Here is a 71492-nt window from a genome sequence, read left to right on the forward strand (position 1 = left end):
CAGGAGATAATTATGTGCTAGATTTCACTTGGTCTGGCAGAAGCACATCAAAGTGAATGCGCTTGATCAGCAACTGTGTTTCATTCAGGGGGTTAGATAAATCATCTTTGTTACCTGGCCATGAGCATAATGAGTACATGTGTTCACAAAGCACTGAGTTCTATGCAAATGCAAACAAGAGGATGACTTGCCTGGAAAAGCTCTTTGTAATGAATAATACAGAGGGGATGAATCCATTTCCACTGTGGAACCAGAGTGAATACTCTAAAAAGGAACTCTAGAACTTTAGTGAGTTTTCCTGTCTGTCCAGCCTTCACCAAAGACCAAAACATGGTTTGTTATGGGACCTCACAGTTAATGGCCTATTTAAAGTATGGAGTCACAGATGACTTTTTTTTTTTTTTTTCTTTTCTGTTTTAGGAAAATTTGCAATGATTTCTTTTTTTGTCTTCACTTTAGCCCCTTAACAGCAAGTGTCTGTCATGTGTGGTAGCTCTAAGGAATGGTATGAAATTTTGGACTGTTGTATGCTTTATGTGGTTTGTCTGTATCTTGCTTCCAGGAATGTTCCATATTTCATATCCCATGTTTTTTTTCACACAACATATTTATTTCCTTTATTACAAACATAGAACTAAGAATATAAAAATGCTATTTAAATAACGAATAAAAATGAACGTACCCATATTTTAGCAACAATTATCAAGTTATTATTTCTTATGATAGTTGTGTATGTTTTATTCTCTTGTACTTCATCTTGTACTTCTAATAAAGCCTTATTACATGAAAGTGAGATGAGGAGAGCCCTTCTATAACTGTTTAGATACCCATGCTCATCCCACTGCCACACACCTTCAGGCCTTCATCTGCAGTAATCTTCAGTGCACTCCTCTGTCATCTTCTTTCCAAGCAACGTGGGTTAGGTTTGCAGTGGAAGACAAACAAAAAAATGAATCTAATCAATTGGGAAGGGACTGGTAATCATTGCAACAATCAAATCTTGAGAAAGAAAAGGGATTGGTCATGAATTGGGGTGGGTACAAACTCTGTGAAGTTCCCCTATCCATGCCCCTTGAAGGAACATGCACATCAGCCTTTCACTGATCATAACAGAGTTATGCTTTGTATGCTTGCCAAGACAAAAATGCTGACGTTTAATTTTACATGATGATTTCTGGGAGGGGAGGAGTTCTGTTTCACAGTTTTTGAGTTGCATGGATAACAAGTACTAGCTACAGATGTCTAGATTGCACTCTATAATACTCTAATTACACTGTGGAGAATGTATTCATTATTGTATCTCAAGCCTGATCACGACCCTGGGAACTCTAATGTTACAGAACTCTCCATAGAAACACTGTGATTTGAATGTGGCATGCTTTCTTCTTCTGATTTCCTTGTGATTAAGCATGGTGGAGGGAGGGCTGCACAGGTGATTTTGAAAAGGAGCTTCCAAATCAGCACATACCTGGATCAAAATCAGGGCAAATCTCCAGTTCAGCCAGGTTTCCCCAAAAAGAATGAAAAGTCAGTGGGAAGGGGGAATACGTGTTGTATGACATGAGCCTGGGGCTTGCTGTGCCAGACTACGGGGACAGGGACACTTCTGCCTGGTGGTGATAGCAAAGCCTTGGTTGCTCCAAGGCAAAGGCAAGGGCCTGATAATTAAGTCACAAGCAGACCTTTTGGCACTTCACAAGTCAAAAAAAAAAAAAAAAAAAAAAAAAGGACTGTGTGAGGCAGGAGAGAAAGGTAGTCTAGTTGCAATCCATGAAAGAAGTAGGTCACATCTTGGCCCCAGTAATACCTTCTAGAGAGAGATCTGATAACCTGGGATGAGGGAATGGCCATGGGAATGTGGAAGCTACATAGAGATTCCCAAGTAGGTTCCTTACACAGATTTCTGTGAGCAGCTTTCCTTTCCTTTGGCTCTATTCCCTTCTGTGTAAAACTGAGCAATCCTTCAATTTTCCAGCAGGGTTATAAGAGAGGATTCAGCTAGTACTTCCACACCTGGTTAATGACACAGTGGTTGTTCTTCTGGCTTTCATTTTGGGCAGAGAATAACCTTGCAAGGCACAGCCCTGAAATGACGCTGTGGGATTTCAGCCACAGGCAACCCATGTGAGGTAGTTACACCACCTGATGTGCATGCAGAATTCGGGACTCCTTATTTATCCTCACGGTGCAGATTTGTTTTACCTGCTTAGCATCTATATGTTACGTTATATGTTTACTCATGCCAGTCATTTTAGGGTCATATTGCTGCAAAACTGACATTGATTTTGTAATTTCTAAGTAAATAGAAAGGGTACATACAAGTGACTGGAGGCACATACACTATATCAATTCAGGTACTGTGGTTACCACCAGCAAACATAATCACAGTTTTGTTGGGGAAAACTGCCCAGGCCAGGCATTCATCTGTTTGCCTTGAATATCATAAATGCTCTAGCATGATTCGAGGTATACACAATTACATTTTTATAACTGCTGCTGAGAGAAACATTACCTGAGGGCTAAATCCATCTTTTTTATACCTCTCTGCTGTTAGCTACACACAGGCAAGACATTCAGTAGAAGACTTGGGACTGACTTCTGGTGCTAAAACACTTTCCTTCGGCCATATGGTTTGAAGGTGTCCAAAGGACCATTCTTTGATCTGGGCTCGGATCACTCCATTAGGCATGTGGATAGCTGTGGCAGAGCCTCCTGGATAGCTTTCTCCACCAGGACTCTGATTTTTGTGGCCACAAAGTGGTCCACAAACTGCAATGCATGCATGGCAAGTGAAGGCAATGAGACTGGCTTTAAAACCACACTGCTCTGAACCAAAATGTTAATATACATTCAGCTTTTCTAGGCATGCTTATCCTAGTGTTAAGTCTATAGTTTCCTTGTCCTCTGCCCCACATAGATGCTCTAAGAGATAAAGTCTTTATTCCCACCCTTTGTCAGTATGTTCTCTAAGGTCAGGATCCTTTTTCTATAAGTGTTTTGTTTCACACTCTAAATCTTTAAGGATGGCGTCATGATGGTCAAATTCACCCCAAACTGCAGACACTTATGTTTTCCTGATGGTTAAGCATCTTTAAAGGCCCAGTTCCAGTCAATAAAACACCCAGACTGAAGGGTATAGGTGGAAATTAGATAATTAAAACTTGGCCTTCACAATCTAAACAGATTCTTACAGAATTATCATGCGTGCAGAAATATCCCACAGCACATTAATAAATGAATGAATAACCTCTCTGTTTCCCTTTGTACAATTTGCATTTCATTTAGCCTTCTGCTTTTTAATAATACTGATTCCCCAAATTATGACTTCCAATAATATGCACCTGAGGATAACCTTTGCAAAACCAGAGGCAGAGGCAGAGACAGAAAAGTTTTCAGGGTGGCAGGTTAAGCTCTGTGGATGAGAGTTGAAGGGACTGCAAGGGGGAGGAAGATGGTGGGGTCCACTCTTGTTTCAGGCAAAGATAATTTTGAATGTAACAGTGTGAACACACATTCCTTCATAAAAGTGCTTGAGGAATGCTCATGCTTTGAGTGAACTTTGTTATCACGGTAGGGTTCTATAGTTATAATGAGCACAGATTGTCTTCATTATGACTCTGAATGAGCAAAAGATTTCAAAAGTAGCCTTACTTAAATATATGCTTGAATTTTGTCATGAACTTGAAGGCTTTGCTGAATCAGCACCTTCTTCTCTAATTAAAGCTTGTCCTCTAGCTCATGATGTACACAGGCTGCACTGTGATCCTGGAAGTGAGGAGTTTATCACTCTTCGAAATGAAAAAGACATCTTTTATAATAGCCATCTACCTTCCATATTTTATGCTTGTTAAAATATATGTCCAGGTGCAGTTTCTGTACATGTCTGTAAACAAACACTTGTTTAACTTGCAGAATTTTCTCCAGAACATACCCATAGCAGTGTGGTCTCCTCCTGAGATCATTGTAACCTTTCCTTGCTTCCTTAAACAAAGTGTATTTCTTTTGCCCTGAGTCTGGTTTGTTCACAATAATCCTGTTTGCAGTAGTATGAAGTGAAAAATACACTGTTCATCTCCTTAGACAAATACAATAACCTAAGCTAAATTACACCATGATTTAAAGAAAAGACTTCTCATATTTATTGTATAAATCATTTCCTCTATAACCTTGGGTGAAAATCAAAAGCAGTGCTTATAAAAGTAATTATGACAGTCTGAAACATAGCTAGAGGTAAATATGCATATATATTTGTACTATATACATGCACACACGTTTGAAAAATATTTTCCAGTGATTTTTGTAAGCTATGTATTTTTCATCTTTATTACCAAATTCTTCTATTTAATAATTATTTTACCATATATCTGTGAGCTATTTTTTTCACTTTAATTTTTACACCTTAATTTTGAAATATTGATTTTTCATCTTAACCCTTGTAACCTTCTCAAACAGCTTTTACCAGTTTCCATAACAGTTGGAGGCAATTTAGGGGACTCAGTCCTTCAGGACATAGTTTCTAGTACTCTCTCAGTGGTTTTCTGTATGTTTTCTCTTTGGTGATTTTGAATCACCAGCAATATGGTAAACACGCTGCTCAGTTTATTTAATTTAAGTTACACTATTAATAGATTTAACACAGCATTTTTCATTTTCAGATCTAAGTGTTTCTTCTTGCATATATTTCTGTCTTTAAAGTACCTTTATGCAAACTATTATTTAGAAAATTGTGAGCTGCGTAACCACACAATTAAAATTAAGTACCTGAGGAGCTGAGCTGTGGGGAGCTAACCTGGGAGATGCTGGGACAGCTATGACCCCTGGGCGACACCTGTGACCCTTGGGTGGCAGCTGGACCCTCCAGTGCCAGGCCAGGGACCCGACGGGCAGGGGTTGGGGAGTGCCAGCTGCTCCCTGCAGGCTGTTGCTGTAGGATGCTCATGCTGTGCTCTGCAGCATAAGGTTCATAACTCCATCCTCTTGCAAGGATCAACATTTCCTTTGTCAGCCTGTACTAATCTTCTTGTATCCTCAGCAACTGCTCCAAAAGTAAACACCACCCTCATCAGTCTAAGCTCAAACAGATGTCCCACAATCACTAAATATATCAATAGCCAGAGTTACCCGTATCTAGTCTTCAAGAGATCATGTTGTCCTTTTATCTGATGATTTAAAACTTTGTATTGCTCAGTTGTGTGGAGGCTTTATTATCCTAAATTTACATGCAGCATTTGTTCTTAAAATACACAAAAGGTGTTTCCATGCAGCTGGTGAGATCCCCCTACTCCTTTTGCCTCCCCCAGACCTGCAGAGCCTCACTGCACAGACCGTCCCCCCCACCTGTGGGTGAGGCACTTTTATGGGAGCACACAACCACACACACTCACATCTGTGTCTATTCACTTATTGAAAGGTAACAAGACACAGTGCTTAGAAATCATAAAAACACATGAAGTACATGACGCACGAGGAGAAACCCCATCAGACAAACCCCAACCCTCAAGCTGATTTAATTAATGAATTCAGGCAGACCATGAAAAACTCTGATTCACAGCCAGAACCACAGAACTCACAGCTCAAACCCTTAGGTCCCGTCTACAAAGTATGTGTATAGGGTACACTGAGTAATGTCACTGAGATGACTGTCATTAAGAGTGCTCACCCTGCAAGGGTCTTTGCCTGTGTTTGTAGCCCTCAGAGAAGTTCTGTCCCCTGTGTTAGTCAGGCACATTGTGCAGTTCATCTGCATTTCATGTCAGCGTCCTGTCTCATACCTGCAAAGCACTCTGCTTTGGGTATGGTTCTGCAATGTCTGAAGGCTCAGTGTTCAAAAATGTTCAAACTTCATAAGCTATTCAAAGAGCATGTTAGCTATCAATGCTTAAATACTGGCCTTGCAGCTTCCTTTTGTGATATCAGGATCTGGGCAATTAGCAGCAAGAGGCACAAAGTTATGATCAAATGCAGGGAAAAGCAGTTATATACATCCAGGTAATGACAAGTTCTTTCTCCATGTGTAAGGTCCCATGCTTGCCTTTTTTCTTTCTTTAAGGTACCAAACCCTTAGAAACATTCAGCATCAGTTTTCTGAAGGCTTTTGGAGTATCTGTCTTTCACCCAAGAGCACAGGGGATAGGTTGCTCACCTAAAAGGGTAAGAGGAAGATGTGGGGTCTAAGCTCTGCTCTAGCAAGTATTTGATTATATGCAGCTCCTACCCCACTCTGGTAGCTAAAGCACTCACATGCCAGTGCTGGGAGACCAGATTCTTGAAGACAGAGAAGTTATCAGGGCATTTCAGGACAACCTGCCAGGGATCCTGTACTTCGTATGTGTCAACAACACATTGCATTAGGATGCATATTTTCTTCATTTCCTAATCCAGTCTTACTATCACAATCTTATGATCCATTCGAAAAATTGTTAAAAAATATTAATTGGCCAAGAAACAAATGTCCATTTTTTCTTTGTGATGTGAAACAACTAGAAAAACAAGCATGTATTAGCTTTCTCCTTGGTTTTATATGTCATTTCTGCCTTGCCTTGTCTGCCCTTTCAAAATCCTCTGGTCAGTGGTAGGCAGAATATGACATTACAAAACCAAATGGAAATGTGCAGTGGAAAGCAAGAAGGATGTTTAGTAAAAACACCAAGAAAATTATTTTAGTTTGACCACATGGGATCCTGTTTTCTGTGCATCTGTTTGTGTGTCCATTTGGTCTCACAGTAACTGAAAATACTGGGCAACTTCAGTCAAGCTGAACTGAGACACTGTAGTTCCTAGAAGTTTTGTGGAAAATAGCAGCTAGAGAAGAAAAAACCCTATTAATGAGAAGGATAATTCACCCCTTGGCTGGGCCTGTGGGGCCAGCAACTGGTCAGCCCATGGGTAACTCCACCGCATTACTTTGTTGGAAACCTCAGTGTGGCATGGAGACATGCATTATGAGGAGCAATAGGTGGCGTAAGAGAGTGCTGGGGAGGTGGTAATGGGAACTCTCTAGGACTGTGGGAGGATATGGTGAGGTGCAAGACATAATGCCATGTTAGCCAGGCTCCTGGCAGAGATGGAGAGAAAGGACCACCACTAAACACTCATTACTTACTGGATTTCTGCTGTGACACTCCTGTTCTGGTTCTTATTCCTCAAAAGAAATGACAAGTGAAGAGAGAAAAATGAGTAACCAAGGTTCTATCACTAATAAAAAGTCAAGTGTTTTTGTGTTGGCAGTGTCTTTTCAATTCTTCTTCCCAACTAAATGAAAAGCAGTACTCATCACTGTTTATATTTGCAGGTGATCTGTGAACACACACCCCACGCTGGTTTAACAGAACGACAAAGCTGCCGGTCAGAAAACTTGATTGACAGCATTTACCTGTTAAAGATTAATTTTCCTTAAAATAAGGGATTGGCATAAATTGTGAAACAATGTTTCACTTGAGCAAAGAAGGAGCACAGAGTAGGTACGATGTTTGTTTATGCGTCTGAAGACAGAGGAACTTGCCCATGTATTACAAAGAACTGAATAATCTCCTTGATGACTCAGTGATTAAACCTTCCTTCCACCTAAAATTACAATTGTATTACACATTGATCAGAGTTGTGTGTGAAAGAGTAATCTTGCCTCTGAGTATAAACACTTGGGTGTAACTTGGCAGCTTCTGTGATTGTGCCGTTAAACACAGCCGTCAGTTGAATCGAATGCTGGAGAAGAGTTTCAGGAGGTTGGAAATACAGAAATAGGTAAGAAACTGTCTCCATCACGCCTGTCTCCAGCATGTTCTGCTCTTGTTTTGTGGGATATCGTTGTCACCGCAGGCAGTGTCAGTCCAAGCAGGTGCTGTCAGAAGACTTTATCACTGGCTTGTGGTGATATAAAAAACTGCTGACATATCTCGTCAAAAAGTGAACATCAGAGAGGATTTAAGTAAGATGTGCTTCTATTTTAGGTCACATGAAAACTGAAAGATACCCATCAAAGGCACTATAAATTTCACCAAACTTTAGCCATCTGAAAGTTAGCTACTCTAGGCTAATTAGTTAGGCTTTCTCTGCAGAGAGATGTTTTCTCCAAGGCCTGAAGATACAGATTTGCCCCAACATAGTCTTTGGATAAGATGAGATGAGATGAGATGAGATGAGATGAGATGAGATGAGATGAGATGAGATGAGATGAGATGAGATGAGTAATGTTGGGGAGAACTTCTGCCTCTTCTTTCAGGCAGGGATCTTCCCTGAGTCATGTAGAGTAGATAGGTAGATAGACAGAAAGCTAAAGTTAAGTCAGAGGAATCTCACCTAAATGTCTATTATTTCACCCCACTTTAAATTTAAACTTTGTTAGGGATCTAGTGTGTGATGTTCACCATGACTAGTTTTGTAGATCAGTGAAACAGAATATCTGAACCTCTGCTTTGATGTCCTGGTGGGAACTAAGCCAGCAGGGTTCTCATAGTGATAGCAGCAACATAATGGTACTCTCCCTGTTTACTCCAAATCAGAGAGGTAAGGTTCAAGTTGGGATCACTGCATTGTTGTAGCTGGTATTGTAAAAGCACATAGCAGAAAGAAACTTTTTACTCAAATATGCAACAGGAGTGTAAACCAGCCAGATATGTGAGAACTAGGGAGCAGGAGGACGAGACAATACGAATGAGACCGTGTTCTCAGATACAGCCAGCCATGCGGGCAGTATGGGCAGCCATTTGACAGTGTGTTCTGGGCCTGTTTCAAGAATTAAATGTATATGCAATACTTGGAGATGATATGGCTGTCACTTTATAGATTTAGTCTGATTCTGTGAGGAGTTTGCTCCATGTGTGATGGCAGCATGTAATAAATCTCAGATATATGTGCTCTTGAAGCACATGCTTTGTGTCAGCAGAGCAAGGGTTGTGCTCCATGACATGGTAACTGAATCTATTTCTCAAACGGACAGGTCTGATTTGTGAAGAATGTCATTCATAGATTCACGAAAAATGTCCACTAATGAAATGCTAATTGTTACGCTATAGACACAGATCAAGGTGAGATAATGTATTTAGACACTGGGGCTACAGGTTGGTTTTGGTGGTAAAATACTGTTATGATGTGAAAGGAACAAGACTGAAATAGTCAGAAAAGAGAGGAGAAGATGCAGGAGTGAGGACAGAAAAACCAGTGATTAATGAAAAGCTTGGCTTTTTAGGATGTTTGGAGAGAAAAGAAGCAAAAGATGATATGTTGAAAGGGTATTAGCATATTAACCTGAAGTCTTTCACACCTCAGAAACATAGGATGCCTTCAACAGATGAAGCAGAAAATAATTGACATCAACCTAAAACTGTTTATTGCAAAAATATTTGAAAACCCATGTTGAGCATAAAGTAATAAATTATGATGGACATTTTGCACTTAATCAGGGGAAAAAAAGCAGTTTTGCTCTAGCCTTTGGAGATACAATTGAAGCTGACATGCTGATTTATTAAAATAATAGACATATATAAAATCTAGTTCTGTTGCCTCTTCTGTATAATATTGTATATATGAACAACCTTTGAGAAATCTAGAATAATTTTTATTCTAATTTCCTGGGTGTAAGAGAGTTTAATGATATTAACAGTTAAACCAGCTGTTACTTTTTATTTTGCGGATAATTTTTTTAGCGGTAGGGTCGAACTCCCACTGCTTTGGTCCATGAAAGAAGTAGAATAATCCTGGAAATAAAAAAGTAAAGCATTATGTTATGAATACAAGAAATAGCTTAATTCTGACAAAATGGGGAACATAATCTCTGTACACACAGGAGACCATCTCTTCAGTTCTATCTTTTGCAGGATATAGCAATAATGACATTCATCATATCTCCAGAATTTATGTTTACAAGTAAACTAATTTTACTTAAAAGCTAATTTCATTTACCTTTCTGTTGGAAAACAGCATCAACCTTCTGGATAATTCCTGGAAACTCATCAACTGTCTGTCTAGGATAACCTTCCTCCATGGACTGACTGTTTTCATCAAACCTAAATCATACGAAGGGAGAGTTTAGACATCAGTTCTGCAAAGAATTAAGCAGTTGCTGAAAGGTGTCTACCATCTGTTGACTGATTTCACCAGGATTACAGAGAGTAAAGTTATCTGCTCGCACAAATGTTTGCAGGATACTGGCCATCACATTTTCCATGAGGTGGCTACTTGTTTGTTGATATGGACAGGCACAGCTCCAAAGAAGCATCTGGAGTGAGACAAATTAAAGCAAGACTTGCATTTTTGAACAGCATAGTCATCCACTAGCTAACAGAGGTAGATGGAGGAAAGGAAGCTGACTGATTTCTAATACAATCAAGTTGTTCCTAACTGAGACAGGACAATTTTGATGAAATGGGGGCTGAATCTGGGGGCTGAAAGGAGGACCTAAAAGGAAAGAAGTAACTAAGCAAACAAAGGCTTGTTTTCTTAGAAGGACAGAAAACTAAAGCTGAGTCAGAGGAATCTCGCCCAAATGTCTATTATTTCACCCCACTTTAAATTTAAATTTTGTTAGGGATCTAGAGTGTGATGGTGTTCACCACGATCAGTTTTGTAGATCAAGCAAACAAGCAAGCTTTTGTTTTACTTCTCCTTGAATACAATAAATACTTTTCACAGGGACATGAGGCTGAGAGAATTAGTTACTATGTAAGAAAATGTGGTTTTCTTGCATGCCTTTGTCTTGTGACCAAGGCAGTAAAATAGCAATGCAAGATATTATAAATACTCTTTCCAAAACTACCAAAAACAAAAGACGGGAAATGACATGTGGCTCAAAATCCAGCTGACTTTTTATATCTCACTGAGGAACCCCACAATTAGTCACAATAGAGTCTATTTGACCCACACATGCTTCCCAAAGCCGAGTTTTTGCTTCTGTTTGCCTGGTATTTGGGTATCTGGAATCACTCATGACAGCTTGGGAATAGATTTAGAAGCACGTTGCAAATCCAATGCTAACCAGCCAAAGAAAGGAAAATGAACTATCACTTCTATCTCTCTAAAAGAGAAAAAAATAATTCAGGACTTTTCAGAAATCTGAGAAAACCTGCACAAGGCATCCCAGCTAGACTTCTGCTGAAGTAGGTTAGCTTTCAGATCTTTATTTTCTAGAGATACTTTTGTTTATTGTATCTGTAAAAAATCTCTACATGCTGGAATTTTTTCACCTTCCAGGCACAGTGCATCAAAATGGCTCCATACCTTGAACGCTCATTTCAGGACACCCTTAAGCTCTCAAAAGTCAAAGCTATATCCTTCTCCCCATGCAGGAGTCAAAGAAACATTTTTATGAAAAGTAGGATTACTATAGTTACCTAGTTACATATAGTTACCTAAAGATCTGCTTTCCTTTTTATCACATGGACAATTTTAATGGTATTCAGAGTCAATCATAAGAAAACGGTTGTCAGTTTTGCTTACCTCCAATACTTGTTGCCTGTGAAAAAGTCTGTCTTCCCCGTGTTTTTGTTACAAACAGCTGCATCAATTTTCTTAACACCTTTAGGGAAGCCCAGTGTGTTGATATTCTTTGGATAACCAAGCAACACCTGATAGCCGCTGATAACCCAGAATTTATTGCCTGTTAAAAAATAAAATTGTTGCACCAGTGATTTTCAGACACTAAAAGAAACAATGCACTCCCTTAGCTTGTTGTAAGAAAATTAGCTGAAACGTCTGTTTTGGTTTTTTTTTTACTTATTTGAAAAGTGAATTTTATGCACATATAGCTGCCCTTCCTTCCTCCTGTCTTCCCACAAAATTATGGGTAGGAAAAATTTAAAGAAAATCTCATACTTCACCTTTGAAAAATAGGATCTGATCTTTTGTGTTCTCATACGCAGCTTCAATGCCAGGTGGCAGAGTTGGCCAGAAAGTAGAAATTAATTCACGTTCAACTGCTGAGTTATCAGGATAGACTCGCCATAAGTGCCTGAAATATGAAACAGTTTTTGTAGTAAATAATAAACTACAGAGATTTCTATATATGTGCAAGAATATGAATAACATTGTGACTTACAAGCTCTTTCTTGTCAGTGTAGCTAGCTGGGTAGTTGTGGCAGAAAGGAAAATGCTCCCCTCAGTGGGAAGTGAGGGTTTTTTTATTCTGGCTTCTTTCTGGAATTACCCTTCTTGTTGGTACTGATTGATTGATGGGATCAGCTACAAGCGGCTGAAAAATTCAGGTTGTTCCTGTACCATATAGTAAGAGAGTTATAGGGTCCCAGATGAGCCTGACTGTAAGCTATTCCCTGGATGACTTACCTGGATTACTTTGGTCTTGTTTAGGTGACTGGAGGAAAGATTGGCCCAGCTATATGGTAGAACATACTGATTTCTTAGGAAAAAGTTGCAGCATTTAGTCATGTCACTACTTGGTGTAACCATCTATACATTTGGAAATAAAGCTTTATTAGGATTGAGATCTCTTGAAAAAAATGAAGCATGTTTTTTTCAGGGGATCCTGTAAAAATATTAATATAACTTGTACCTGCTGGAAGTTCTATTTCCATGAACTGGAATCTATCCATTTTTCTCATTATAAATCCCATAATCATAATCACAATCACGTGAACCACCAAAGTATTCAGTCTTTGTGGAAATCAAGAAAAAATAAACCTCACAGAGACAAATGTCATATGAATATTTACCTGCCCTTTAGAAAAATGACTTCTCGTCGGAGTGTAGTTATAGCATCAAAAGACATCTGGGGACCACAGGTTTTGGGTAAGGTAGGGGTGGTTGGTCTTTTATCTGGGGCATTTGGTGAAGAACCTAAGGAAGGCATGTTAGAAAGAATACACAAAATTTGTAGAAACACTAAGGTTTTCACATATAAATGCATTTTTGATATTATAAGAATACAATTATTTTTATGGCGAAACTGTGAAAGAGTTAATTTCTCTCATGCTTACTTCTTTCTTTAAGCCACAGACTTTACTCACCATAAATGGATTGAATGCCACTTATATCATCTGAAGAGAGGGGAAATTCGCTGGGACTGATGTAGGCATAATTGGGGAACATCAAAGCTCTCTGGTCATTAGAATGCGAGAGACCCAGGGCATGGCCAAACTCATGAGCAGCAACAAGGAACAAGTTGAAACCTTAGAAAATGGATGGAGAGAAGACATCAGGCTAATTTTGTTCTGCAAATGACTGATATGAACACAGCAGAGCTATTGCTCAGTGACAGTTTTCATACACTATATTGAAATTCACTAGGGTATGCATATATGTAAGCCTATTTTTTTGATAAGGCTGTGTTCTTTCCCCACTAGAAGGGAGTGACTCTTCACCCTCTTTCCTGGTGTTCTTTCTGTTAGCTATTGAAGGGATGTGAGTGGCATGAGTAGATGTCTGGGGGTGAGTGTGGGTGCAGCTCTGAGAAATGCCCTGGCAGGGTTTCCTGGCTGAGCTAGAACAGGTTAGAGAGTGAGTCAGATCAAACTAAGAGCTCTCCAGGGCAAGGATAGGACCATGCACTTCATGTTCATTTGAGGTACCAAAGTGTCACTCTCTGTGTCATCCTCCTACAAACCTGAGAAAGTTGAGATCATGAATAGACAAGGGAAAATATAACATTAGCAGAATGATTTACCTTTTCATCATTAGGACTTTAAAGCATATAGTTTCTTTATAGTCTTGTGAAATAAAATATCTTTTAAAATATTATGCTTATGCATAATTATTTCCAGTGAAATATGCTAACACAGTAAATAAATAAAAATTCCTCTAAGTAACCCTTCTGAGTTAGGGAAGAATGGACTGCTCTGCAGACCAAGAGGCAACAATATCAACACACATAATGAAGATCAGAAGTCTGTGGCAGAGCAGAAGACTGGTCATTGATTGCCCAAAAAAGGCTGACTGAAGCCAGAATAACAAAGTAAGTCTCAATTTTTCCAGTCCTCCCCTCTCACGAGTCCTCCAAGCTCTCCAATGAGTTCTGCAATGCCTGGTTGCTGGAGCCATGCTGTGAGAAACAACAACAAAACTGGCGTTGACCCAGTCAGTCCCAGTGTGGGGAAAACATTACATTTTATCAGCATGACAATGTCCACTCCTCATTCTTCTTTTTTTTCCCCACCACAATAAAACCACACCTCTCTTCCTCACTCAGTGCTCTTACAGCATCTTCCTGTTTGTTAGCTCCTTGCTTTTCCTGCAGCATGACCTCAATTCTCCTGCTGCAATTGTCCTCTGCAGTTTTCCATCCCAAAACCTGGATGAGAAAAGGGTCTAAAGTACAACAGAGTAATGTGCCCATGTACACACAGCTCTTTCAGAGGCAGTATGTGCTGTATGGCCAGCCTGGAGGCTGAGGGGAGGGGTTTTAGGGGAGCAGATGGGTCCAAGAGAGATGGTTCGGCACTCAGTGTTTCCCTCTCTTCTGGCTCAGTGACACATATCTGTAGTCAGCTTCAGACACTGCATCTCAACCCATGGGTGGCCTGAACAGCATGTTCAGACTCCCAGCTGATGGCAGGGAAATTGCTTGGAGAACACCTTCATGCATTAGCCCATCCTAGCTTGAATGCAGAGTAGAGCTATAACAGTTTATATTTGGACTCTGTTGGTATATTTAGTGAAGACTCTTCATTATCACTGATGGCTGTAAGATATTTTTACATGGTGAGGATGTCCTGTGAGACTCTGTGTTTCATCTCAATCTATTCACTTAAATAAAAAACAGAAGGGAATTTACCCATATGCATAACACTTCAGAAACATTTTTACCTACCAGCTGAGCCTGTGGTCCAGTCTTCATCCTCATCAAAGTGCACATCACCACCAAAACCGTTGCCAGGTGGAAAGGCATGAGCAAGGACACCAAGGGGGCCATCAAAATAACGAGGGCAATGTCCATGAGCTAAATAATATAATGTTGAAACAACATTGAGTTTATGTTATGACTATTGGAAGATCTTTAAATTAATCTTACTATTGGTGTGCAGTCATTACCTTTGGTCCCAAAAGCAATCATTATATCTGCTATTCCCTCATGAATACGAATGAAAATCAGCGGGGTTACAGTGCTCCACACTTTAAATGCCTTCTGGATTGCTTTATCCACATCCTCTTTGCTCATATCTGGTGTGTGGTTCACAATTCTACAGTTATGAAGGTTCAAGTAATAATATTTAGTGTTTGCAAAAAGAATTTCGCTAATATTGTAAAGGTGATGAACAGAGATGTATAAGAAGCAATAATGTAATCCAGTAACTCTCAAGATTCATCTTGGACTGAATGAGTCTGATGAATGTGATAACTGTTCAACATGTCTTTTCCATAATAATAACTGTGTACATGGTATCAGTTTTTCTCACAATGGCCCTTAGTCAGCAGGTCATCTCTTGAGCATGAGGAAAATTATCTCCTCGGGTTTCTGTGACTACTAAACTGTGGGTCTTAGCAAATTTTGAAGATAATGGGGCTTGTACAGAGTGCAATTGATATTTCTGTTTGGCTCACAATATTTGTCAGGAGTAATACATGACAGGCAAAATTTTGTGGTTGACTCAGAAAATGTAGAATACCCAGCTCAACTCTTCAGAAATTCCTCTCAGGAATATGCATAATTAACAGATGGGGAAAGACAAACATTTTAGTTTTCCCAACTGGAAACAATTACTACAGAAGTTATATTTAAATATAACAACTGTGGATAATCACAAAAACAAAATTTAAACTCAAAAAGTAATTATTGAAATACTACCTGTATGTCAGCTTGGTTTTTTTCCATCCTGGCAGAGTAAAACCATAGAGACCCACATCAGGAACTCCACACCTGGGTTTCTTCATTATTTCCAGTGTCTCAGTATCTGGTTTTCCAGTCACTTTCAAACCAAAGAATTGTTGCATTTTCTTAAGTTTTTCAGCTGTGGATTCAGCATTTATTTTCCATCCAAGTTGATTTGGATCTGGCTCAACAGCATAGTATTTATTTAAATAGTCCTAGTGAAAAAATAAAGCAAATACATTTCACATTTTGAGCTGTTTTTTTTAAACAAATACCTTAGGACTAATATTGTTTGTATACTTTGCTGGCAAAGCCATGTGCCTGTGATGTTGGAGCACAACAGATGTTTTCCTGAGGATTGCAGCTGAACAAAACCAGACAACATTGTCCCTGACTTATTTACTTGATGTTTCCAGTTTGTACAGGTTTATCCTACTTTAGTAAAGTTTGGGCAACAGTTCTGTGCAATAGTATTGTTTCAGAAAGATGGCAAACTACTGTGTAGCTGGAACATGCAGATTATATCTAAAAAGAAAGGGCTCAATAGATCCCAGATATGGACAATATAGTTACCTGTACAAGCTTTGCCTCTTCTTCATTGTTGTCTTTCTCTGGGTGGATGACAAGAGTGTTAGAAACAGCTGCACACATTAAAAGCAAAAGTGAAAGTTCCTTCATTCTGACTCCTATCTCTGTCCTGGTAGGAGAGCAGTCTGCTTTCTTCTGCCTGTGCATCCTCTCTCACACTCCGTACGGTTCTGGAGTGCTTTGTAGAGTCAGCTGTAGACTGACTCAGAGTTTATCATGCTCTGATTACCTCCACAGATCCTATAACACTGTGCTGGCTGACACAATAAAACTTAATCAAACCCATGCAATTTCAGAGACATCTGAAATTGGTTAGTATTTTAATACTCTTAGGATGCTTGGCTACCATTTCAAAACCGGCACTCACTTTTAGTTATTTTACACTGAATTTTAGTGAACCTGAACAATTTCATGCTAGATGAAAGGGTAGACAAGCACAAAACCTATTAAGTTGTCCTGGCCCATCTCTGTGAAATGGGACCACCTAATGTACAGAGACTCTCAACCTTTCTTAGCCTAAAAAGTGAGTCATGCACCAGATATGAATCCTATTTAAAAAAAAAATAAAATAATTAAAACTTTGGGAGAAATTACTGTAAGCATAAAGTTTTCTTTTTAAGTTGATCCGTAAAGTGAGACTGGCTGTTTTGGAAAATGCATAACAACCTCAAATCCCTTCCTACCTCCTTCCTGCAACTCTTTGAAAAGTGTGTTTCCTTTAAATTATACTGGTGGAATCAAGATATACATAAACCAAAAATCCATCCTGAAGCATGTGAATGTTCTTATATTTCTGTCTGTATTCTATCTATCTATCTATCTATCTATCTATCTATCTATCTATCTATCTATCTATCTATCTATCTGTCATTTCATCACAAAAGGTTTCTTCAGTTTAACCACATTAGCCACAGGGGATATGATTATTTCCTGTCTTAAGTAATTCAGAATAAAGGAAGTTTCAAGAGTCACATAAGCTGTGACAAATTATGGGATTTCACCCTGTGCTGGCCAAACACTTTCCTCTTCCTCTGGTAGCAATGGGAGCTGAAGGTGTTTGGCACCTCAGAGGAGCTCTGACAGCATGTACTCAACTTTTACAAAACAGTTGTAAGAAATACCCTTATGTTGGACTGTGGCTTTTTCAGAAGATCCTTGCTTCTATGTTTTTGGCTTTTTTGCTGTCACTTGCAGCCAACTTTTTTCCAGCCGGAGGCGTCAATGACCAATTTTCTAGCACAAATTTCACAATGTAGCCTTGTTAGTTAAAGTTGTGTGTTAATGGAATTTCTCAGCTACCATAAACAAATAAAGCCTCCAAACCCTTCCCTTAATTTGTTTTTATTGTTATTTTATTGTAAGGTAAGAGACCCATGAGTCCTGGATCCCGTTCATTTCTGTAACTAAGGTACAACCTGGTGACAATTAGTTTTCTGTGACAGCGAGCCCAACTGAGCTGATACTAGCAATGACGTGTGTTTATTCAGAAGTATAGACTTTATTTTCTGAGATCTGTTATGTTTTTAAATGGATATATTTGTTTGTCTCAAAGGTTTTAAAGCTAAAAGAGATAACCACGGTGCTGTCATCTGACTATATGCATGGTATAAGTCACAAAAGACAAACACCTGTTCAGTGGCTTTTGCACCAAGCATATTTTCCAACGGCACTAGAACACATTTTTGGAAAACATGTTTTGACTGATATGAATTTAATTTTGTAAAAAATCAAGAAAACACTATGAGCAGATTTGATATGAACTGGGAGTAGTGGTTATCTTTTTCCCCACTGTAGTTGGCCATCAGATCCCCACAGCTGTCTGTTGTGTAGCAGTGGAAGGATAGAGACAATGAGAGCACGTAGGTTAAGGTGAGTTGCACATAACTTTAAACTTTTATTAGTTAAGCATTCTTCTGTAGAAAATGAAGAAATACATATTAAACTGAAAGAGGGCAGATTTAGATCAGATATAAGGAAGAAATTCTTTCCTGTGAGGGTGGTGAGACACTGGCACAGGTTGCCCAGAGCAGCTGTGGCTGCCCCCTCCCTGGCAGTGTTCAAGGCCAGGTTGGACGGGGCTTTGGGCAACCTGGGCTAGTGGAAGGTGTCCCTGCCCATGGCAGGGGGGTGGAACTGGATGATCTTTAAGGTGCCTTCCAACCCAAACCATTCTATGATAACTCTAGAGAGTGATTCAACCAGCTATCTTAGAATAGGATGAACTGGCCTCAATAGGTGCTCTATGTCTTTATTGAACATAGAGAAGCTTAAACAACTAATTTAGACTACATTTCTAGTTTCATCTAACAGCTCAAGCTACATTAGTTTTTGCTCAGAGCACATTTGAGTGACAGATGATGGAGGCTTATGCCACTCAAACCACTTTTAGGGTTTTGCAACTTGACCACCTATACAACATAGCAGATAGTTCCCACTACCCATGGGGGAGAGGTTTTTTCGCAACATGCTTTTTCGCAAGCAATGTTTCACAAATACACCTATAGCTGGCCTTGAGGTCTGGGAAAAGAAGCAGCTGTATAAGCAGTTGCTGGTTATGGTTTCCTAATGTTTATCTTTGACACTGGTTAGAGTTGGTAGATGTTGATCTACCCTGTATCTTATTTTCTTGTCCTAGAACTAGTTTTATCCAGACTTCAGTAACGTGACCTATGTTTTAACCCAGAAATGTTGTTGTCTATCCTCATCAGATCAGTAGTAGCAAATGATGCTACACAGATCATCATAGGAATCATCAATACTGATGCATTGTGGTGATCTTAACACAATATCGGCAGGGCTTCAACTTGCCTGTGTTCACAGCATGGGTGTCTGCACTTGCTAACTGTCTAAGCTTGCTTGCAACAGAAATGTAATCAATATGGGCAAATGGCACCTAGAGAACATTTGATCTGATGGCATGTAGGAGAAAGACTTTGGATGATTTGTGCAGCTCTCAGGAGCTCACCAAATGATTTGACCAACGCCATTGACTATGATAAGGGCCTAAGCCTGAGATCACATGAAAACACTTAGCTGCAACTAAGCTGCCTAAACAGTGATTTGCTGTGCTTTTGAGACAGTCTAGTGAACCTGAGACATTGACAGAGGCCTGGTGACACAGGTCTGGTGACCCAGGACCTAGAGGGTGGCTTCTAGACTGGTAGTTGGAGGTCAGTCGGAAAACTTAAGGAACCTTAAAGTCACTTGACACCTGTTCAGGCAGCTGAGCCGAGCCACTACTTTGTAGGCTCAATCCTACCATAGTCAACTCAGCTTGAGTGAAAAACATGGGACAATAGCGACTGGTTCAAATAATGTATTTGACCCTTGGCAAACATTTAGCAAAGACTGAAACCTGTGAGGGCAGGATTCAATCACCTGAACATAAGTCCTTAGAGAGAGTGTAGGCTCTGTGGGTCTTTGGAAAGTTCCGGTCTCCCAGAAGTCCTGTTTCATACCTTCATGGGTGACCTGGATACCCTACAGCACCTCAGATGCATTAAATACATGTTTAGGGAATTAGATTTGTGCCTGGCCCAATCTGTCTCAGTTAATGATATGGGCTATGACTACACACAGAAACAGTAACCAGAACTAGGGAGTGGTAGGGTACTGTACCCTAGTATAGTAATTAGCAAATCAGACCATAAACTTATTAAAAGGGAGTAAGAAAATGGAAGGTGACTGTGTGTACTGAGCCTGAATCAACATTCAGATTTCAAATTACTGAAAGCAATGCTTGTGCCTGCAGGCGGGCGAGAGCCGCCAGCATCGGACACGCCCTCCTCCTAATGGTGTGGCTGGAATGGAGCAATCACCACCATCACGCAGGCGAAGGAAATATTCAGTCACATAAGCATGGGGAATATTTCTCACAAAGAAACCACTTGAGTTCTCAGTCTTCCTGCTCAAGGGAAATCCACAGAATAAATTACTAAAAAAATGTGCCTGGCAACTAAAACTCAGAACTTCACAGGATACCAAAAGGCATGGACTGAAAATATGTCTTTTTAACTCTCTTTAACTTCTTCATCTTCCATGGTTTGTACATTACCTTTTATCTCTTTCCTCCAAAACATAGCCACCTCCTTACCCCTCGCTTCCCATTTAACATTTTCTCTGCCCCATGAGTGCCCACTACTTTTTTCTTCTAGAAAGGGATTAGTGTTCTGCTTTAAATCTGAAGGAATTCTTCTGGCATTGCCCTGAGATATTCTGCTTCTACTTCATATCTGATAGGAACATGTGCCCTCAACTTTTATTTTTTAATATGTAATTTGTCTAGTGAGAAATACTGTCTTTCCCTGTAATCTTGTGTTATGTTTGTAGACCATCATAACCAATTTAGATTTATATACTTCCAAAACAATATTTGGTATAATTGTCATTGGTAGTTCAGTAGCAGTGATTAACACAAGAAAATGTGATTAAATAGTATTGCTACTAAGATTTTGAATTAAAGACCCAGTACCTAAATCACAGGATTCACATAAATTAACATCTTCATTAAAGCCTTTGATTTACTGTAATTTAATTTTAGGTGGTTTTTGGGTTTTTTTTTAAGGTTTTATAAAGAAAATTCAAGTTAATTGTCAAGTATTCAATTTCTTATCTTTGAATAGTATTTAGATTAGTTTTTACTCCTGAATTTAATAAATGTAAGAACTACCAAGTCTGTTCTTTATATATGAAGGATACAATTTAATAAGCTTCTAATACAGACAGCTAAGCAATAAAAAAAATTAACAGGTACGTTTTTATAAGGTTACACATTCTTTTCTCAAAATGCAATTACTTCTATATACAATAACCTAAAATCTCCCTCTGAAGTATGTTGAATAATACAGATGTTGTACAAGATAATACATTTTATTATGGTCTTATGGCTTCTAATTGTACCAACTGATCTACAAAAACTAAAGAGAAGGTGGATAACCCTTCAAATACCATTTTAATTGAGGATATTTGAAAAAAATGGCAGTTAAGCTAGAAGTCAAACTGTCTTTTTCTTTAACTTTCAGTATTATTTTTGACCAAGAATTTTTTTTTTTTTCATTTTTAAGCAAATGTCTTCATCCTTTAACCCACTGAAATTAGGAGGGATTTACTAACTACTGGAGTAGTAAGCACTTGACAGAGCCTTGAGTAAAGAGGTTTGTTTGTCTGTTGTATGATGTGGCTACCTTTGCTAGCAAGGGACTAGCTTCAGTGATCTCAGGGATCCTACCTAATCTACATTTCCAGGCTTAAACCCATTTCCTAAAGCCCAAAATATGAAAAAAAACCCCGTCTGCATTTGCAAAGACATACATCCTGAAGGGAAGGCTAAGAGTGAAAACTGGGAAAAGAGAAACAGAATGTGGAAGTGTGATTTGTAGACTTATGCTAATGAGCCCCAACTGGCATAATTACCCATAGAATTTTCACCAGGGCTTGTGTGGGGTGATGGAGTTCAGAGACAGGTGACTGCTCCTTTCTCTAGCTTTGGGAAAAGGATCTGATTTTCCATGCCAGAATATATTTTTTATTGTTTGGAAGCTACAGTTGGCTCTTGAGTATTAGTGCAAATAAGACATCAAGGACACAAAACTATGACAAACATAATTTATTAGAAAACTTTAATGTAACAGGTAAAATTGTGATGAATTATATAAATGCATTTGTTTTACAATAAATAATTATGAAAACTATACTCCCACAGAATTTGGGCAGAAATCCATTCTGACGTGATAGCCACTAAATGTTGAAAAATTCGGCACATAAAAAAAATACAGTGTGCATATGGAGAAACATTGTAATTAACAATTAAACCAGCTGATGCTCTTCATTTGTCCAACAATCCGTTTGGCACGAGGATCAAACTGGAACTGAGTTGTTCCATGGAAGAAGTAGATATAGCCTAGAAAAAAAAAAAAATCAAATTATATTTCATAGGTGACTTCAGTATTTTGGAAAAAAAAAACCCAATATAAACAGTCCATCTACACTTGCTAATTTTTATTTCCCTTTCATTAGGGTTAATAACAGATTTTTGAAAAGAAATAATTCTATCTACAGAAGCCCAAATATTCAAGTAAACCCAGATTAAAGGCATGTTTTACTTACCGTCTTTCTGGAAAACAGCATCGACTCTGCCAATTTTTCCAAAGTCGGAGACTATTTTCCTAGGATAGCCATGGTCCATGGTTTTCTTGGTTTCATCATATCTTAACACAGGAAACATCATTACAGTTTGTGAGGAAGCAGGCAATATTTTGCAAGTCCAGAGCAAATTCATACACATATGTTACTCTACTGTTACTAAGAAGTCTTATTAAAGATTAGCAGAAGTAGCTTTGTGGTTCTTCCTGTTATGCATTAAGATTCTCACATCTGTATGTCTTGAGATTCAAAAACCCTGCCTTTGGTAAAGTTTGTAGCAAGGCTTTCAAGGACCTTGGGACTACAGCCCAGGAATTTATTAATACATTTCTGGACTGTTCAGAGCCTTGGCCATGACTTGCACATAAAACGAGTTACTGTTTTAAGGCACTGGATATCCAGTTCAGTATAAAAGCAAAACATAAAACCTGGGAGTTGAAGATGGTAGCACATTCCTGAAACATACTTGTATTAGTGTCAACTGTGTACTTAAACAAAATTACTCTCTGAAATTTGTCATGAGCTACACTTGAGTTATAAATACGACCATCTATACAATTGGAGGATACTTATAGTTTGTTCACGGAGAAATCCAATTATAATGCTTTTTATTAGCAGTTCATTTTGTTTGAAATGTGAATGAAAAGTGGACATAATCACAACATTGCACAGAAAAGCAGCTCTGTTGTGGAGAAAAAGTGAATAATTTAATAGAAAATCACCACTCTCTTTTGGGCAGATGTTTTATTCAGTTGCAAGTAGCTACATTCCTGATACATAATCTGATGAATGGCCAAAAAATCCTATTAAAATGTTGACATTTTCTAGCAAATGCTTAAAATTTTTAAACTTCCAGAGAATCCTGTTTAAATTTCTGCAACATACCTGTTTTAAACATCATTGCACTTGAACTTTATAATAAGACATCAGTCCTGAGGGACAAGTGAAAATATGCATTCTAGCAACTGAACATTAAGCCTTACCTCCAGTATCTGTCAGCTGTAAAGAAGTATGTTTTCCCTGTGGTTTCATCATTGTAAGCTGCATTAACTCTTTTAACAGTCTTTGGGAGTCCCAAATGATAGATTGGTTTAGGATAGCCAGGTGCAATGTCATATCCTCTGAGAACCCAGTATTTACTCTCTGAAAAATATAAGCACATTTCATTTGGTTTTGCTATTTATGAACAGCATTTACTTTGTGTTTTAGATGGGTAGCAAACAATGTGTCTTAGATACCAGTATTATTCCTTCCAGTTTATTATTTTAGAAAATGGCTCTGATTCTTACACTGGGACTACATCACGAAGAGTGGAAATGTATTTTGTTTCTATAAGTAAAACATTAGAATCAGAAGGTGTATGGATAGTACATTTCCCAGATTTTTTTTTCAAATGTATATAAATTATTTGTCTGGGTAACAGCTTGGGGAGGGCTGGAGCTTGATGAGTTAATCCACGGAAATTGGATTGGGATATTGAGTTTATTAAATTCCTGTAATATGCTATCTGATTATAGAGCCATATAATATTTTGAAACTAGAAAATGTGCATTAAACTATTAAGAAGTCCATACTCCTAATCAAAATATTTTGGTGATTTTTAGATTCAATGAACACATTCACATATGGTAATATGTACTGTAATATGTGCATAATGAAGTTATTTGAGACTTTTAAAGTGTATTTGAGACCTTTAAAGAAAAAGACATTTTTTTTAGTGAACAATTTTCCTCTCACAATACACTTTTCCACTAACATTTTTTTTTCCCCAAAATATCACAAAATATTAATAAGCATATCAGTAACAGTAGTGTACAAATGTCTGTATTTGCCAACTGAATTCAGCAAAAATCCTTCTGAATAGAGTGAAATGCTGTTACCCGAAGAGAACTAGACCTAAAAAGGGAAGCTATTTTCATGTCTTGTTTTTCAGCATATTAACTATAAAAGAGGGGCAAGTTTTCAGGATTATGACCTCTGGAGATCCCTTAATGCAGTATAAGTCTATGATCCTCTGGTTCAATTAATTGCAGATTTGTAAGATTCTCTGTTTCATTGTTCTTCCCTAAAAACCACTTTGACTTCTGTAATTTCATAGTTTTCAAAGGATCAGGGAGTAACTGGTTGGGAAAAGCAGAGGATTTCAGGATCCATTACCTTTAAAAAGTAAAACTTCATCCCTCTCAACATTTTCATAAGCAGCTTGAATTCCTGATGGTAATCTTGGCCAGAACAGTGAGATAAAATTGAGCTCCGTCTCTGCCCTCACAGGATGTTTGCGCAGCATATATCTGGTTCAAACAAAATTTATGTCATAAAATAGTTCCATTCCTATCATAAGTGCAAAGTAATTTTTATAGCGCCTGGAGTATAACAGGGGGGGCATGAGTACCTGACTGTGAATATCCCACTCCACTGAATGTAAAGGAAATCTGGAGCAACTGCGAGCTTAACTTTAGGACCTCAGTCATGTTTTAAAAGTCAGGCAACATGAATATAAGCCCTTCTATTTCTCTGTAAGACAATCAGGCTAAGAGGTGGCTTCAGTAACCACTTAACGGACATAACAGCGGTTTCAGTCCTGCCCCTGCTCTTGTATTGGAATAGCAGAAATATTACATGGAGACATTGCTAAGGGATATACGAATGAATACTCTTGCTTTGCTATTAGTTGAATTCAGAAACGAGTCTATTGCAGCAGTAGCCACAGCAACAGAATAGTTGGAAAACAACCAACAAGACCTCATCTCCTTCACTGCTCTTATCAGCTAGGGCTCTTGGGATTAATGATTTGTGAACTATTACTTGTGTAAATTTATGGTGGCTTTCTAGTTCTTCTCTTTGTACTGCATTCCAAAAGATCGGTTTTCTCTCATGCATTACAGATTTTTTTAAACTATTGGATATTTTAAAGAGATTATATATATGCTTATTGTTGTTACCTGCCCTTGAAGAATATTATTTCTCCACGTAGGGTCGTAATAGCATCAAACGTCAAATTTGGGTCACAAGCTTGTGGAGTTATGGGTCCTGTTGGCTGCACAGCAGTATTAGACTGTCCTATAGGAAGAGTATTTTATCTTTTAGTATGGAGAAATATAAACACACTGTTCAGAAGGTCTTTGAGGACACCAAGAACCCTCTTTACAGAGAATGAGAAGGCATAGAGTTTTAAACTAAGGGTTTGTCACTAAAAACAGGCTTTTAATGTTGATAAAACAAGTTGTGTTCATATTTTCCAAAATGAGTTTTTTGCAGAACTGGACTTCAGCTGAAGTTAGCTACCAGGAATTTTTTCTTTTATTATCCATTGTTCAGCAGCAGTTAAACTTCTCATTTTGGTGGAATAAGCATATCTTTAATGTGGTTTTACTGTTTACCAGCCTTTCATGTAGAAATACTGAATAAAAACTTTTTTTCCTACCATAGATGGCTTGAATACCATCAATGTCATCCTGGGGAAGAAGGAATTCACTGGGGTCCGTGTAGGAGTAAGTAGGATACATCAGTGCTCCAGGATCATGTGAATGAGATAGACCCAGTGAATGGCCAAGCTCATGGGCAATAACAATGAACAAATTGTAGCCTGTAGGATAAAAATCATATGAAACGAGGTAAAATCTGTTTCAGTATTCAGCACAATCGACTAAATGGGAAACACTTATGCATCCTCCCAAAATACATTATGGGTATAAGAGAGGCTGTAAGCAATGCTGTCAATATCACAACTCAAACATATTGTCTCAGAAGAGCTATATGGGTACTTAAGGAATGTCTGCCCTTAACTGTGGTCTCATTGTCCTTTCTTTAGTGTCTTCATGTCTCAACCTCAAACCCTGTTTCTCCTGTTACCACGTAAAATGCTCAGAACAAAGATCATGCCCATGATGAGTGGAGGTTCAGTTATCCAACAGAAAAAAACCCCAAACCTTCAGAACAAATACTGAGATGACAGTTTTGGTGTTACTTGAACACCCCAGTTAATACTAAACTTTGAAGTGCTAGGTTAAGAGGGATAAATGATCTGACTTGAGAAGTTAACCACCAGATCTTCCTGTATTCAAGTTTTAGGTTACATCTGGACAAAAAATGTATTTTTAAGTGCTGACTTAGTTGTCATTACAAAACACTATGACCTAGAAATCTCTTTTCTACGAATTGATTCCTACAAGTGAAAAGAAAAAAAGAGCAAAGCCATTCAAAAGGACACGTTCTGCCACTTTTTCTCACTTCTTGCCTTGTAATCAGGCTCATGAACTGCACATCACATGAGCTAAGACTGTGCAAGGCAAAACTGTATAAATGGATCCAGTTACAGAGTCCTTACCTCTTCCATCCTTTGTCCAGGTTTCCTCCTCATCAAGATGCACATCTCCACCAATACCTTCACCAGGCTGGAAAGCATGAGCCAACTGCCCATTGGGGCCATCAAATGGAGAGTTGTCTTTGTGGTCTAAAATGAAGAGGAAAACATCAGAATCCTAAATTATTTCTATGATTGCATAGATATAGGTGGCTATTTAATACATAAAAATATAAATGTTACCTCTATAAGCAAAAGAGATCATTATATCTGCTTCTTTGTCCTCAACTTTTTGGAATGTCAGTGGTGTCACATTGCTCCAGACACTGAGAGCTTTTTGAATTGCTTCATTTACATCAGCTTGTCTCATCTTTGGGGTGTAATTCAAAATCCTTCAAAGCAAACACAACTCAATATATACCGTTACGAATAGAGCATTTTAGCTGAAAAATAGTCATTTGTGCAAAAGTCAGAAAATCTTGGACATAACTTTCATAAATGAAAACTAATGATGGCTTCATTTTAGATACTGCCTTCTAGAGTCTCTGTCTTCCAAAAGTCAACTGATTGCTCTGGATGGCATAATGCACTTACTTCAGACCCCCCCCCAAAAATTTAGGAATGCTAGGTTTATATTTTTTTGAACCATCTTAGGAAAGATTACCTGTATGTCAGATTATTTCTTTTCCATTTGGGATTCCCTTCTGTGAACACATATTGGCCTATATCAGGTACACCACATCTGGGTTTTTTCATCATCTTCAAAGTGTCAAGATCAGGTTTCCCAGTCACTTCTAGTCCAAAGAATGCTTGCATTTCCTTGAGCTTTGCAGCAAGAGGATTTTCGCCCTTGCTTCGTAAATGAGGCTGGTCATCCCTTTGAAGATCATAGTAATTTTGTAGATAACTCTGAACCAGCATTAAAAAAAGAAGAACATTGTGGCGTATCAGTACTGTCTTCAGACACATTTAAATTTTCTAAGTAAACTTAAACTATTTCCCTATCAACATGCCCTGTGTTTACCAGGAGCAAGAACAGCCTATTTTCTCCAGGAACTGGTGTGAAGAGTCAGATACAATTTACAGTTTTCACATAGTTTTCTGAATTTCTTATTTTACTGAGGAAATGTCTTTAAAATCTAATATTTATTATTACTAATTAATTCCATATTATTTATGGTGCCTAATTACTATAAGAGCAAAACTTATGACGAACCTTATAACTGGTCTCATTCAAGGAAATAGAGATCGACCCTGAAACTCCACACAGCCAGGACTCCCAACAAAGCAGGTGACTACTAGAGAGTCAGCACTTGGGTCTTCCTACTAAATTTCAACAATTTTGTCTCCAATAAATAGTGTTGTGTCTATGTAAGTGTTGTGCTTCTCATAGATGTCAACTTCTTTCAAAATATTCCATAAAAGATCCATACGACAGAACACTGAAATACATGCCTACTTCAAGCACGTTTTATCCCTTATGTTGCTGAGACATGACATATTACAAGTTTCAAAGCACATGTTGAAATGTAAATTGTTGTTGAGGTTAACTATTTCTGCCCGGCCACGGAGCCTTGCTGCTAGAACTCATGCTTTGGTAGTTTTATTATTACTTTACTAACAACATCAAAAATGAAGTTAGGCAATATTCATATGACTTTTGGGTAAATAAGTTCCACATAAATTTCACATGTTTTCTAGATTGATAGGAAAATTTTTCTCTTGAAACGTCTGCAAAATGGTACATCTTTAATTTCAAACCACATTCTGTGAAAAGAATTATAGTTATAGATATTTCTCAGACTACCTTATGTTTCAGTTATATATGTACTGAAAAGTATTTACCTCTACAAGCTGTAGGGTTTTTCCTTCATCGTTTGCCTCTGGAGCCACAGGAAAAGCAGAGGAGACAGCCACATAGAGCAACAGGACAAGCGAAAGGGTCTTCATCCTTGTCTAAGGTTGTCTGCCTCGGTTTCACTCTTGAGCTATTGAACACACTTCTCAGCTCTGTTTATATAGCTAATTTGTAAATCAGTGACAGCCTGACTCATGCTGTATAATATCCTCTGATTAGCACAAATGATGCATAACTGTTTCATCAGCAGCTAGTGACGCAATGTGTTCAACAAATGTTACTGTCCTTATTTTGCCTGAGCCTTCTGTTTTGGGCAATTTTGTAGTGTGTTTAATAAAGAAGGAAATGCTTTTCAGGTAAAAAGTAGGGCTACATTTTGTATTTATTTTTGAATCATGAGTTTAGAGTATTTGTGGCACAAGATCTTGACAAACTGGAGAAATAATGGGAAATAACGTATAACAGCAATGTAATGTATTATAGTGAATAAGATGCTATATATATATGATACATATGTCTTAATATTTAACAATATATAACATATTATGTTATAATATGCAATAATAAAATATAAAAGACAGTACAAAGGACTGATCTTATCTAAGAATAATTGGCATCATAATTCCAGGAGAGATTTCATCAGCTAACTAAAAGTTCGTCTAAAACAATCTTATGATGCTAGCGAAACTGAGTGTTAAAATGGTTTAACATTTTTTGACTGGTATTAGCAGAAATCAGTCATGTTACTGAAATGCATAAACTAGGTTCCCATATATGTGGTAAGTAAAATAGTGTTTGTACTCTTGCCAACACAGATAAGGTCTCAGCTGCAATAGCATGTTTGCATGCAAGCAGAGATGAGCTCTGGTCAGAAAGACTCCATGAAGACCAACAGGAATTTTTGTAAGTCTGAAAAGGGATGATTAAAGTAACCATTTTGTGACTCTGTGTTGACTATTTCATGGAAGGAAGAGTGAGGGGAGCCATGATAATTGCTGTTAAATATATGAAAAGTTTTTCCCAAAATGGAAGCAGTTACAGTTCTCCAAGACTCTAGAATGGTCTTAAACAACAGTGATTAAGTTAAGACATGATGTTTGGGACTCAGGTGTCTGAGAGTTAGTGCTATTTGAGATGCTATAGTGAATCCCACCTGACCTTCAGCTGCCCTGGAAATTCTTCATAGCTCCTGTGTCATGTTAGCCAGTCCCAGGTGGGTGGCTCAAGTACAAGCAAATGAGCAATGAGGTGGAACCAGATTTAAGTGTTTTGTAATGTAAATATTCAGAAGTTATTTAGGTGTCTAAGCTCCTATTTTGTACAATGGATTCTAGCAAGTGATTCAAGTGCCCATACAACATGGACTTTAAGATGAGATTAATATCTATACTTCATTGACTGTATTGGCTAAGTCTCTATCAATGACAAGAGGAGTTTAAATACCCAGGACCCATGTGGGAACCTGCAGTGTAGACCCCTAAACTGAAAAAAACCCATTTCTAACGCAAGGACAGCTAAACATCAGAGTAGATGGTCTAAAGTGGCTGCATGTTTGCTAACTCTGGAAGATGTCAAGTACAGGCTGGACAACTTTCAGATGGTTTTGGTGGTGTTGACCTTGTTGACAGTAAAAAGCCTCCTTAGAAACCTTAAAGTGGAACAGTAAATGTCAGTGTGAGAGGGAAAATACCAATATGTGCCATTGTCTGAAGGAGCTCAATACAGGATGAAAATTTTAATTGTGTTTGCAAGTATTTCACTTAGTTTCCCAAACATCAGGGAAAAATAATGTATTTAGCATATGATTCTACACTCATTTAGCACCCCCTAATTATATCTAGGTTCAGCAGAGCGGTCATCAATCCTGGGAAAAGCAAATCACTTTATACCTTCCAATGTGAGTTACACTGCTTGTCTGGTGTGATTGACTGAAGCTAACACAGGACATTTCAAAACCAGAAGCAACAGTCCAGTGCTGGTATTTGAAATGACAAGGACAAAAATTCTTCAAAAGGTACAGCTTTTGCATGTGTAAAGAGATTCAGCCTCAAGGTTCACAGTCCAAGGAAACCTCATTGTTGATTAATCCATCTTGATTTTCAGACATGAACAAAAAGAATTGTGCGTGTTGGAAATTTCTTCAAAATCTGCTACAACTCACATCATCCTGGGATTTGTGAAATGCTGCTTAACTTCTCTAACTGTGCTTCTAAACTAGTGTTATTTCCCTGTAAATATTTCTCCTTCATGTGTTTCTATAGGTTGGTTTATATAGTTCCTGATTCAATACCTCCATTTCTTTCTTGTTTGTTATTTTTAAAAATTTATTTATTTTCTCAAGGCTTCATAGGTGTGTTTAAACACACACAGGCAAAGAAGAGATGACGATTAATTAGATGTGTCCTGTGGCTGAGTGCTAATTTTAGGAAATCGTGTTGCATCTTGCTCAGAGAGACCTTGCACATATCTGCAAAGGGTCTATGGCCAGATTTTAATGTGTCCAAGAGGATATTGAGTCAGGCAGAGGGTGAGAGGGGACATCTGGTTGTTTTCCAGGAAACTTTAAATAAATTACTTTCCAAGGCAGCCAGTGGCAGGACTAGAAAGGCCTGGACTCCACCGCTAGCTGTGGGAGATGTTTATGTATTTCAAGAGTCATCGAGTGAAAAAACTTAAAGTGTCAGGAAGGGGAAGCAGAAGCAGTGGCTTTCCTCCGTCTTGGGAATTTCCACTGTGTTGGGCTACAAAGTCACGTCCTATTTCACTGTCTGCATTGGCTTCCTACTGCATGTCCTTGGGCACATCTCCCTCGAACGAGGGAAAGAGAGATTTCAGTCATCTTCTCTTTCCATGGGGCACTAGCTAGCACATTGCCACCCTCTCCTTTTCAAGCACTTGCCTTCAGACAAAAAACTCAAAACCCAACAGGAGACATGAATAGGCCAAGACGAAACTAAGAGCCCTCTAAATACATGAGAATTTTCACTGAGTGCCAACTGGTGTCTACACAGTCCCTCACTTTGTGTTGCGTTGTGCCTGCACCTAACTGGCACCTGACCAGCACAGCCTGTCCTGACCTCTCATTAAACCCAATTTCTAGCTATTTTCCTGGGCCATGGGCTCTGTCCCGTGTGCAGGGTGTGTGTGGGGTGGTCTCAGTGTCAGCCCTTAGGGTAGGACCAGGGGCTGGAGGCCCCTGTGTCTGTGATGGTGTGACTGGAGAGACGGGTACGTGCGTGCTAATTGGGTATATGTGTACGTGTACAAGCACAAACGATGATCCAGCTGGATAAACCAGTAAGGTAAGATGGTAAGAGCTGAATGTCAAAGTGGCCATAAGCCAGGGCTGGATACTGGGGAGACCAGGGTTCTGTGGGTTGGCTACTTGAGGGACGGGGGGCCCAAGGCAGCAACTGGGGAAGCTGAGGGATCTGGAGCTGGAATAGAGACCTGTTTGTGTGTATGTGCAGGAGGTAGCAGAGGACACCAGCACATACCAGGGCAGTTGCTGGATGGACAACGTGTCTGAGCCCAGCTGCTGGGAGATCCATAGCGTCTTTTTGTGTACCTGTGTGCATGTGTGTGTACCTACTGGGAATACACTCTTAGCCTCGCTGCTGGCTGGACCTGGGGGCATGGAGCTGCAGCAGCTTAACCTCTATCACGGTACCAGATCTGGACATCTCCTGACACATTGGCCCTGCCTGAAGTTTGCCTGGAATCTCCATGTAACCAATGGAGAGGTAAACTTTGCCCTTACCTACCCCCAATTGTTCTTCAGAGGCAGATCTTTCCTGGACCACAAGTATCAGTAGTACCTCATTCAGGTTGCCCCAAATCACCCCGCCAGGCCTGGGACCCATCTGTTAAGTCAGTGCTAAACCCAAACTGGGTGCCTAAGGAAGAGGTGTTCGACACTGTTGTTAAGAAAGGGTCAGCATTTTCAAGGGTTTTTCCATTGTACACTCAGTCAGTACAGGATTGTGTCTCCTTGTATTAGCAGGAATCATGCTTTATTTGTACATGTGTTCCTCAGCAAAGCTGCACCCTTGTTCATGTTGAGGCAAGACCTTAAAGTGTCCCTTTTCTAGGTACTCTACTCACTGTTCCTTGTTCGTTAAGTCTGCATAGGAATGTAAGCACTGTCAGAGGTCTATCTAGAACATTTCTTCTTTGTAGCATTGACTGAAAGGGATATTTAGGCAGAGAGTAAGAGGAGACATATTACCCAGAAGAGCTTCCCAGACTTGAACAATTTCCTGTCTCAGTGATTTCCATTTACTTTATACTACACTTACCTAGGGCTTGCATTTGACTCTTCAGACTATATCCCTTTTCCTCTAGTTATATCTGATAATATTTTAAAATGTTCTAATGGCTTTCATCCTTCTCTCCATAAGAAGAAACCTCCATCGGCACCCCTGACTAAACAATAAAAAAATAAATTTACAGTGTGAATCATAGTGGAGTTTCCCTAAATCGAAGTCTGTCACTACAGAATTACTGTAGAAAAGGGAACTTTGATTGATAGTTCTGTAATTTTAACATTACAAAAAATAAAAATGGTACTTCTTAATTCTAAGAATTATTTACTATTATAATTTGTCACAATGATGTCTGCAATCGCTTTCTCAGTAGCAGGTAGCACAACAAAATACAGTCATCATTCCTGGAGGAAGTACTTTTATGTCTATTCTGTGCTCTAATGCATAATGCACATCTTAATCTCTTAATGTGCTTTCAAATATATTTTGAAGCAACAGAATAAAAGTCTTTCTGCAACCCAGGACGTTAGCCTGAAACAAGTTATTTTGCTTGGGGATGTCACTGAAGACTGAAGTGTCAAAGATATAAATCATGTCACTCTGCAGCAATATTCAACTGGTATCCAGATATTCACATGAAGTTAGAGAATTCATTAGGAATTTTCTCTTAATGAGCCAAGTACATTTTAATACTGAGATGAAAAAACCAAAGGCAACCCTCCAAGTAAGTCATATGTCTTAAAGTTTGCATAAACTCATGGCTTAACGTCACCCAATGTTAAACATTTCCTTTATAGAAATGCTGTTGATTCTGCTCCAGAAGAATGATCAGTCAGTCTGTTTACGATCCAGGGTGCTGCTCTAAACAGTGTTAGGAACACAATGGTATAATTCAAACCACACAGAAGTCCAAAGGCCACTGTGATAGGGCTCAGGATGTCAGCTGTTGAATCAGTCCTAACTGTTCTATTGTAGAAGAGGAATTCAATGTGATAAGGTGCAGACTGGGGCAGTGCCCGAGTTACGCCTCAGTGACTTGCATAGCCTCAGACATGGCATCATCAATGATTTCAGTAAAAGGAGAAGGGAAGGAGTGCCACTTTCCATGCCAAGCACCTGTTTTCTGAACACACAGGAAAACCAAATTACATTCTTCATCCTTGCAGCTGAGCTGTTGCCTAGGTTGGGAACCTGCTCTGATGTGCCCTGGGCATGACTTCCCTGATGGCAGATGAGCCCTGGGATGCCTTGCAGAGTCAACCTTACCGGCTTGAAGTCCTTTGCCTCTAGCTTGGCAGTTGTGCAGATGTAAAACCTGCCCTGAAAGAGATAACAAGAGATCAATGTCTCCACACTGATCTACAAAACAGGACTGGACCATCTGAGACATACTGGAGTTGGTACAGGCTCACAGACCTCCAGTTGGATTCATGGTGGTACCAAATATGAAAAGGACCGGTGGCCCAATCCCATTCCTCCCCTCTGGCTGATGAGGCCTTCCATGCATGCCATGGCCAAGGAAGCACACTGACCTACAGCCTGTCTAAACATAGCCAGACCCCTCCATCCACTTATCTCCCTGTTTTCCCAAACCTGTTCCTCCCCAGTCTACCTTGATCCTTCCATTACTCTGCCTTTGATCTTTCCCCCAATCAATCCATAATAAATTTTGCACATTCTCACAGTCCCCTTCAAACATGACATAACAAGTTTTACAAAATCCCCGAATTCTCTTCCTCTGGATTCTGATCCTTGTTCCCCTGGTAGTGACCCCTCAGCCTGTGAGGTTATGGGGACCCTCTCCCATTGACACATTGTGATGGGTGTCCCCCAGTCCATGGGGGCTCCTTTGGACAGCTGGAGAGGAGCAGGGGCACGTCAGGGATGACTGGAGCTCCCCTAGATGTCAATGTGCCCCTCTGCTCCTGTGTTTGTGGAGATGAGCTTTTAATCACATATATATCAATAAATATTTTAGGGTAGGATTCATCACACTTAAGGTTAGCCTTCTATAATCAGGTGCCTAACATAAACTGCTCAAACAGGCTGCCTCCTCAGTCGGTAATGACAAGGAGCACTTCCATCCCTAGGCACCCACCTCAGGCTGGGAGGGAGTGCTCTCTGGAGCTCCTGTCTGTCTCTCAGTAAATATAAACAGTAGCTTTGATTAGCCTGCTTGCTTAACTCTGACGTATCTAAACCAGATTGAAAGTAATCCTAGCTCTAGGAACAGAAATGCTCTTCCTCATGGGCATCTGACTGGTAGGGCTCTGTGCAGGGTGATGTACAGCATGAAGAGTGAAGACAGTGGAAAAAATAAAACAAGACACATTTTTGTATAATATCAAAAGTAAAAACTGCTTTGTTCTTTGGTAAGCTAGCAATCCTGATGTTAATGACATACATATATACACATCAGTGTGTTAAATACTGTTCTGTTATTTACAGAAACAGAGATTGTGCAGGGGCTGAGGTTTGCTAACTTTGAAGTGCCTATACATTCCATATACTTATAAAAGAAAAAGTGTTTCTAGTGCAATAACACTGCATTCTTTCCAACACCATTACAGATTTCATTTTCTTAGCACGGAAACCAGAAGTTTGTCTTTAGGATGCGTGTAACTCTCTTCTTATCAGGGTCAAACTCAAATTGCTTTCTTCCACGGAAGAAATAAAAGAAGTCTAGGGGGAAAAAAAGCAGATGAATCATGATATTGCAGATGGAAAGATTAGTATGCTTTAACAACATCCTGAAAGAGCTCAAAAAAACTTCGGATACATTTACAGTGCTGACAACATCTGTTCCCAGGTTTAACCTCTGCAAAATGGTGCATAGCAGCATAGGGACACTTTCCATAGCAAACCAGCCATGCACACACTGCACAATATACTTAATGAACCCTGTGAGGTGACCCCACGAAAAAAATTATGTTTGTATCTTTCTGCAGTTTAAAATATCTGCTGTTATGCAATGTCTGCGTAGATACCCTCCAGAAGGGTGTATTTCTAGTCTCCTGTGAGTAAGCGTTGCGCAGCCTGGAGTGTGGCACTGGGCACAGCGAGGTGCGAGCAGGCGCAAGCTTGCTGGAGTCCTGTCAGAGACTGTGGGGAGGGAGAGGTCCAGCCTGGGGCAGCTGCATCCACACTGCCCACCGGGAGTGATGGCCACAGTTAAGGATCCCCAGCATCATGTATAAGACTCATTTTGGAGGAAGCTGGTAGATTTGCTGGGAAGCCATTAACTTGCATGGGTTTTGATGATCGGGAGATGAGGACCCAGGTGGCAACTGGGAAGCTGTGCCATTTGGCAGTTGTGGATGTACCATTGGGCCTGTTCCAGCATCTCCCTCTCTAAGTAATATTCTCTCATACACAGAAGCTAGTGCCAACTATGATTCTCAAAGCAGTGCCATCTTATGTCAGAGGGCCAGGCTTAGGTAGCCTTGCTCACAGCAGATAGACCTTATGGTTTTGGGACATCACTGTCTTGGTAAGCCAGCTCTTCGTGGTGTGAGGTTGCATATCAGCATGAATACAGATATATCATTCTGTCCCTTGGAGCTGGCCTTTCCATCTGTGAAACTCTGACCAAAAGTGTATTACCACTATTTTTCAAGGGGGTAAAATGAAGCATGGGAGTGTTATGTGACTATTTCAAGGTCTTGTTAGTCATCTTGAGGGCTATAAGAAGCACTTAGAAGTGCTTCTCTCTGTCCAAGCACTTTCAGCCCTATGACCCTGAGCATTTAATATAGATTTTATTAAGAACAGTAACTCACTCTCATGTTGAAAAACAGCATCGATCTTCCCATTAATTCCTGGAAATCCATCCCTTATCAGTATGGGCTTCTTGTCCATAGACTGACTTCTTTTATCATAACTGAGCAAAAGATAAACAATGTAGTGTCAATGAAAACTGCAAGCAATTCATGATTAATTTGGCTCACCTCATTCTACCTACTAGCAGGTAACTGAGTTCACGGAAGACTTTCAGTATCATTTAGGTAACACTGAGACAGGCATGATGTGCCATAAATAATTACTAATGTATTAGTTGCACTGGAAGAATTGCTTCTGTTTACATCAGCTCAAGATACTCTAAGAATACCTAATATTCAAACCATCATCATAAATCTGCTAAGAGATCGTACCTAAAGGAGAGCTGGATATTCTTATCTCAAACATAAGTTAGATTTGTAAGATTGTTAAAAGATGGATTTCATGTTCCCTGTCTGTAAGAAATATTTATCAGGAAAAATCTGATTTTTTCTTAAGTTATAAGTTATTTTAAGTAATTTTCCTTACTTGTAGCAGGCTGTTCCATTTTGAGTGAAGTGCAGTTTATCTATCAGTGCTAGAATAAGAAGGCTTCTGAAAGCATTTTCATTCTGATACCTTTGCCTCATTAGTAAAAGATTTAATGATCAGACAAACTGATCATTATTTAATGATTTAATGATCAGACTCAGCTGAGGTCCTTCAAGCTATGAGAGTTTGAACCAAAATGTGGAAGTCTGTCCTTCTGCTTAAACTACAAATAAATGGCTAAATAGTTACTCCAGGATGATCTCTGTATTTATGATGACTTGGTCATTGTGGTGGCAGGAAAGAGAGAAATTGTGTTATTCATCTGCAAAAGTTCAAGTTATCTACTGCTTCTGTTGGAGGAACAGCTCCTTCAGTTGTTAGAAATATATATCCTGTAACACAAACCTGAGCAGTAGGGATTGGGTTCAAAAGGGGAAATAATCATGAAAAGCAGATACTTCTGTGCAATACATGCATTTATCAGAAACTTTATGAAACTGTTAGTAACTGAAAAAGAGTGGGATACTCCTGACCTCACAGAAACATTTTTGATATAAATAGTGACGTTCTGGCTGATTTACTGAGCTGACTTTTGGATCTGTAGGATGGCTTTTTTCCCCAAGACAATTAAATGAAAATAAATAAATAAATAAATAATAAAAGAACTGTTAAATAATTAAATCAATTAAAAGGTAAAACTAAAAGCACTGGTTTACCTCCCTTTCAAATATATTTCCATAGCCAGTTGTGACACCAAAAGACATTACCAAAAATGTGTGACTAATGCATCCTAAATCATGACAGGATATTGATCATGTGATTATGTTTGCTCCTATTTAGGAAAGCAGCACAGGAAATGTTACCTCCAAAATTTGTCTGCTATGAAGTAATATATTTTCCCTCCATTTCCATTACAGAAAGCAGCATCAATTTTGGTAACATCCTTTGAAAAGCCCAGGCTATAGATTTTTTGGGGGTATCCAGGAAGCATGGCATCTCCTCTCAAAACCCAGAATTCATTCCCTATGAAGAAAAGTTGATGAAAACATTATCAGATTCTTCTTGGAATGACACAATCCTTTCATGAAAACTATTCTTTTAATGGAAAAAATGCAGAGAGAAAAAAATGGTTACTTGAAAACATTCTAAAAACTAGTTCTAGGGTCCAAAAAAAGTGCAACAATAGTTGTTTGCCCCACATTTTATGAAAACTGAAATTTCAGTCTTCCTTCACAATTATCTTAGTTTTCTACCAGCTGGGAAGAAGCATATGTTCTAACTTTAAAATTCAATAGATGATTTTCCAGAAAAAAAGAAAAATAATTAAAAAAAATATTTTGGCAGGGAAACTGCCTATATTGACATTATATATTGACATTAAAAACTAAGATACATGTTCCTTATCTTAGATAATATTTTTGTTATATCTGTGATTAAAATATACCAATTTATTGGACTAAATTAAAGCTTGTGGAATCCTACAGAAAGAGCTTAAAACACAAACTCTCATGACTACTTGGAAAGACAACACAGGAAAATAAAAAGACATTTTACCTTTAAAAATGACTGTTTCGTCTTCTTCAGGAATTTCATATGCAGCATCAACACCAGGTGGCAGCCATGGCCAGAACGAAGATATTAAATTAAAATCAGCTGTTCTGACTGCAGGATGCTTCCTCCAAAAATGACTTACATAAATATAGAACAGGTTTTAAATAAAATCAGACATTCACACAGAGTAATGCATGAAACCACATCATGGCAACCAGGGCAGGATTTATCTGACTAAGCCCAGTCATGTTCCCTTAAGCGCCCGGTAATGTCAATGGAAAGAAAGTTATTTCCATGGTGGGTTTTCTCTCATCTTGATGCAGACATCTAAAATAGGTCAGATGAACTGTTTTGTCAAAACATTTATTATTTTCCCTTACACAGAAAGGGAGCCTAGAGAGACCTGGCTCACATGGTTGGTATGGGATAAAATTCTGGGAATAAAACCCCACCCTAAGGTTACCAACATCAGCTTAGACAAACAGTCGGTGCGCGTGAGGATCTTCTGCAAAATAACACTTTACTGGCTTTGTGACTTCAAACTTCGAGCTCAAAATTCGCTTTAACATTGATTTTGGGGAGGGTCTGAAGCAGGGGAAGCACAGCCCCTGCCACATGAAGGAGAGGGGAATCAGCTCTTATACACCTTCTGCTCAAGACTTTGGGCTGTCATGCCCTGGAGAAGGACAGTATGTCTGAGTTTAACACTAAATCAATTATCCTTTCCTTTTGTTATTGTACTAAATCACCACTGCAGGGGTTCTTCAAGCAGGTATTGTGTCAGAACTGGTAAATCTTCAGCTCTCTCAAAGCAAGGACAGAAATGAAGATGCCATCTGTCCCAGGGCTGATGGTGTGTTTTGCCAAAGCTGAACTCTCCCAGATGTCAAACACTTAGGACTTGCTTACAGCCTGAAGTGAAAATAGCCCATGTTTTCAGAGCAGCCATCTTTCCCCATCCTATTCATAGAATTCCATGTTTTAAAGGTGATCTTACACTTATCTCTCCATTTCTCCACCACCCTCTTTGTTTTTGCCTCCCACCTCTTATTGTGCTTCCCTGTCTCACCTTCCTGCCTTGAGTGGCTGATATTTAGCATAAAGTTATTTTTCCATGCTGTAGGGCATAATTTAAAAATTATACCCAGCTATTTTACTTTCAGAAAGCTGGGTTACCTGTTTTTAAAGAACATTATTTCACCACGGAAAGTGGTGACAGCATCAAAAGTTAAATTTGGGTCACAGGTGTTTGGCAGTGCAGGATCTTTTGACTCAGTTGGGTCTTTTATCTCAGTAGATTCCCTTTGGTCATTGTGGATGTTAGAAGATGGTCCTGAAAGAAGCAGTTTATGGAAGAAATTAAAGAGAGAACTGATTCAGGTATATCCAGTAGACAAAAATGTCACCGAAAGGAATTCCAAAATCTTTGAAATTATAAACACTAGTTGATTAATAATTGTGAATTACCATAGAGGTACTGAATGCCATTAATATCATCTTGATGAAGAGGGAATACTGAAGGGTCAGGTTTCCTATAAACAGGGTACATCAGAGCATTGGGGTCTTTAGAATGGAAAAGTCCCAGTGAATGGCCAAACTCATGGGCAGCAACATAAAAGAGGTTTGTACCTGGAAACAACAAACAAAACACATAATAGGAGAGCTGTGTTTTTTCATTTATCCTGAAAACATGAAGAACATAACATAGGTCAGAAGTTTTCAAAACCGTTTGCTTAAGCAATTGAAACTGTTACGGAAAATTCAGTTGGAGATGAAATTCTGGTCAGAAAGAAAAATACTGACATCATTACAGTAAAGTATAAGAAAATAGTCTGTAGATCCTGCAGAAGTCAGTGTGGGAGAAGGACCCTGGACCAGTGCAAGTGATGTAATTGTGCAGGGAGAGACAAGCAGTTTGGAGGAGTGTGGAGAATGGGGCTGCCAGGTCCCTCAGCTCCTTCCCAAATAAATCTCCATCCAGACCATGGCAGAAGTTCAGCTGGAGCCTTAACTTTTTAAAGCAGAGGGCTCACAGTCTTTTTATAGCTATGGAAGCTAGCTCCCCAATGCTCCTTTCAAATCAGACCCATTTTTATGCACTTGAGGAAGAAAGGAGGCAGACACTGCACCCATGATTTCATATACAGCCTGCTTCAGGAAGGGCTTGAAGAACTTAATTTCCTACCCTCTGTGCTTTTGGTCCAGGTTTCATCCTCATCGAAGTGAGCATCTCCACCAAAGTCCTTGCCGGGTGCGTAGGCATGAGCAATGGACCCTCCTGGGCCATCAAAGGGGATGAAGTCATTGTGACCTGTGGAGCAAGTCCCATACACAGCTGACCGGGGGTTATGGAAGTTACAGATCTCAGCCCTGAACAGAGCTCTCTGTTCTGCTGATTTTGTAAACTATCAAGTTCCCCTTCCACAGAGATTTGCCAAAAGCTCTATTTTTCACATGGAAAACTTAGGAAAATTTGAATTAATGCATTAGGAGTGAAATCTTGTTTTTTTCAAGAAATGGGTGGGCATTTACATACTGCTGTTGCAGGGGAAGGGAATGACATGGTTTAGGTTAAAATACATTTCCTTTTTTAGACATAAGGTTTTTTCATAAACTCTGTGTCAACAGTCATCAGATGGTTAACTGAACCTGACTGATAATTTAAGTGTTGATGGCAGAAGCAAGATCCCGGTAAGATGATAAGCTCTTGAATGTAGTATCCAGAAAACAATTTAAGGACACAGAGGTTACGTGTGGTGCCTCTCTTCATAGCTTGGATGAGTGGATATGTTTGGGTGGGAGCAGAGAAGCAGACTTAAAGAATGCATGTGCATGATTGTTCATGAAAGAGGGAAGGCTGCTGGTAAACCTACCCTGAGGGCAATGCCAAAAATATAAGCCTTGAGTCTGTCTAGAACTTATTTAGCTCACACAAAGCACATGTCTAATCCCAGGAGTGTAACTAGAGCTACCTACTCTGTAATGCTCTGAGCCTGGGTATATCCCACAAACCCTGTGCCTCTTGTGGTTTGTGCACACACTGGGCATCATATACTAGTTACAGATCCGGTGAACTGCAGGCAGCTTGTTACATGTATTTTCTCCCTTCTTGTCTTCATCTGCCTCTATACCCTCCCTCAAAGATCTTCAAGAATTATAGCCATAGCACCTTGATCGGGAACTGTGTTCTTTTGTCTGCTTGTTCAGTCTGACACTGAACTTTGTATGTGCTACCTGTGAGAAAAAAGTCATTCCGGTCAACAGCTCCGTATAAGGCAGTAACTTGGCAGTAACTCATAGTGGTTGCGTAGAGTTTTACCTCTGGCTGCAAAGGAGATCATTATGTCTGCATCACCTCTGTCCTTCTTGACGAATTTCAGTGGGGTCACACTGCTCCAAACACTTAACGCTTTCTTGATTGCTGCATTGACATCTGCTGGATGCAAGTCTGGTGTGTAGTTTAATATCCTTTAAAATATGAGATAGAAAACCAGCTGTGTTCTTACAACTTACGCTGTGTAACACACTGTCTTTACATTAAGCATTCCACTATAATTACCTGTATGTCAGAACTTGTTTTGTCCATTTCGACTCTCCTGCAAAGGTGGAGAACCCAGCTATGTCAGGGAATCCACAGCGACGTTTCTGTACCAGGTCCAAAGTGTCAGAATCCAGGTTCCCTGTCACCTCTAGTCCAAAGAATTCCTGCATTTCTTTTATTTTTTGGGTCATTGAACTATTACTTTTCCAAATGAAAGAATCTCCATCTTTCTTAAAACCATAATAATTTTCCAGGTACTTCTGATGAAAAAAAAAATAATTTTAGGACAGTCAGTGGTGTTTGCTATTGAAAATCATAATGAATTATACTAGCGCCACTTCAGACATGTATTTTTGATACTTTTCTTTCTGTTCCATGGGAGCATGGGTAATTGAGTTTGTTAAATCTTGTATGAATATTTTCTCTTAATGATAGGGTTTTGCTTTATATTATCACTATAAATGTTTTGCAGTTTACTCAGAATACATTAAAAATTAGCATTTGTCTAATGAATTGATTATTTTCTGGTAATGTACCCTCCACTTACCCTGTGCTCTAGGGTTACCCAGAGTCCTTTAGAGCAGGCAGTGCAGAAGCTGTTTGAAATATATGACTGAATATAAAATTTCATCAGTACTATCCCATTTTCTCACATTTTTTGACAGTAATAATTCAGACAAAATAATATCCTTATTTTATAGTTCTGTCTCATAATACCAGAAGTCACATAAATAGCCACATTTCCACCTGAATCAAACATAGACTGACTCAGTAGCTTAATTATTTGTAGAAATAACACATAAGTAAATGCATCATCAGTTTTAATAGTTCTCTACAAAAATATAAACAAAGAATGAGTCAGGAGTAAAGAAGCCTTTGTCATTCTGGTATTCATGCAGCCCCCACTCAATCACATTCTTCACTCTACTGGAATCTGCAGAACTAGCTCCTCAGCTACTGTATACTAGTTCCAGAGACTGCAATGGATGCTCAACAGCTGCTAAAGATCTCCCCAGAGATCTACCTTCCTCACCTGGACAAGCTGCATGCCACCTTCTTTCTTCTGCCTTGTATCTGCAGGAAAAGCACAAGAAAGTGCCGCGCATAATAACAGAAGAAATAGGAGGTTCTCCATTCTCATTTTTACTGATCTTTAGAAAAGTCTTCGTTGTGGTCTGCACACACCTGCTTCACCTTTATATACTACTCGTTTGCTTTATAAGGCTTTCCAATCCCTGACTCATCGATTCTCACAATTTCTAGTTAGCAACAGAACACATGCAAAGCAATAAAAAAGATTGGTGCTGCTTTTCATCCGGTTCCACCCCTGTGCAGGTTTTGCAACATGAATATATGATTAATAAGGAGGTAATAGATCTGCAGTTCTTTTTAATAAGCTGATTAAACTTTTAGCTATTAAAATGTAAGCTTATTCTCCAAAAACTTAATGTTTCCCATTCAAGGTTAGTATTGATATCAAATGGATTGTTGACCTAAAGGGGAAAACATTCACAGAATGTTAGAGGACTGTAGACTACAAGTAGAAAATTTGTTTTCTATGTTTTTTTTGTACTTGTTTGTACATGAGCATGTACTTTTGGAGGCTAATATATGCCATCACCTTTTCCTTTGGTAGAGTCCTTCAGGATTAAAAGGTCAGTGCTGTAACTCCCTGTTTGATGAAGCAGTGCTTTATTCATGCATTTTTTTCTTTGATACCTGCATAAAACTTCCTTTTGTCTGCAGAAAAACATGGAAGTCCCACAAGCAAGTGAAAACACTTTTCTCATAGCTAATATCATTATAAAAATTAAGCCAAGGTGTTTGTATGCCACTTTTATTCAGCAGTTTCTACTGTTCTCAGAGAATTGCCCGATTACTTTGTATTTCATAGTCTACTTCTTTTATATTTACTGTAAGGTTTTAGAAAGCACTGAGGTTTTCTGGATCAAACTCTTTGATGTTTTTTGCAGTCAGAGGAGAGGATCCTTTATTCTCTATATTTGCCACTGGTGGTAAGAACTGCTGAGACTCAACATCAGGTCTGCTCTCCAGCTGGGTCCGCTTTACCTCCGTGCCCAATCACACCCTCCATGCACTGTCACAAATGAAGACAAATCAGAGGTAACAGTGAAGGCCCTGGGAAACCTGAATAGAGATGTCTACTGCCATTGGACTTCTGTATCTGAGACTTCTGCATGGGGCTGACACACCTGCAGAACTGCAGGGAAGGTGGGATGTTGCATACACAGAGAAATATATCCCCTCCCACGCAGCTGGCAGGACAATAGAGCTGTGAAAGGAGAGATTATAAATATATTGTACACTTGAGATATTTGCTGATTTTTTTTTTTCCTACCGAAGAGCACTGTGTTGGTATCAGAAGCATCCCCAGAACACAACATGCCTTGTTGCCAACCACAGCAGGAAATGGGGGACTGCTAGGTATGGACAGCTGGAATGGGGCCAGACCCTGGCAAGGCTGGTGGTACTCTGCAGGGGTTGTCTGGTCAATGAGGGCTGAATTCCGACCCTGAGAGCAGACACCTAACTGAGGCATTCGTATCAGGGCAGAGGCCCCCTCCCTGGTCCTGAAAGGAGATGGACAGGCTCAAGAAACACCCCAGACTGGGGCAGATGAGCCAAGGGGAAGCTTTTGATTTAGTTTTTTGAGTTAGGTTAGCTGTCCCTAAGTGAGTGTATGAGACGAATTTGAAATTTATACAATACCTCTCTGCAGAAATAGCTTCTGGTACTTACAGCTCCACTGTGGCTTTCCAGCTTTTTTTCTCTTCCCACACAGTGTCTTTATGTCTACAGTGTCTCTATGGTTCTAGAGAAAGGACGTAACCTTCCAGCCTTTAGGACTTGATAAATTTTCCTCACTCATGTTTCTCTAATGAAAGGGCCATTAGAAGCCATCAACACCACCTAGGGAGCTATTGATGAAATTTATACAGATTTCTGATTAGCAGACTTCTCAAATGCATCCTTTTCTACTCTGTCAGCCTCTTTCTTACTTTTCTTGATACTATTCACCATTGCCCTCAATAGATCAGTCAGCTCCTGAAGCATTTTCCTATCATCTAGTATATGCTTTTTGAAGAATATTTCATAACCACAGAGATCTTTGATTTCATTCTTTGAGGTGACTTCATGCAGAAGTACTACAGCATATAAAGACAATCTCCTGTTTTGGTTTAAAGAAGTGAGTGCGAAAATTGTTATGTTCTCCTTCTTTTTAACCTTTAAAAGTGATGGATAATCCCTTAAGATTGCCCCTATCTTTCCCTCTTTCAGTCAATCTTCTGTCTTGGATGGATTCCCACAGCCCCAGCCCCTGCTAGCTGTACCAGAGAAAGACACATAACACTGACAAGAAGTGTTGAAATTTTCTTCTTTTTTGGCAAGGTTATTGCTAATGTACAGTTTACATATTTAAAAACTAATGCATACTGTAGTATAGAGAAAAGTGAAAGAGCCTCATCAGGACATAACTACGTTGGTTTGTTCTGCAAAAGACAAGGGCTTAATTACACAGAGCTGGAAACTGCCCCACTCCTCTGCCTTATGCACGCTTGGTGTCCTGGCCAGGCTGGACTCTGTAGCAGTGTAGGAACCCTGGACAAAACCTGGAAGACCAGCATTGTGCACAGGAAGCTTCTGAGCTGCAAAACTGCAGCATCAGCCTCTGCTGCCAAAGAGTGGTGCTTAACTCGGAGCCTCCGGCACCTCCTTCCTGGCTGTGCTGCAAACCAGACCTGGCTGCACAAACCTAGACCCAAAAATATCTTATTGCTGATGAAGGCAAGTGTGTGACCTACTTCTGGCTTTTATATAACAGTCATCCATCTCCAGCATGGTAATGCTGACTCACTGACAGGGCCCCTCTTGTCCCAGCCAGCTTCCACATGGGTCACCCTTGCTCTCCAGCGCTGAGTCTTCCAGACCTCCTGGCAGCTTAATTCTTCATTTTCTTCTTGCTTGTGGAAATGCTTTCTGTCCCTGTGAGTAGAGTCTTGCTTTGTGTGCAAAACCTGTCCAAAAAGATCTTAAATCCCAGGCACAGAGAACAGCATTAGACATCTATTTCCAAATTTTCTCTGCAACCACAACAACCGTCTTGAAAATTAGGACGTCTTGAAAAAATCTGCATTTCATCAGGAAGAGGAAATGCAGTAGATTCTTGCCACAATATATCCAAAACCTTCTGTTTAACACACTGATTCTCCTCACCAAAAAGCAACTTATGACAGTTGTTGCTAGTGGGTCTAAACCAGTCTTTCATCTGCAGAGTGAGTGCTTGTGCCTGAACTGTTGGATGTCCAGGTCTGGAGCCCATTGCTTGACTGTAGCTTTTAGAAGTCCCCAGCATATTTGACTGAAGTTCCAGGAGAGCAGATGCTCCCCAGACTCTTTGCTTCTTGTGCTCCTGACATTTTGTGCTAGTATGTACTGTTACAAGCTCACATAGCTAATACTCCATAAGGGCCCTCTTAAACTGTCAGTGAAGTCATGAAGACATATTTATGCCTGAGTTTTCATGTACAAGAGATTACATCTGGGACAACAGTTGTTCAGTCAATAATTTCAGGTGTAACTGGGTGTTTCTGTGTGTGTCTGTTTTTGTGTGCTTGGTCTCAGACTCATAGAAGATGAGTACTTGAAGTTATGTTTATGGATATATTTCCCCTGCTGCTATCCAAGAGCCTTTCATTCCAGCAATTATTTATGAGTTATAACAAAATCGTGGTTACAAGAAATCTTCTTTTGCCCACTAAGTGTAGACAGGCAGCTCCAGAGCTCCTGTTTCCAAACCCATCTGAATTACATCTTTTTATACCATTTGTCAGAAATTTAATTGCTTTTCCCAAACCAAAAGTAATGTTTTTTCTTGCTAAAGTTTAAGACATTAACAAAGCAGAAATAAAGATGGAAAATCCATGGTTAGCACATCTCACCACTCCCCTTGTCTAGGTGAAATCCGTGCCATGTTGTCTTTCATTTATGGTCCAGGTTAGACCAAAACACCAGACACTTTCCAGATTGTCCTTCACAGCCAAGTAAACATCATTAATTTTTCAGATACCAGTAGTTTAAGCTAATCAATACCTGGAGGTGGGGCAACTACTTTAATTTAGCTGTTTCCTTGAGGTCATAACTAAAAACCAGTACCAGCCTTATGTAAGAGAAATAAGTCAATATAATGGCCAAGGTGAGCTGTTGTAAACATTGTCAATGCTCTGCTTTGCCATTGCTGAAATGTTCTTTTCAGTTCCTTCCTCCTTAACAGCTTTCATGTCTTAGCCAACAACTAGAGCCTAAAGGCCTGATTTCTGAAGGTAGCCCTCACATACAGGAAGGTATCTAATTAGGATATCAAAGTGCACAGGCATTTTTAAAATCAAAGGGAACTAACTCCATTATTTATATACAAGCAGTACTCACAAGAGCCCTGCCCAAACCTGGAGGCATCTAAAGTTCTTGGACTGAATTTTCTTCTGGACAGGCTGTGTACACAGCACAAGCTATTGAGAAAGATACTGGGAGATGTTGGGGCAACACCAGTTTTCCTGTGTCTCTGCCCTGCTTGGACTGCTGCCAGGTGAGCTCACCCACTTGTCAGGCCATGACTTCACCATGGTGCACCACTGTCCTTGTGGCAATGCTGAGCTGTTCAGTCCCTACTTTTAAGCCCTGCTTAGATTCATGACTTAATTTCTCATCTAGGTTGGGTTTAGACCTTGATTTAGTGGCACAAAGCATGCATGAGGAGCAGAACATGGCAGAGAAGAGGTTTTCCAAGATCAAACACGCAGCATCTTGGCTGCCCATCCTCGGTCTTGTCTGCTAGCACAGTGGGTCTGTGGGTACACTGGGAGACACGTGGCTTCCTCTGGCTCTGATGGATGGTGGACAGATGTTAGTAGGTGTTTTGACCTGATCTGAAGGTTCTGCCCTGTGCAGAAGACCAGGAGCAAATCTCACCTTTGTCTAATGGGGTTTGAGCTGTGGTAACTGGAAGCCTGTCCTCATCAGCCATTCCCACCTCCTCTTGGTGCCTTTGCCAGTTCTGCTAGAGAAAGAGGAATAATGAGAAGGATTCAGCTTCCTTGTATAATCATATCATCAGAGCAGTGCTGTAAGGGATGGGATCAAATACCTGAAAGAAGAGGACAGATCAGCCAGGTTTTCTTACAGCCCAAGGGGTGTTTAAGTCGCTGAGCTATTGCCCTGTGAGGGGGACTCAAACAAGGTGGATGGAGGAAGCGCATGTGCTTTTGACTCTGTCTCACCACTCTTCCTCTGGAGGATTTGTCTCTGGTAGTTACATGGAAATCCTGGGGTTTTACCTATCACTTTGGCTTGGTTGCTCTGGGAAGTGGTTCTTGTCAGTGGTTTCTTGTCCAGCATTGTGAGCTGGACTGTCAACCTTGACTCTATTCCCATGACACATGGTGACAGCTCAGCAGGTGTAATCCCCTGACTCCTTAGGACCCCATGACCATATCACTTCCCACCCTGCCTGCGTGTCTCCATCCTCAAACTGGACACCTACCCTTCTCTTTGGTCACTCTTACCCTGCTGTACCAGTGACTCTGCCCACCAAAACCATCCACAATGGCACTGTAACATGGGTCCTCCCACCCCACTGTTACGTTTCCCATCTACCAGCAGGCACCCATCCCCATCCCCGCCCTCACCCTTCTATTCCCGTGACATGGGGTCATGGCAAGTGAGCTACAGCCACCAGTCTCTCCACAGACCTTCCCACACCATCATGTAGGATCTTCTCCTATCTCTTCTGCCTCCCCCACATTATTCCTCTCTGTTTCCTTCCTCTGTCCCCCAGGTCACCTCTTACTGCCTGTTGAAACTGCCCACCTACTAGTGCTTCTCTTTAACCTTCCCCCATGGACCCTGATAAAAATAGTGGTGGAGTCCTGGTGTCGTTCCTGCTTGTGTCTGGTTATATCAGATGCTTTGTCTCCAGTGGACTGAATCAGAACACAGGAACACTGGAGCAAAATACTTTATTACTCAAAAAACCCTCAATTAATAAATAGTTGGAAAACAAAATAAATAAAAACTGTACATTAAGTTTTACATTTTGAAGGTTTTAAATTAGAATTTTCAAAGCTCATCATTTCAGACTTGGATGCACAGTAACAGCTGAATGATATTGTTTATAATAACCAAGGAACATGAAAAAACATTTCTGGTACAAATACAGCCTTGCACCATCACTTAATTTTTCTAGCAATTAAACCAGCTGTTGCTCTTCATTATACGGATGAGTTTCTTGTTCTTGATGTCAACCTCATACTGGTTTGATCCATGGAAAAAGTAGAAATGTCCTAGAATTGGAAGGACAAAATATTGGCAAATTAATAATTTTTTTTTTTTTTGTATACCTATTGATAGACACTTACTATTTTCTTGGGTGTTTTAAAAAAATATCAGAACAAATATATATGTATTTGAAACACATACTTTTGGGGGTTTGGTTGGTGGTTTTTTGTTTTGTTTTTAATTATATTGCAAGCTATTTACCATTTTTCTGAAGGACAGCATCAACTGTGTAGTCAATTCCTTGGAAGTCAGCTGCTATTTTTCTTGGATATCCTCTTTCCATTGACTGGGTATTTTCATTGAAACTAAATAAAGAAATTGCATGAAAACAAGAAACAAACTTGTGATGTTCAATGTTGAAACCAAGTGGAATTTTTACTGAATAGGCCTATTCCCAGCTAAAAAAACAGTAACTGTGTGCATCTGTGATCTCATAGAACTCTATAAATCCTGGCTGTGTGGATATTTACATATTTAGTGGCCTATACAAGGCTGTTTTCAGAACATCAGACTAAATAGTTTGCTACCCTTTCCTAAGACTGATAATAAGGATGGATGGGGTTTATACAGAGTAATATTAACTTAATTATGCAAAACAGATATTTTCATTTTACAGCATCCGATCTATGAAGTGCCTTAATGAGATGAATATAAACATCTGGTGTAATAATACTCTTTCAAGATAATATTATAGATTAATTATTAGGGCTAATATTACTGCTTATCTGAACTGTTTCTTAAAAAGTAAATATTTTAGTCTCCTTCCATAGCTTTCTTAATAGATTTTTCATTTACAAATTTCAGAGAACACTTTTACCCCTTAATAGCTACTGAGTGAATACATGATATGATGACAAGTCTACTTGCATTATCTTTTTATACTAAGTTCATGTAATACTGTTTCCTAATGAATAAACAAAGCTTATTTGTCTGTTAATCACAGACTGGTAGGAATAACTAGATGTTGTCTTTATCTCAGGTGTTACAGGCTTTATTCTATAGAGTTAAGTAATTGCCTCTGAGTTTCAGCTTTATACTGGCTGAGAAGGCTGAGGGCAAGATGCCATACTGTACAAATACTAGTATAATTTGACATTTTAAAAGCTATTTTGATTATCTGCTGTACAAAACAGAAATGAACCTTACCTCCAGTACTTGTTGCCTACAAAGAAATAGGTTTTCTTTGTATTTTGATCATGAACAGCTGCATCAATTTTCCCAACACTGGTGGGGAAGCCCAGGTTCTGAATAGGCTTGGGGAAGCCTGGCTCTATTCTGTAGCCACTGACAGCCCAGTACTGGTCATCTGAAGGAAAACCAGAAAAAGTTAGTAAGGATTCCTGAGGAGACTGAGCTCTTTTTCATCAAAGCCCCAGAGCTTTCTGTGTAGTAAATACCACCAAATAGCACAAATGTCCAGCTGAGAACACAACCCTCTAGGACACACATAAGTTTGAATATTTCAGAGCTGTTGGATTTTCCACTTTATATAGTCTTTAGAGTATTATATACTCAATAGCTAAAATTCAACATATTTTCTAGGTGTGTTTCACACCTTTAAAAATGTATTTAAGTAACAATGTAGGCAATCAATTTTATCTCAGCTATGATGTGTCTCACTGAAAAGAGTAATATCATATTGTACAAGGCTGTTGTGAATCAGCATTTATTAATGACAGTAACATTAGCATTTTCAAAATGAAAATGGATTTAAATATTAAGAATATCTTATATCAGTACTAATGCTAGTATTAGTATAATATTATTTCATTATTATTACATAACATTAGCAGTACTATTATAACTTCATTCATAGAAAGGACTGATGGATATGTAAGAGAAATACCTTTAAAAAATACCACTCGATCCTTCTTGTCAACCTCATAAGCTGCATCAAAGCCAGCTGCCAGTGGTGGCCAGAATGAGGAGATGGTGTCGTGCTCAATGTCTGAGAAATATGGACTTTTGCGCCAGACGTAGCTGATAGAAATGAAAACAGCAGTGTTTCATTGTCTGGATTTCGCTAGGAGATCTGTAGCCCAGAAATGTGCTTTAAATCCTACTGTCTAGGTGCTGGATCCAATCCTCCCTATGAGGCAGAGATATCTTCCCTTTTGGGATACAGTGCTTCACTTTGCCCTGTTGTCTCATACACATTTTCCCTTTACTGCAGGTTGTTCTGAGGTCACAGAATGGTTGAGGTTGGAAGGGACCTCTGGAGGTCATCTTGTCCAACCCCTTGGCTCAAGCACAGGCACCTAGAGCTGGTGGCCCTGTAGACCTCTCCACAGGCACCCTGATGGCTTACCCAAGACAATATGTGATGTTCATTAAACATTCTTGAGAAACATGTTAAAACCCAATTTAGGGAGGAATTGCTCCTTCCTCCTCCTCCTCTTCCCTGAAAATTATTACGTTTTTAAGCTACAATTCTTTAACATGTGTTTTAGAAGGGAAGTGAGGTGCACATCACCAAAGGAAGTTTGTTCAATCAAAACACAATTACCAACCCAAGAAGTGGGTGAAACCCTGGGCCTGTCATGCTGTTGTCCCTCACCAGGGTGGATGTGCCCAACAAACAACCCTCTACAGTGCCCAGTGTCAGAGTGTACTCAAGAAATGGACAGCTGTGGCAGCAAAGGCTCCCTACAGACAGTACTGGGCTGTGGTCCAGTGCAAACTCCTAGGTCAGAGTGCCACTAAAAGTCACCAGTGACATTTTACACAGCTCCTTTGACCCACATGAGGGATGGTGTGACAAGGATGGCACTGCATTCAAAGCAGCTGCAGACTGAAGTGTGACACTGAGATTATTCAGCCATGCACAATTTTAACAGACATAGGTGATGATGTATGATGGTTTAAAACATTTTACTCACCTGTCAGTAAACCACATTACTCACCCAGCCCATCTAGGCTAATAAAATTTTGTAAAGTTGCCCTAGTACTTTCAGAAAGAACTATCTTCCTTTGTAACCAAGGGAAGATAAACTCCTTGAACTGAACTTGATTCTTTGCTTTTGTGAATCTCACAAGAAGATGTTGCTAGAAATGAAAGCACTTACCTGCCTTTGAAGAACAGTATTTCCCCACGGAGAGTAGTGATAGCATCAAAAGTCAAATGAGGATCACAGTCCTCTGGTCTTGTGGGGGTTTTGGAGGGTGTAATTTCTGTTGGTTCCTCCCGGGGTGACACTTCAGTTGGTGCTTCTGCAGGTGTCATTTCAGTTGGTTCTTGTGGGGAAAAAGTTTTTGTTGGAAGTGCAGGAGATTCCCTAGGGGGTCCTTTGGGAAATAGATAAGTGTAGAATTGGAAGATGAATTAGAGTGTTTCATGTTGCAGAGCTTCAGGATGGAGCCAGATCTATAGGTTTCTTAAGGTTAAATCTCAACTAGTAAACTAATGCTAGGGAAAGTTCCTGGGCAATTTAACTTGGCTATCTGTGTTGCTGACTGCTAAAATGGTCTCTGGAATTATTTTGCCTTGACAAGTTGTTGGTCTCTTAATGCATTTAGTTAATGCATTTCCAAAAGGCAGCTGTGCATGTAACCACCCTTTTGTGGAAGATAAGAGACATGGGTCATTCCTCTGGTGTCATTGGAGAAAGGGTCTTGGACCTTTTGACTTATTGGCATGGATATAGCCCACAGATTCCATTTCACATATATAGACTCTTAGCCACAAAGAAACCAAGAGATTTGCCTGAAAATAATACCAGCAAATTAAAACTCAGTATCCTTCTTGCAGTAGAAAGTTCAGTACATTTTAGCTGATGGGTAAAATTAATTGTAAATGTTTATATATCATCCTCAAAAAAAATTATGTTTCTTGCTTACCATACAGGGCTTGAATGCCATCAATATCATCTTGAGGAAGCGTGTAGTCCCTTGTATCCCTGGCCATATATATAGGATACATCAAAGCACCGAAGACGTCAGAATGACCAAGACCTAGTGAGTGGCCCAACTCATGAGCAGCAACAAGAAATAAGTTGTATCCTAAAAAAGATCCAGCACAAAGATCAAACACTGAATACATTTTCTTGCATGACAGTAGGATACAGGTGTGATCCTCTCATGCATGATATATCGTTCATGGTCGTAATAAAACAGCAAAATCTAAGAGGGTCTCTGGCATCCTGAAGGAGAAATCAGTTTTAAATTCTAAACAATTATTTCTCATGGGGAAAGGAATCTGGGGACAGTTTTTGCTTATGTCGCAGAAATGTTCCTGCCAATGAAGAAACAAAGTTTCTTCAATGTTAATAACGACTGAAAACTGGGTGAGAACATTTTAGTCATCCGGTCAGATTTGGGGAATCACCAATGACATGGAATTCACCTGGTAACTACTTCACAAAGACCAGTAACATGTAACATCATCCCTGGACATTGCTGGAAATCAGAACACTGCACTGTTATATTTAATTGTATTTGCTAGCAAACTCAAGATTGTTTTTTTCCTTTGCAGAATTTAAAGATTTACATCACTTCAAATCAGGGGAAAAAAAAAAAAAAAAAGAAGTGAGAGCTTAATATTACAGCTTTTGAGGTCATTACCTGAGGGTGAAAATTCCCTGCCTTATGATGTTACGGTTACCCAATATTGCTGTTTCATGCTAATCTCATTTCCTTCACTGGGGTTATAATTGCAGTCTGTGCATTAATTTCAGGGGACTGACATGACTGGGTCAAAATATGCAGAATCATTTTACTAAATTACACTGACATATCTCAGTAAATACTGCAACTACTGCCATGGGATCTGTGATTTGCTGTGTCTTCAAGACAACACTGTCTAATAAAAAACAGGCAACACAATATTTAAGGTTACCTACCATTATAGGTAGTAAATTTCGTCCAGCTTTCATCTTCATCAAAGTGGGCATCTCCTCCTATCCCATTGCCAGGGGGGTAGGCATGAGCCAGAGTTCCTCCTGGACCATCAAAGGAATAGAAGTCACCATGAACTAAAAAAAAGGGAAAATGAAGTGATGCTTTCCATCATCTCTGTAAGAAAAAACGACAAAACCTTATCATTCCCAGGCCAGGGAGTGCCCTTACATCCAGCTGCGAAGGAGATCATTATATCTGCTTGACCAGTGTAGAGCCTGGTGAATCTCAAAGGGGTGACACTGCTCCAGAGTTGCAAGGCTTTTGCAATTGCTTCCTCTACATCACTTTGCAGCATGTCTGGGGTGTAGTTCAAAATCCTGTGAAATAAGGCAGAAGGAATTAAAAACAACCAGATCACATGTGGCTGGGGCACATAGTATCAAGGTCAAATATTTTTATCAGTGGTTATTATTATTTATACACCTCAAGTTGCTTATTTTCAAATTATTTGCTTACATAACAAAGGAAGTTTTAAGTTTTCTTTCTCATCTTTCAGAAATCCTAATATATATATTTTATCCCTTGTAGCCACTGAGTATATTATTTAGTAGGCTGTTAACTAGCTAATGTAAACTCCTATTCTGGTATTTTCATTGCTGTTTGGAAGCCTAAAGCAAAGGATATGAATAGTCCCCCACATTCATGGCCCTTTCATCCTGAATGGGGCTTTTAATATGGAGAAATACGGGAATGGATAAACAGTAATGAACCTGTTGGGATTATTTCTGCCTAGTATTCACAAAGCTTTCCAGTTGTGTACACACAAACATCTTTAATATATGTTACCGATACGTGACATCTTCTTTCTTCCACCTAGGGCTCAGTGGGAAGGTGCTGTATGAACGGACATCTGGTATTCCACATCTAGGCTGCTTCATAATGTCCAGTGTCTCAGGATTCAGCTCCCCAGTCACCTCTAGCCCAAAGAATGATTGCATCTCTCGTATTTTGTCAGCCATGTGATTGAAGTTCTTTGTTTTAAAGAGAGAACTTTTCTCTTCTTTAAAATCATAAAAATTTTGCAGATATTTCTGATGGGAAAGAAAAAGCAACAATTTAGAACATAAACATTTCTTTACAAATGCAGCGAGTTGTTAATAAAATACATCACTAATACATCACTATGTTAATTTTCTCAATAAATTATTTCTTAAGTTCTGTCTGTAGTCCTTACCTTAGCCAATTGCATATCTTCTTTTTCTTTTTCTGAAACCACTGGAAAAGCACAAGAACATGCAACATATAGTAACCCAAGGAAAGGAAGGATCTTTGTCTTCATCTTTGTCTCCCTGTCCTATCAGCCCTTGCTAGAAGACCTCTCAATCTCTTCCTCTGTCCAAGGCTCAAAAGTGTTTCTCTATTTATATCAGTTGTGCGCTTGCTAAAGTCAATAACTGCATGACTCAGTTTATAACATCCTCCGATTTCCCACAGAAACACAGAAAACAAATTTGGTTTTAGAAGCAAGCTAACACATGACAGTTTACCTTGCCCAAAAAACCCTGATTTCGCAATCATATTATTAGACAGTATTTTTTTTTCTTCATTCCTAAACTGGACCAATATTTTAAACTTGCAAGTATCTGAATCTATAATCAGTCACCTGGATAAAAATCACCTAGTTATTTAGAGGTGCTAAAGGGACCTGGGTCTCTGTGAGACACAAAAATCTGTTGTAGCACATGATAAAGGACCTCTAGAAACTGCCCCTCAATTTTCTCAGTGTGACACCATGCAGCACCTCCCCATGTAAGGAATGAACTCCTTCCTTTAGCCCAGTTTGTCCCTGATAATTTTAGTGACATAGCTGATATGAAAATAAAAATAAAAAAATTACTCATTTATCTATTCTCTTGAGCTTGATATCCCAGCATGGTTACAGAACCATCATTTGTGCTGCTATTAAGCCTGTGTAATCACAGATTTATGGGTGCATCCCCTTGTTCTCCATTCTCACTTTAGGCAACTCCCATACCACAACATAAAGGTCTTAGTAGAGCACCCCAGATCATATACCCGGTCTGCATAGCCTATCAGCCAAGGGCATTTTCACAACTAAAGAAGAAATGGCAGAAATTGCCCTAGAGAACTAAAGGCACCTTGGGGACGCTGGGGTCTTCAGACAAGCTTTTTAATACATGTTTCCAAAGTTAGATGGAAGATAACAAGGATCTGAGTTGTAGATTCCAAAGTTCCCCAATTTGTCAGAAGTCTTACTTTGGTTCCTATGTCTTTTTCTGAATGTGGTGCATTGCACTTTGTGCAGGAGTTGCAGAACTACTGTCACTCAGTTCCCTCTTTATTGCCTGTCATTTCTGAGACATCCATCTTTTGAAGCAGAATTCTCCTGTGTTGACTTAGTGCCCAAATGCAAGTTCAAAAGGAAAAGTATGAGCTAAAAATAGTCTACTTCTTTTTGAACATGAGAAAAAGAAGGAAAATAAGCCACTTTTCCAGTGAAAGCAAACATATTGGAAACCAAAAAAACAACCCTAGCACCAGAGCAGCTGAGCTCTGCAGTCTGTGAGGTGGCCTGGGGAAAAGACATGGCCTCCTTCCAAAGGAAACTGGAGTTGAACTGCCCAGCTGGAGTAGGGTCACATTGCATGCATGACCCAGGTCAAAGCCCAGGTCCTTGAACCACTGCATTAAGTGGCACAGACGTTTATGTCTCAGGATGCAGCTGGATGAGGACAGCTTTGCCAATAGCTCACTGCAGCTGTAATGGGGTTCTCCTGCTCCTCCTGTCCTGGGCATCACTCCTTCTGATACCAAGTGTGTCCTCAGTGAACTGATCCAGAGGGATGAAGCTACAAGAAAACAGCCCAAGCCCACCAATGATAGTTTTCTACTCAGGTTAGCAACTGCACTGGCTGCCCAAGAGGTGAGAAGAGCACCTGAGCCATCCTGAAGGAGGGGTGAGATATCGCAGATGGGAACAGAGGTGCAGGGAGGCAGTCAGGCACAAATCTAGGATGCTAGGTCCTCTCTTTTTGGCTGCAGCAAGGTAAAAGATTATCTCTTGCTGGTCATGGAACAGCACCGCAAACTTCATTTGTAGATTATGGTGTTTGCATTTGCACAAAGAAATTCAGACACAAAGCGGGGCCATTTTTAATTCTGTATTTGTATCTGCACAGAGCAGCAGCAATTAGCATATGGCACTTATCCTCTGCTTTCAGCAAAATGTTTTATAAACACCCTGCTTGCTGTGTCCAGGTGATCTGGGGTGAAGCAGTCAGAGTGGCGGGATGCAGCACAAACATTTGGCAAACATTATAGCAAGCTCTTTTTAATGTTTAGGAAGCTCTTATTTCTCACTGACTTTTGCCTGGCTGCTGATAGGCATGGTACAGCTCCTTCATAGCTGTTGGCTTTTCCTTCCAGAGTCTGTTGCCTCCGTGCTTGAGCTGACATTTATGGAGTGGCTGGTGAGCACTGGCAGGGCAAGAGCTGGGTTTTCCCTTGTGAATGCATTTGGCAGCACGAGTGGGGAAAGTACACATCTGAGATGTGTGAGCAAGTGTGCTTTTTTCCGTGCACGCAGATCCAAGAGAGGACTTGCCCTCTTGTGCTGACCCCAAAGACATCAGCAGCTTTTAGGGTTCAAACTCACACAGGTACTCAGTCCTGGGTTTAGGTATTACAGGATGCAAACAGGACCCATGTTGTGGTTTTAATAGAGATCTAAAATTATGGAAAATTACCTTGTCAGTGTACATGAAGAAGATTTATTGGTAAAGACACAGGTCTGATTTAAATGAGGTAAGCTGACCTGAAGAGATGACTTCACAAAGCACTTTTGCCTTACCTATAGGTCCACTAGTTCATAAGTTCTGCTTCAGGGGTGCCAGAAACACTAAATTCTTGACAAGGCTCAGCAGGTCAGGTGCCTGTTTCTTGCCTTGGCTCCATAGGTAACCCCAATGAGATGCTGATCTTCCCATCTGCCCTGGGAGGCGGCTTCCCTCTGTGCCCTGAAGTTGCTGTTGTCCTCCAGCTGGATTGGAGTCGGCACAGACCGTGGCGGTGACTCTTGCCAGTTTATACAGCAGCAAAACAGACCGGATGGATTCAGGAATACTGCTCATTTCTTCCCTCAGCTCATCGGCACTCAGACTCATATGTCCCATATCACTGGTGAGTGCCTTAACCACTGCACTCAGGGACAAGAGTGGGTGCTTTCCCAGGAAGACCCCTGCAAGTAGAACAGAGCATTTCACTGAAAGCCTGCCAACATCCAGGCTAATACTCCTCCACCACAGAACTGTTTGTCCTCTGACAGTGTAATTCATCCTATCCTGTGGGGTCTAGTCCAAGTGCCAGGCTATTCAGCAGATTTGTCAAAATTCTAGCTGGGAATTTTGCCACTTCTTCTTTTTATATGGTTGAAATTCCATCCAGAAATGTCATGTCAGCTCTATTTGGCAGTTTTGACTTATGGAAAGAAGTGGAAGGATACTTAATGTAGTCATATTGAGCAATTGTCATTATCTGTATACACAACTGAAAATTAAAACATAGGAAGCTTGAACTAACTAAACATACACACACTACGTTTTCACTTCCTAAATTTATAGAAAGATCTGTAGATGTCATCTTTCCCACCTCCTCTTCTCTCATAGTGTTTCTAAACTCTACCTCTCTGACCTGTCTGTGCCAAAGAAGCAGGATGAAGGTCTTGGACATACCCAGACATGGAAGAAGCTGCTGTTTTTTTCCACTCTAATGGTACTGAGAGATAAACTCAAGCAGGAGATAGATACAAGCAGGTGTCTGGGACTTGAGGAACAATAACTGTACAGAAAAAAACCCACAAGCCCTTTACATGTTTATATAGTCCAGTCTTTCCTAGATAACAGCTAGATAATAGAAAAGAAGTGGTTGGGAGAGGTAAGCAAACATATTTGTTATATGGAAAAAAAAAAAAGGAAAAAAAAAAAAGCCTTCTATTAAAAGAGAAGCTAGAGAATATTTCCTGAAAATGAAACACTTTCAGTCTATTTCTACAGTATTTTGAGAGTATTGAAATTGAGCCTGAAATAGGTATTGACTTGAATTCCACAATTTTGCCTGTACGTCCAAATATTTCCGTTCATCAGTGGGATCTCTTCATCCTAGTTTTATAATAATAGAGCTGTTGCTAATAATTATGTTAGTCATTATTCTACTTCATCTGAACATTTTGTCCAGGTTCCATTGCGAACTGAGAGATGGCACATAGAGATAGCCTCAATGGCTGATTTTAATTAAAGAGGAATTCAGATATTTTTTTGATGCCTGTATATCCTCTCCTTGAGTATTATCAACAACAATAAAGCTGAAATCACTTCCGCACTTATGTTTAGTGTATAAACAAGTTTTGTAAGTTGCATGTCATTTCCTCTCAGCAGTGTCTGACACTATCTTCTTACGAAGACATGGTCACAAAGTGATTGCAGTCCACTGGTGTTATATCATCCCCTCAGCAAACAAGAAGCATGCCAGAATCCAATGCCCAAGAATGTTGAGGTTTGCAGGAATTAAACTGGAATACAAAATTTTGAAATTTTGCCACCCTACAGATAAGCCCTTATTTCATAAATGGCACTATATCTGGGCCATTCTCTGAATTTAAACACAGCCCTGAGCAATAGGTTAGGCAGGAAGCACTGTGGTTGTGAGACACAATTAATTCACTGTTTTCTCTTTATCACAGAATCATAGAATAGTTTGGGTTGGAAGGGACCTTAAAGATCACCTAGTTCCAGCCCCCTGCCATGGGCAGGGACACCTTCCACTAGCCCAGGTTGCTCAAAGCCCCGTCCAACCTGGCCTTGAACACTGCCAGGGAGGGGGCAGCCACAGCTTCTCTGGGCAACCTGTGCCAGTGTCTCACCACCCTCACAGGAAAGAATTTCTTCCTTATTTCTAATCTAAATCTACTCTCTTTCAGTTTAAAACCATTACCCCTCATCTTATTACTACACTCCCTGATAAAGAGTCCCTCCCCATCTTTCCTGTAGGGCCACTTTAAGTACTGGAAGGCTGCTATAAGATCTCCCGGAAGCCTTCTCTTCTGCAGTCTGAATGACCCCAACTCTGTCTGCCTGTCCTCATGGGAGAGGTGCTGCAGCTCCAGATCATCCTTATGACTTTCCTCTGGACTTTCTTGAGCAGGTCCGTGCTTCTTATGTCGGGAGCCCCAGAGCTGGACACAGTACTCCAGGTGGGGTCTCACAAGAGCAGAGTATAGGGCAAGAATCACCTCCCTTGACCCACTGGCCACACTTCTCTTGATGCAGCACAGGGTGTGATATGGCTTCATTGCTGGGTCATGTTGAGCTTCTTGTCAACCAACATCCCCAAGTCCTTCTCCGCAGGGCTGCTCTCAATCCACTCATTTTCCATCCTGTATTTGTGCATGGGATTGCCTTGAACCATGTGCAGGTCCTTGCACTTGGCCTTGTTGAACTTTGAGGCTCACATGGGCCCACCTCTCAAGCCTGTCCATGTCCCTCTGGATGGCACATCCCTTCCCTCCAGCGTGTCAATGGCACCACACAGCTTGGTGTCGTCAGCAAACTTGTTGAGGGTTTACTCAGTCCCACTGTCCATGACTCGAACAAAGATGTTAAACAGCACCAGTCCCCACACTGACCCCTGAGGAATGCCATTCAACCACTCCCCTCCACTTGGACATTGAGCCTCTTTGAGTGCAACCATGCAGCCAATTTCTTATCCACCGAGTGTTCCATCCATCAAATCCATGTCTCTCCAATTTAGAGACAAGGATGTCATGTGGTAGAGTGTCAAACACTTTGCAGGAGTCCAGGTAGATAACTATTCTGGCCCCTACTAGATTCAGACTGTGTCACTGTCTGAAATGATCTCAGCTTTCCTTCTGAAGGGAAATGATCAGTAAATGTGTTCCCCCTCTCTCCTCCCATGCACAGATTGTAATGGTGAAGGACCTAAACCTGTGAAATTCTCGTTCTGTTATAAAGGGTATAAACAAGCTTCCAGATCTCTGGGTTGGTAGTTAAGATGATGGTCATTTAACCTCAAGAAGATTTGCTATACTTTCTTCATTTTGTAGGACAGAAAACAAATCCACAGAAAATGTTCTTATGTGCAGTTGGTCATCCTATCTCTTAATAGCTGCTTAAGCATTTGACTTAGATATTCCCTAAGCCATATTGTTAATAGATTATGTGTTAATGTGTATGAACCTGACTGCAGTGCTTTGGATTGAGTATTAGGAAGGGATAGGGAGCTTTGCCATTTAAAGGGTGTCCAGAGCTTTCTGGAATTCCTTTTGGTGTGGACTGGAAAAAGCTTACAGCTTTGATAATTTGACATGGAAGCCCCATCTAAGATATTCAGCCAAGATGCTATAACATCATTTGTGCAATCAATCATTTCTTTACTTGGAAGAGTTCCATTAGTATATAGTATGCTAACTCTCCCCCTGTAAAAACATATATGTGTGGCCACCAGATGCATTGGAGACTTTTGGGAGTTACTGGTGCACATGTAACAGCCACTCACTTCTTTATCTTATCCTCACTGTACATGCCTCATGCATTGGCCTTGCTTTCTGAGACAGACCTTTGCCAAAGAGAGCTGGAGGCGGTAGGGAAACACACAAGACAGTGCAAAACATCACGATTTGGTTCAAAATTTCTGTTACCTCCACCACTGACAAAAATATATACTCTTCAAATGGCCCATACTTCTGAATCACATGGCTTTTTTCTTTTCAGACTGCACAAAAACCACAAGGAGGTAGTATCTCCAGTGGAGCTGCTCACCTGTCCAGAAGTCCTGATAACCATCTTAGAGCCCTGTGTGCTCCAAGAAGCCCTGCACCCACAAAGGTTTCACTTATCAACATGTTGCTTCATTACAGTTTTATAAGACTTGATCACAGTCTTTTCTCTCCAAAATCCCTTAGGATAATGCTTCACATGCTAAAGACCCAGTAAACTGTTGCCAAAGCTATGAGAAGTAGTTCAGGTGAATGTCAACAGAATAAAGTGTTATGGGTTGTCATGGAGTTTGAGGAATGAAGTAATAAGCAGCTGTGTATTTAATAATAACAACTGATTTTCCCCTAGATCATGCATTTACAAGACACATAAAGCTTTTTGGTGCTTCTCCTCTGTCCTTACAGTAAACACCTCATCATAAAACCATTATAATCTCCAGATTGTACATGAACTTCTCTCAGCGGAACACACTTCATCCAGCACATCATGTTCTCTCTTGGTAGCAGTGTAGGACAAACTAAGGGAGATTTACACAGTGTCTTTCAAAGATGAGCTGGGAACTAAATCACATGGCTGTGCTGAATAGCAAAACCCACAGCATCAACACACACACAGTTATGGCACATCAGGATCTCCCTCTCAGCCACTAATCTATCTACTGTCCGCAGCTCAAAATTTATCTTTTGCTTTCTTCCAGAGATAGCTAGGGAATTTTTTATTTCCCCAGGGAAATCTTGGTTAGCCTTATCTGTCTCTTAATAATAGCTTCTCAGCCCAACATATGCCAACTATCTTTCCCTGTAGAGTTTATTACTTGATACACCTGCAATTAAACTCTAAATAAATTATCTCATATTGTATTTGATTCTGAAGCCATCAGCTTCTCTTTCACACCCAGAGTTTGTTAGCATGAAAATTTATCTACTTAATAATAGAACTTCTTTTATCTATGCTGTTTAGCAGATTGATACCTACAACATAAAAAGTAGTAACCAGATTTGGTTTAAATAGTATTAAAAATATCAAAAGGCCAAAGGGAATAGGCTGTGATTTTTTTTTTTGATATATTTAGCATAAATCTTTCATATTTTAGTGTTTCTTGAAGTGGTCACTGATCTTTGGACTTGCACTGAAAAATACAGGGTTAGAATTGCCTCAGGTGACAGAGGATTATCTTTTCAGACACTGGTATTCCCAAAGTAGCTACACTGCGGGGAATTTTTGTTTACAGCATCCAAATTTTGTTCTGTTAGAGCTGGGATGCTGTGTAAAATGGATCATTAGTTCATTCCTTCAACATCTATGCTATATATTTTCTCTTCATTCTACCTGAGAACACAAATATTTGTGAAACAATTAAAAATGCAACAAAATAGAGAGATGTATTATCATTCTTTTCACACTATATGGAAAAAGATAAAAGTGAATAATTTTTTTTTAGTCCAGCTATTACTATTAGTTGAAGACATGGAGTGAAAGGAGAGACAATGATTTTAAAACTTGATTTCTTTCTGTTTTCATCAGAAAATCTTCATTCTTTTGACATTTTAAAATCCTGCAGGATTGTCTTCCTATAGGTATGTCTTCCTTTATATTCTGGAAAAATGTAAAGGTGAGGAAAAAAAAAGATTCGTTCAAAAAACAGTTCATGCCAACACATCTGAAACTAACTTGTAATAAGACATCTAGCATTTACTTTCATAGTTAATTTCTTCTGAAAACAAGTATCGTGTATTGTTTGTTCCTGAGTACTGCAAAGAAAGGACTTTTCTTAAATGAATATTTGAGAACATATTCACTTGTTATTGTGGGGTAAAATTAAGAAAAGTTTAACTGACATGAAAGAGTGATCATTTTATGTAAAGTGAGTGAGAATCTGTTCGGAATTCCTTTTGGTGTTAGTAGGAATTTCACAGATGGAAGAGTGAAAAAATTCCCCTAAGTTTTTTGTTGCAATAATGGCTCAAACATGATTAAATTTAAATTAAAATCATAGTTTGGCAGATAATGAAATAAACTGCTACCCACTTTTAAAAATTCCATGTAATATGAATTATTCACTGCATATGTGTTAAAAGTAATCATACAGGACTGTTGGATTGTTAATAGAGAATTTTTCATTATTTCTCAAGTGTAATATGCTTGGCAAGTCCTTGTTTTTCTTTCCTCCACCAATAAAGTTTCTCTTTCCTTTGGAAAATATACCAGTCAAATATACTCAAAATTTCCCGGATTATATTATAGCTCTTCCAGACTTCTACACCACATATTACTTCACATGTTTACAAAACAGTTTCCTGCCCAAAGCTGACAAATAAAGGGAAAGAGCTTATTTGCAACAATTTTTAAGCCACATTAAAATCAGAGGATGTTGAGTGCCAAAAGCACTGAAAATATTTGAGGTTAGTCTTTCTCCTGAATTTGACAAGTTTTGATCTCTGGTTTTACACTTTTTTTTTTTTTTTTTTTTTTTTCTTAAAACACAGTATATAAAAGCACCTAATGTTCAGCTAGGTGAACAGAAATAGAGACCTAGCTGTTAAACTTGCAGTGGTGCCACAGATGGTACATGCATCCGTCCATGCTGTCTACCTATGAACCTACCTCATATACAGAGCAATGGAGTGAATGTAAACACAGGCATATAGATGGGTAGTTATGATGAAAGAATAAAATACGAAGCTCAGATGATTCTCTCTCACAGGCTCTTTCCTGCACCTGGGTCAGGGCAACCTCCTGTATCAGTAGAGGCTGGGGGAGTGAGGGGATTGAGACCAGCCCTGCAAAGAAGGGACTGGGGATACTGGTGGAAGAAAAGCGGGACATAAGTTGGCAATGTGCAGTTGCAGCCAGAAAGCCAGCCATGTTCTGGACTGAATCAAGAGAAGTGTGGCCAGCAGGTCGAGGGAGGGGATTCTCCCCTTTTACTTCGCTCTCATGAGACCCCACCTGGAGTGCTGTGTCCAGCTCTGGGGCCCCAATATAAGAAGGACATGGACCTGCTCAAGCAAGTCCAGAGGAAGGTCATAAGGATGATCAGGGGGCTGGAGCACCTCTCTTATGAGGACAGGCTGAGACAGTTGGGGTTGTTTAGCCTGGAGAAAAGGTGGCTTCAGGAACACCTTGTTGCCTTTCAATACTTAAAAGGCGCTTATAAGAAAGATGGAGACAAACATTTTAGTACAGCCTGTTGTGATAGGACAAGGGGTAATGTTTTAAACTGAAAAAGGGTTGATCCAGATTAGGTATAAGGAAGAAATTTTTTACAATGAGGGTGCTGAAACATGGGAACAGGTTGCCCAGAGTGGTGGTAGATGCCCCATATCTGGAAATATTCAAGGTCAGGTTGGATGGGACTCTGAGCAACCTGAACTAGTTGAAGATATCCCTGCTTATTGCAGGGAGATTGGACTAGATAACCTTTAAAAGTCTCTTCCAACCCAAACTATTCTATGATTAGAGCTTGTCAAATGGTGGGAGAGGACAGTCACAGAAGCTGTACCCTGTTTTTGTACTGCTTTCCATCAGTCTACGGGACACAGTCTGGAAATGGAGCATAAGGAGAGATAAGTCTTGCTCAATTAAGCATGACATCTTTTATTTTCCTACCAAGAAGTATTTTTCCCTCCTATTTATTTATTAATTCTTAAAGTTCTTGCTTTTTCATACTACTTTTCTTTTCTCCAAGTGTCTATTTTGTGAGGATATACTTTCCTTTGGACTGTTTCTTTGTACCTCAGACTCAGGAGAATTATGTGATACATTCCCTTACTGGTACATCATCTTGCTGCAAAAGAATCATAACACATGAATAATCACACACACGAAAAGATTGAAACACAGTTCTAAGAGGAAATGCAAACAGCCGTCTTTGACAAAAACTGCTGTGTAACTTCCAGAATGAAACAATCACATTGATTGGAACAGGAGAAGACCAACACTCAAAGCAGTAACTTGCGATTTCATCTGTCACAGATAACGAGGAAAATTTAAACACAACCTGTATGCCCAAAGGCAGATGGAGAACAAGGAGAGCTGGAAAACTAAAATAGCTGCTTAGATACCTTGACTTGTTCTGTCTGTCCTAAACCTTTCTTAAAAAATATTAATAAGATTGATGGATGCACAGTTGACATTGGAGAGGAGACATTTTACAGGTAAATGGATTAGAGGGAGGAGATTCCTCCACTGAACTAGCAGAGCCTGAAGGAGGAAGGATATGAAGGGATGTCTTTGTACGTGCAGGCAAACTGCTTTAGAGAACTGGAAAAAAAACACTGCAGCCATGCCCTTCATTAGTACTAAACCCCCAGCATATTAAGGCTAGGGTTCACTTAAACCAGTTTTGTCTGTGTCAAGTCAGGGATCCAGTTTTTTAGCAGTGTAGCTCCCATTAATCTCAAGGTTGTGTAAGAGGCATCTGGGGAACATAATTTACTCAAACTGCCTGAAATAACTCCTTTAGGATGGGCTGAACTAACTCAGAGAGTTTCCCCTGTTTCTCCATTGGCCATAAAAATCTTTTATAACAGTGAGACAAATCCTGCCAGGAGTGACATTCCACGTTTTGGTGCAGCTGTACAAATAATTCTGCATTTTAACTTTTAGTAAAAAAAGATAGTGCCCAAACCAGCTGGCTGTCATGTTAACTACTGAATCATTAGCACAGAAATGGAAAACATGGACAAGAATGTGTTCTGCTCACAAGCAATTTATAGGACACTCAATCTGGTCAATTAAAGATAACAGTGTTTGCTATTGGTACAAGAAGCATAATGAAAAGGCAAAAACATTATGTTTGCTGTTAAACAAAGAATAATATGGAAAGTGCAACTGGATTTTCATCATTCTATAGCATCTTATCCTCATGGTAATAGAAGAAACAGATTTAGTTAATTTCTCTGGAGAGTTTTCTAGGAAAACATCTTCAGTGCAATCATTGCTACTGTATTTCAGTTCTGGAATTAAGCAGAGCGTGCTAATATGTCTCAATTCCTCCCAGCAGGCATTTCAGGCAAGGAGCATTTAACCTAAGTTGTATTGCTGGAAAATTATTTTGACTCAGTAATCCATATCAGTCTTCTTGAAGCTAATTCTTTCTTAAGAGCATTAAAATGATGCATGACTCATGTGCTTACAATTTATTTAGCAGAGTGATTCAATTATTAGTATCTGCTTGAGGCTCTGTTGTTGAGCAAAGACTACTGGAAAACATTTGCATTTTACCACAAGAGTCACGTACCCTCTTCCACGCCTGGCAGAAATATTCTTATGGAGACTGAACAAATGCCCGGAAGACACAGGTCTATGGGAATGAGGAAACACAGCTAGGACAGGAGAATATTCTGAAAATCATGTTTTTAATGAAAGCCTAGGCACCGATCCTTCCCAAGCAGTAGCTAAAGCCTTAGTTGTTCTGAGAATTTCCTTGAGAGAATACATTCAATGACAAAGTTGAATGTATTGCCTTGAGACTGAGGCACATCTACATCTTTAAATCATCACATTGGTACCAACGCAGTTGAGGCAGCACGGGCCTTACGACAAAAATCTACACTGTGTGTCATGTAGGCAAACCTAATGCAACCACAGGCAGAAGGTGATGGCAGACCCTTGGTGACACCTCACGGGTAAGTAAAGAGGATCACATACTGGTCCTGAAAAGGTTGGTGTGCCTCATGCCCTCCTGAGGCCAAGCTTTCTTGCCCTCTCTGACGCAGAACAGTCACCTTTCACTGATGCCGTGAACTGGGGTGCCTGGATGTGCGCGGAGGCATTACCTGCAGGGTGCTAACTGACACGGGGAATGGGCTGAAAAATGAACTGGACAGTCAGTCCCCCACCGCTGCTGGAGACCCGTCCCTATCAGCTTAGCAGTGTAGGTGTAGTCTCTACTGACTGTCACAGGTAATATTTCCCCCACATGCCATAGGGGCTGCCAAATGTAAGAACAAGGGAAAAGGCTCCTTCCCTCCATTCCCCGGTGCTGTGCCGGAGGCTGTACAACTTGGTCCCCATCCCAGGAGGAGACCCTGCCTACCAAGCACCTGCCACTCCATACGTGGCCTCACTGCACTTGGCAGAGACGCCACCACCCTCCTCTTTTCCCCAGGCCCTGCCAGAGCAGAGGAGATAGACCTAGGAGCTAAATTAGCGTTTCCTGATATCTCACTTTAGAATATTTAAGGGGTGGATTTCGGCACATTTTATTTACCAAACATCTGCAGAAGAAATACAAATCCTAAAGCCAACTGATGTAGCAAACACAGGTAAAAGCTGCCATTTACCTATTTGTAATTCTGAATTTATTACTTGTACAATATTGTTTGGTTTGGGCTGTTTCGTTGCTTTGTAGTAACAAAAGCTATGTGAGAAAAGACTGAAAACTGAAAGAGGGGGAATCCAGTAATCCCTCTCCAGAGATCTGACTTCCCTCCTTCCTTTCCCTGTTATCAACAACAGCAAGGATTTGGCTTATTTCTGTCTTTCCCCACACCTTTACATTATTTGTCCAAGACCACAGAGGCTTCCTGAACCTTTCTGCATCATCAGTTTTTATGTCCTCAAGCATAGTTTGAAAACATATGTACAATGGAGATGCACTTACTGAAAGCAATTTTTTACAAGCAAATATGTCACTTTTTATTATTTGATATTATTTATTTTATACTTTCACAACAATCCTTATTATTTTTTTTCTTTTGCAGAATATTCCTGAATTTTAACTCTGATTTTTTTAACTCAACTCATCTTTAATTTTTGATTGTAAACAGACACCAAATATTTAAATGCTGAAGGCTTCCAAATATATTGGATAGTATCTCAGAACAAGAATCCAAGTACAGAGTTAGCAATAACCGAGAAACAAGTGTGAGTGGAACACAATTACTGATGTGTGCACATTCTAGGCAGAGGTGAGAAGAAAGAAAGGGAAGATCAACTAGCCTTAAGCATTATGATGTCACAGAATAAAACCAAACAAGTCACTTAAAAGGAAAAGCAATTTATTTGAATCAAAATTATATGCAGTTGAGTATCTGATTGAGATCCCTGGGTAGATTCTGAACATATAATTTGAAATGCTTTTAGAGAAATAAAAGCTATGAAAATCATCTTCAGAATTGAAATTAATTTCCCTCAAAGTTGGATCTTTCCATTTGAAATATATGCATACCAAGAACGTGATTAATCTCAACCTAAAGTACTGTTTTTTCAATTGATGGGTCAACAGAAAGGACACAGACACCAAGTTAAAAAGATAAGCTTATTTTACTTCAGTTTAAAGCAGCAGAAAGCATAAGCAAGGTAATGCACCTGATCATTACTACATAAAGTTAACTATAGTGGTTAAGAAAGGTACATCACCAATTGCCTTAATACATTACCATCATCCAGATCCGTGCTTCAGCTGGGGAGCTCCATCACAGTGATGCATAGGAGAATCGTTCCCGGCAACTGGGAAGTCCTACGCAGTGTGTTCACTCATAGGTGAAGTCTCCATCTTCACTGTGGGAAGGTCCTGGTTTTATACAGTCTAACAAACAAGACATAGAAAAAAAAGGGGCATGGGAACATCTGGTAGATTGGCTTCACTTCACTCAGTGTGTCCCAGATCTAGCCAGGATCCAGGGCGCATCCGAGGAGTTTCTACTTTTCTAGGAAAATTCTGGCTTAGGGTTCAAAAATATATGTTCATTATTTATAGTTTTCAGAGGATATTACCATGGTCATATTTCATGATGATATGATGTTAGTCAGGAGGTTCACTCAGAAGTCAACTTCCAGGTTCACTCAGAAGTCAACTTTGGTTCAAAGTCTATGGTTCAGGCCTTTTTGTGTCAAGTACACACTTAAAATACATGAACAGAGCTTTATAAGAAGAGTCCATTTTTTTGCTTTGACTATAACATGAGAATAAAGGTGATTAGCATGGTTTTAAACATTTGTGTTTCACCAGAAGGGTCTCACCCTAACTTCTTGAAAAATAATATTGAGACCTGAAGGGTCCAGAGGGACCTTTGTATTATAGTCAACATAGTGTTTACCAGTAATCATTGCCCCCACTATGAAGTATTTCTATTGAGGCATAGGCTTTGCTAAGTACCAAGGGTATTAAGGAAGACCTGACTACAAAATATGTAATTGCATCGACTGACGAATAATAGCATCTTGACTTTTATTGGGAAAAATCAAGGAATCAATCACAAGTCAACTAGAATAAAAAGTTCAGGTACTTGAATGACAGGAGATCTGAATTTTCTGTCAGACAAAGGTGAAAAGTATTTGTTTCTCCAAAAAATACAATCAGAAAAGTACTTCAGCATATCAGAATACTAATAATTTGATTTTTACAAAAAAGCAGAGGTGATATATGTAAGGGACAGAAAACTGGCTAAACTGAAGATAAATCTCCCATAAATGTAGCTGTTTCATTGATTTGTGTAGGTTAGGATCAATCATCCAGTTTCCTTATTATGGTCAATGAAAAAAAACAGATGTCTTCAGACAGAAGCTGAGATATTATTGGTTTGAATCACTTTCTGTCTATCTTTCTCCATTGATTATATGGGAAGCAGAGAATAATTTTACATCTGGCTTAGCATTTTATTTAGAAGCCTGAAGTTGAGAGGAAGAATGCAACATTCAGAGAAGGGTCTCATTTAGAGGTTAGGAAATGCAGGGATAAAGTGAAAGCTGTCAAACCAAACTAGGCCTTGAAACAAAAATTAAGTATCAAGAAAAATGTCAATAATGTAGAGAGATTAAAAAAGAGGGCAAGAAGAAACAAAGATGATATGTGTAATGTGGGGTAGAAATTTAAGATATTCTATGTATGGCTTGAAAGATAAATTTGTCACTCCACTCCAGTAGGAATACTGACATTGGACATAAAACCAAACACCAGCAACATTTTTAAGCTGAAACATAGTTCAGAGTAAAATATATAACTGAAAACTCTGAGAAAAGTCAGTAAACAAATGTTGGAAGAAGTTTGTTGAAAAGGAGTGACATAGAATTACTAGAATTTAGTAAATATAGCACCCATATTGGATATGGTGGAACAGCAATCCTGGCAAAAGAAACCCTGTTAATCCAACCATAGTAATATGCAAAGCATGAAATGAATCTGAAGGTAAGGATAACTAAACACTGAAGCTAACTGAATACAAGATAAGTATGGCATAA

General features: G+C 39.6%; 4 protein-coding genes across 4 annotated transcripts; all 4 read right to left on the reverse strand.

Annotated features, from left to right (window-relative positions):
* Positions 1–9485: 9485 nt before the first annotated feature.
* LOC113477028 (matrix metalloproteinase-27-like) lies at positions 9486–16435 on the reverse strand. The gene is made up of 10 exons (XM_026843100.1): positions 16325–16435; positions 15728–15966; positions 14974–15122; positions 14753–14881; positions 12954–13115; positions 12660–12783; positions 11811–11941; positions 11431–11590; positions 9898–10001; positions 9486–9692 (listed from the first exon to the last, which is right to left on the reverse strand). The coding sequence occupies exons 1-10, from the start codon at positions 16427–16429 to the stop codon at positions 9592–9594; spliced, it is 1404 nt and encodes a 467-aa protein (XP_026698901.1). The 5' UTR covers positions 16430–16435; the 3' UTR covers positions 9486–9591.
* Positions 16436–22130: 5695 nt separating this feature from the next.
* Positions 22131–27614, reverse strand: LOC113477011 (interstitial collagenase-like). Its single transcript, XM_026843077.1, has 9 exons — positions 27448–27614; positions 27027–27175; positions 26808–26933; positions 25905–26066; positions 25423–25540; positions 24638–24771; positions 23464–23623; positions 22445–22545; positions 22131–22238 (listed from the first exon to the last, which is right to left on the reverse strand). Exons 1-9 carry the CDS (start codon positions 27597–27599, stop codon positions 22138–22140), a joined length of 1203 nt encoding a protein of 400 aa, XP_026698878.1. The 5' UTR covers positions 27600–27614; the 3' UTR covers positions 22131–22137.
* A 2572-nt stretch (positions 27615–30186) lies between these two features.
* On the reverse strand, positions 30187–43447 carry LOC113477018 (stromelysin-1-like). Its single transcript, XM_026843089.1, has 10 exons — positions 43340–43447; positions 42325–42566; positions 42085–42233; positions 40951–41076; positions 40233–40394; positions 39942–40098; positions 38769–38902; positions 38078–38237; positions 36686–36786; positions 30187–30289 (listed from the first exon to the last, which is right to left on the reverse strand). Exons 1-10 carry the CDS (start codon positions 43445–43447, stop codon positions 30282–30284), a joined length of 1347 nt encoding a protein of 448 aa, XP_026698890.1. The 3' UTR covers positions 30187–30281.
* Positions 43448–49271: 5824 nt separating this feature from the next.
* LOC113476996 (stromelysin-1-like) lies at positions 49272–55868 on the reverse strand. Its single transcript, XM_026843055.1, has 10 exons — positions 55730–55868; positions 55342–55586; positions 54724–54872; positions 54498–54629; positions 53497–53658; positions 52725–52944; positions 51506–51639; positions 50806–50965; positions 49861–49964; positions 49272–49664 (listed from the first exon to the last, which is right to left on the reverse strand). The coding sequence occupies exons 1-10, from the start codon at positions 55832–55834 to the stop codon at positions 49564–49566; spliced, it is 1512 nt and encodes a 503-aa protein (XP_026698856.1). The 5' UTR covers positions 55835–55868; the 3' UTR covers positions 49272–49563.
* Positions 55869–71492: the final 15624 nt, after the last annotated feature.

The sequence above is a fragment of the Athene cunicularia genome (assembly GCF_003259725.1).
Source record: "Athene cunicularia isolate RWA chromosome 1 unlocalized genomic scaffold, athCun1 chr1_part1, whole genome shotgun sequence".
Taxonomy (NCBI): domain Eukaryota; kingdom Metazoa; phylum Chordata; class Aves; order Strigiformes; family Strigidae; genus Athene; species Athene cunicularia.

Excerpts from the sequence above, each read along its gene's own strand:
- LOC113477028 (XM_026843100.1), bottom strand. The coding sequence starts at position 16,429 with ATGAAGGAACTTTCACTTTTGCTTTTAATGTGTGCAGCTGTTTCTAAC. Across the intron at positions 11,942-12,659 it reads GTCATTTTTCTAAAGGGCAG|GCACTTATGGCGAGTCTATC; the intron begins GTAAATATTCAT and ends TTCATATTTCAG. Across the intron at positions 11,591-11,810 it reads TCAGATCCTATTTTTCAAAG|GCAATAAATTCTGGGTTATC; the intron begins GTGAAGTATGAG and ends ATTTTTTAACAG.
- LOC113477011 (XM_026843077.1), bottom strand. The coding sequence starts at position 27,599 with ATGCAAGCATTCTTTGGACTAGAAGTGACTGGGAAACCTGATCTTGAC. Across the intron at positions 25,541-25,904 it reads TGGTATTCAAGCCATCTATG|GACAGTCTAATACTGCTGTG; the intron begins GTAGGAAAAAAA and ends CTCTTCCTATAG. Across the intron at positions 23,624-24,637 it reads TGAAGTTTTACTTTTTAAAG|AGAGTAAATACTGGGTTCTC; the intron begins GTAATGGATCCT and ends TATATTTTTCAG.
- LOC113477018 (XM_026843089.1), bottom strand. The coding sequence starts at position 43,447 with ATGAGAATGGAGAACCTCCTATTTCTTCTGTTATTATGCGCGGCACTT. Across the intron at positions 42,567-43,339 it reads GTGGCATGCAGCTTGTCCAG|AAGTACCTGGAAAATTATTA; the intron begins GTGAGGAAGGTA and ends TTTTTTCATCAG. Across the intron at positions 41,077-42,084 it reads GATCTCCTTTGCAGCCAGAG|GTCACAATGACTTCATCCCC; the intron begins GTAAAACTCTAC and ends CTTGCTCCACAG.
- LOC113476996 (XM_026843055.1), bottom strand. The coding sequence starts at position 55,834 with ATGAAGACAAAGATCCTTCCTTTCCTTGGGTTACTATATGTTGCATGT. Across the intron at positions 54,630-54,723 it reads GATCTCCTTCGCAGCTGGAT|TTCATGGTGACTTCTATTCC; the intron begins GTAAGGGCACTC and ends CCTTTTTTTTAG. Across the intron at positions 49,665-49,860 it reads TGCTGTCCTTCAGAAAAATG|GACATTTCTACTTTTTCCAT; the intron begins GTAAATAGCTTG and ends TTCCAATTCTAG.